The following is a 71609-nucleotide window of genomic DNA, read 5'->3' as shown; positions in this document are numbered from 1 at the left end:
TCTCTGTCTCTCTCCCTGTCTCTCTGTCTATCTCTCTGTCTCTGTCTGTCTGTCTGTCTGTCTGTCTCTCTCTGTCTGTCTCTCCCTGTCTGTCTGTCTGTCTCTGTCTGTCTCTGACTCTCTCTCTCTCTCTCTCTCTCTCTCTCTCTCTCTCTCTCTGTATATCTGCAGGTGTATGCACCTATGCATGTGCATGTACAGGGTAGAGACACACACTGGCTATGTTTTTCTTCCACTATTCACTTTAGTGTTTTCATGACAGGAGCTTTTACGGAACTTGGAGATTTCCCTTTCGGTTAGACTGACAGCTAACGATCCCCCTCCCCCAGGATTTGCCATCTCTCTCTTCCTCCCAACACCCTGTTATCGTGCATGCTATTAGCCCTAGTTTTTACACAGGTGCTGGGAATCTGAACTTAGGGCCTTGAGCCTTCACAGTAAGCATTTTACACAGAGCCACCTCCCTAGGCTTGGAGGATGCCAAACCTTTCTGAGATTTGACTCCCAGAGGCAGAGATTTTCAGTGGTTACCCAGGCAGCTAAGTGAAGGGTCTGGAGCAAAGTGTGCAGTGGTCGACTAGTGATGTCTGCCATGGACAGAGACACATAGGCCTATTTAGCCAAAATTCAGTGAGTGATTTAGAAGTGTTTGTAGAGTGAACGATCAAGTGAGTAATGGGTAGATTGGATAGGGGAGGCATCTAGGTAAAGGTTATATAAATAATTTGTTGTAGAGTGTAGACTAAAAAGCTGTCTTTTTGTTTATTCTTTGAACAGGGTCTCTCTATTTAGTCTTGACTGGCCTGGACCTTGCTATATAGACCACGGTGGCCTTAAACTCACAGAGATCTACCTGTGTCCACCATACTGGAAGCTGCATTTGATTGGCAACTCTGAATTTTTCTTTCGTTATGATTCATTCTTGACATTAGCTCATAGCATAGGACTGTGGAAAAAAAATCACAAGCAAAAGTGGAGCTAGGGAACAGAATCTGGCAAAGGGCAAAGTTCCTTTTCCAGCTTCCATTTGATGTAGTCAGAGACTAACCCTAGCTGGGCCAGAGACCTCTACTGAAAGGAAGCAACCAGAGGAGGGAAGCTCCTGTGTTCTCAACCTGGCAAATAAGAGCTCATGTAAATTTCAACTGAGATTATAAGCCACACATCCTCTATCTAGAAATTATCTTTTAATGAGTGCAAGATGTGTGTGTGTGTGTGTGTGTGTGTGTGTGTTTGTGTATTTGTACATTTAATCACATCTGGACACAATCTACTCTCATAAATTGATGCCCATTAGATGATTAGAAAATTCTGAGTATGGAATTGTTGGATTAGGAGCTGGTTTTGGGCTACCTGTGAGGCACACTCTTGCATCTATTCTCATGTGAATATCTCTCTTGGGGCAAAGAGAGCTGTAGAGAGGATTCAGGAGGAGCTGTTTGGTTTTGCTTCATCATTTTGAGTCCCGTTGGTCCATTTATTAGGGAGGGCTTGGGGTTCAGAAGAGGGGTGCAGAACTCTGTCTTTACTGAGCGGGGTTAAATTACATCCGTCAGAGTCACACAGTGAAGTCCCCCCAGTGCCTGTGAATGTGCCCGTTTGGAGACCATCTTCAGTCAGAAGTAGGATGAGATAGGTGGCAATCCAGTGAGACTGGTCCCCTTGGCCCCCTTGTAAAAAGTGTTCAAGCACATGGGGAAATGCTGTGGGAAGACGAAGACGGGCCTCTAGGTGATGATTCCCATCAAGGAACCTCAAGGACTGCCAGCAACCACAGGAATCCAGGGGACATGGTTGGGACTGACTGCTCTATTAAAGCTCCAGAAGGAGCCAGTCCTGCCAGCATTTTGATCTCAGACTTTTCCTTCTCTCTTTAATTCTCTCTCTGTACACATATATGTGTGTATCTCTGTATATGTATATATTTTCATATGGACATTTACCTTTTATTTATTTGCATGTATGTGTGTATTCGGGTGTCTGTAGAGGCCGGGGCAGTGTGGAGGCTAGGAGAAAGTACTAGATTCCTTACAGTGAGCCATCTGATGTTGGTGCTGATATCTGAACTTGAGTCCTCTCGAGGAACAGCAAGTGCTCTTAATCACTGCGCCATCTTTTCAGCTCCTAATTCATTTCCGTTGCTTAAGCCATTCACTTCGTAGCAGCCCCAGGGCTCTGGTGCACAACTTGTCTCCAAGAAGATAACAGGAGAACCTATGGTTGCTTAGTACCTCCTGCCATCTCAACCTGCTGATCCAGGTATCTGAATGCAGCAGACTGCATCTCATCCTCATCTAGTATGGGAATTTCTGATGGAATGGGTGAAGGGAGGTTTTCATATGTGATAGCAACGTTTATCAAGTATAAGATGAGGCGGGCCCTAGCCATATGACTTGGATGTGCAAGCAAAGTGGGAAGGATCTGGCTTCATCCCCCACTGATTAAGTTTTTCAGAGTCTGTTGTAGATGGGAGGAAGCACTCTCAAAGCCTCAGTGAGCCAAAGGCCAGAGGGCAGAGGTCATGAGAATTGGAGCTTGCATGTATTAAGTAACATTGGCCACTTCTATTAGGCCTGTTAGTCTCTTGACAGAATGTAGATAACAGACATTTCATGCATTTAGAGAACCATTGCATGGACACCAGATTTTGAGAGCCTCATTCTTGATAAACCCATACCAAAGTCAGAATAACATCTATACCTCAACTAGAAGTTACAATTGTAGTCAAAGTTTTTGATTGTTCCTGAAGTACCTTTGGCCTCAGGGCTATATTCTCGTATCCCACAGTAATATTACAGCTCTTAGCCTCTGTGTTTTCTGGAACCAGGGAAAGGCATTTGGCCAGTAGGACCAGAAGAATCTCTTCCTGCTTGAACTATTTGTCAGAGAACCTTCCAGAGACATCTGATCTCAGTGGCAAAACCATAACTGAAATTCCATATGAAGACTTGTAGTATCTTTCATAGTTATAGGATTAGAAACCAACATGACCTCCTCTGGGTGAAGGGTGCATTTTCTTGCATGGATCCTGGCTGGATATCTTCAGAATGTCTGACTCTAGCAAGTTACCCCTGACACAGAACTCTCTCTACACAAATGATTCAAGGAACTGAGCAAGTCAACCATAAGCACAGATGGGAGGCAACTTCAGATCTCTATCTCATACTCCTAGTCAGTGTCATCCAGTGCTAAAGGACAAAAGGGGAAATGGAGTGTTTTCCAAGGGTGTGCTGATAGAGAAAGGCACACAGGACTGCCTCTGTTCTATTTCAGGAAGAGCAGTCCTGAAAGAGGAGAAAAGGCTCTCAGAGGGCTGGAGAGCTGTATCCTTTGGGGAACAGACTAAATCGAGCAGAGTTTTATGAGATGCTAAACAATGAGATTGCCACCCTAGCTAAAGGCCAATTAATGCCAAGGCTCATCTTCTTGGTACCCTCTACTCATGCAAACAGATTCCTCAAGCTCACAAGAAAGACTCAAGGGATGTACAGAAGAATAGCCCATCTAGGCACTCTGAGCATCTCTAGGGTGCATGGCAATCTCTGCAAACCATTGTGCATAGCAAAGCTGCTGGGGCAACGTGTCAAGCTTCATGCAGGTCACCTCTCCTCCCACCCTGTATCTGTGCCCCTCAGTAGTGGGGGTTTGGCTGTTGCAGTCTGGTTTGCTCAATGCAGTCCTTGTCCTGGCAGAGGTTTGGCTACTAGTCCTGAGTTATCTGAGCGCTTTTTGTCTCTTCTAGTTGAGGTGTGGTTACCAATCTAGGGTTCAGTGTGTGAGTCCTGTGCAGGGCACTCTGGGTCAGATAACAGGGTTTTCTATTGGCTCCCTTTCTCAAGGACCAGTCATTTGGCTATAGCTTCTCTGTCTTGTCCACTTGCAAGGATCATAGATTACAGCCTTGCTTTCCAGGGACTGGGTAAGAGGGTGTCGGAGAGCAGAAAGAATTTCAGGAGCAGAGGCCCACAGTGAGGGTGCATGGGGGTGTGTAGTGGTTAATTTTGACTTTCCCTTAATTTTGATTTTTAACTTGGTTGGATTAATAAAACACCTAGGGAACTGGGTATGGTGGCACATGCCTGGAGTCCCAGGACTCGGGAGGCAAAGACAAGAAGATTGCCACAATTCTGAGGCCAGCTTCATGTCAAGCCACAGACCACAAAAGCTACATAGTGAGATGAAGTCTCTAAAGAAAAAAAATGGATTAATTAATTAATTAATTAATTCACAACCTTGGGGTTTAATAATGTACACCTTTGGGTATATCTGTAAGGATATTCCTGAGAGGTCTAACTGAGCAGGATGGATGAAGGTGATCACAGAGTCCAGTTTTGGGCTGAGTCGTAAGGACAGCAAGAGCAAGCCAGGGAACACCAGCACTTGTCTCTCCCTGCTTCCTGACTAAGGACATAATCTGACTGATACCTCACGTTCCTGCCACCAGGCTTTCAGTGATACAATGGACTGTATTCCATCAGCCTAAGAGCTTTTAGAAAACAAATCTTTCTTCCCTAAAGTTAATTCATGTATTTGGTCACAAGAAAGTAGTTAATAATGCTGTTTTTAATTACTTGGAAAAAGCACCAAGAGGGAGATTGAGCTAGAGATGTGCACTGTGATGGTGTGTGCATGTGTGTGTGTGTGTGTGTGTGTGTGTGTGTGTGTGTGTGTGTGTAAAAGCAGGCATGCATAATGCAAGTGTGTGTGTGTGTGTGTGTAAGTTGTATTTAAACATAAGCATTTCTACATTTTTGTTTCCTACATGTGGATGCATAGGGCAGGGGCCAATGCCACCTGCATACCTCCATGCCCATGTTTCTGCTTTGGTTATCATGGCAAGAGGCGATACTTAGGATATTTAACAATTACCCTCACCTACCAATCAAAGCAGACACTGTGAGTAACCCAGCATCATTGGAGTCATAGGTAGCCTGTAAGGTCCATGGAAGCGGTCAGTTTTAGGCAATCTGAGCAGCAGTTAAAATATCTCAATATTTTGATAGCAATATTTTGTACTAAACAGCGATTCTGAAATTACCACAGATAAACTTGGGTGAGTCATTAGGAAAGTTTGTTCTGGCTAAGGTAGGCATCATGAACACTGGGCATACCAGGTGATCTATACATGAGTCCTGTTACTGACCTTTTGATGACACTGGTATATTGGGGCCCTCTGTAGTCTGCTGGAACCTGAGAGCCTTTATAGATCATTGAGCCGAATCTGTCATTTCATGGAAGGGATTACTGTGGCCTGGAGAGGTGTGACAGGGAACTGACCTCAGGCTTTTTGGGCCTGTGACCCAAGGATGTTGACTGAGCCATAAGGAGCTTGCATCTGGGTATGGCTTTGCGCACTCTGCTGAGTGTCAGGCTTCACCGCTGAAGGTGGGTCCATGTGAGATGCTTGCACTAGATAAAATTTATATTACTCACAATAAACTTGGACTTTGGTTTCCATGGATAACTTGGTCTCATGTTTCATGCATTGGCTGTAGTAATAGACACTCTTCATGGCCTACAGGCTCCTAGTAACTTTAGAGAGAGAAGTGAGACGCCATATCTCTGTCTTCCCTGTTTGATGGCTGGCTTGGTGGGCTTACCTTGGTGCACCAGGTGAGCTGGTGCCATTACCCATGAACCTTCTCTTCACATCATAAGGCCGGCCTGTGTTGGTGGTGTCTTTTAGGAGCAGAATCTAAGACGAGGCACCAAATACTATAGAAGCTGGTTGCTGCTTTTGGAGATGATGGGAGAGCTAAAGGCTGGGTGCTGGTGAGGTATTTGATTGCTACTCTGCAGAGTGGTTTTTTGGGAAAGGAGCCAGAGACAGTAACAACACTTCCAGGGCGTTTGCATTCTGTCAGATACCTGAGCGGATGACACATGTTAACTTTCAACAATCTTCACAAGAAGACTATGAGCCAAGCAAGTACAACGATATCCATAATTTTATCTATGAAAAAATGAGGGTACAAATATTCCCTCACTTCCAGGCCATGTCCTGTACAGGGAGGAGAGGAATTAGAACTTAGAGGCAGGGTTTGGGGCATGTTCTTTCTGAGCCTGAGCTGGACTATAGAATGCAATACTTCTACCCCTTTGGTGAGATTTAGGCAGAACACTGGGAAAGTGAGAGAAACAGCTCTGATGTAGGCAGATGGGGGCTCCAGAGCTTTGAGGAGGGGCTAGAGCTCCCAAAGGGCAGCTGATGCCACATTCCAAGGCAGCCATGCACAGTTGCTTAGAGAACCTCAGGGGAATGTTGGGAGCATCATTAATCATGGGGAACCTTGTGGGGACTGATTCTACTTTGCCCTGCCTCTCTCCTTTTACTTCTAGAATTCTCCAGGATAAAGGGATCCCATAAGGAAAGCACTTCTGGGGGACTGTAGAGGACAGGCTTTTGAAATCATAGAGGATCTGTGGCTGGGACCAGCTTTGCCCAGTTTGACTGATAAGGCTTTGCTTAGCTACGCTAATAGCCGGGCTCCCATCAATGACTGCAGAGGGGTCAAAGCTTGTGAAACCAAGGTCTGGCTGTGGGAGTTTTTCCCGGCAGGCCAGCAGAAGGAAAGAGGGCTCACAGCTAAGGAAAGGCTCCTGGTAGGGGAGGTAGGTGAGAGAAGGCTTGCCAGAGGACAATAACTCCAGGAGATTTGTAGGATTAAAAACATGCCACCATGGAGGGTAAGTAAGTGGTTGAAAGCCACTGGCAAAGCCCTGTCAGCCACATTTGTGAGCTTGTGTCCTTACATCTCAGTAGTACTGGTGATGTACTGGTGATACAGTGATGGAGCATTGGTCAGCGAGTCTCCTCATATGGACATGAACAGAGTTTGCCTGGTTTATCTATCCCTATGTGTTTTCTCTCAGTTCCTTCATGTGCACTATAGAGTAGGGATGCCTGAGGTAAATGGATGGTGGTAACAGGAAAACTAAGGACAAGTAAGTCTTCTACCCTCCTGGAGTATCCCAGCTGAGCCCACTTCAGGAGAAGGGCCAGCCAAGCTCTTTGGAGGTGGTGTGGCCTTTCCCTAACCCTTCTCACCGCTATGCTTGATGGCTAAAATCACATTGGGGGCTATTTTATGGTGCCATAGTGTGAGCATCTGCTCTTTTCTTTAGGATCCCACCTGCAGCCCTTCTTACACACTCTCTCCTAATGTATAGCCGAGGGAGGGGCTTGATGAGCTAGGAGGAAGGCACAGCCTTAGCTAAGGCCTGTTTTAGCTTCCAGAGATGGGACATCTGCGGCATGGTCTTAAAGCAAACTAACGCAACACCACAGCATTTCCTGGGAGACAGGCCTTGGGTATTAGGAGGGCCTCATTTCTTCCTCTTGGGAAGAAGGCAATATGTTCAGGTCCATTCTCTTTCCTCAACTCTCAGTGTCTTCCCAATGTCTAGGAGAGGAAGCGCATCAGACTTTACCCAGGCGAAAGAAATTTGAATTTGTTCCCTACCTGGTGACTAGTTCATCTCCCAGCAGGCAATGGGATCCTTCTGTTCCCTGAGCAAGCCTGAGGCCAACGCAATGCCCTCAATGGGGAGGTGAGCAGTGGCAACAGGGAAGGGGGAAGAGCTGGATTCTTGGGTCTATGAGGCTTGGAACTCACCTCTCTGGAGGCCTGCCACCTCCAGCTTTATGTTTGGTTCACAGACACTCACATTAACATACTCAGTTAATTCAGCATGGGTCAGATAGAAAACACGCCCCTTGTACTTTTCGACCTGAGATCATGTTGGTGCCAATTTCCTTTTAAAATAATTCATTACCTGTAGGCCACTGGCGTGAAATCCCAGCAGTAGCACCCCATCAATCCTCCCTCCTATAATTCTGAGGCCTCCCCTCTCTCACCCTCCCCCTAGGGGGTCCTTGGCCTCTGTGTGTATACACTCGTTGGTTTCTTTCCCTCTCTCACACATTCATTGTGCGGCTTTCCTTAATTTGGTGTCCCGCCAGGTGCCAGTGGGGGACCACTCAAACACTATGTCAGTGATCTCAAAATTGAACCTCAGGGCTTTTTTTCTGCCAGTGGCCCGAGCAGATGTGTGGCACACTTTATTAACTCAAGTACCCACGAGTTGAAAATTTCATTAGTTTGAGGGGAGGGCTAAGTCGCATCAAGGGACCCGGTCTGGACAGACTCTTTGTGTCAAGCTGACCCCGAGCAAAACGGATTATTGTTCTAAATGAGACAAGTGATCTAATGTTCTGCCTATTAGGCACCCACGGCCTGTAACCTTTTGGGATACAAGTGTGGGAAAACAGCACGTTCTGCTACACCCCTGACTGCACATTCCTGACAGGTGGCAGCTGGCATCTTAGCAACTGTCATAGGGAGCCCAGAATTATCTCATGCTTCCCTAAGGCCAGGTATTGGGTGGGGTCAGGGAGCCACCTGCCTTGGATGAAGGAGCCCAGAAAAGCAGAGGTCAGTCCCCACTGCAACCTCGTGACAGCTACAGCTAGGCTGCAAACTGGTAAGAGAGTAGGGGCTGCCTGGCTTTTGTTCATCTTGAGTTATCCCCACTCTGGGCTTTGCAGTGGGGCTGTAGGACAGAGAGAGGGGAGCCTGGGTGGTTTGTGCTACAAAGAAGTCCTTGGAGATTTTTGGGTTGAGCCATGAGAGCAGCTCCCCATCCCTGCGGAGATCACCTTTGAAAACTACCTCGCCTGGGGCCATTCCCTTGCTTAGGGAAAAGACAGTCACGTTTATCCCATTCAATAGCTCAGAGGGCCCTCCAGCCTGTGACGGGGCAGTAGAGCTCCTCTGGGACCCAGGAGTGTTTGGAGGATGAAGTTGGGGAATGGGGCTTGACAAGGGTCATATTCACATGTGGAAGATAGAGAATGAATGTGGTATCCTGCCCGTGGAGCTGAGAGGGGCTCTAAGGGTAGGAGGGTGGGAATAGTCAGAACAATAGGGTTAGGAAGCAGCTTAGGAAAGAGTGGGGCAAGGGGTGGGAGAGAACGAAGTTGCTGTGGGCTTCTTGACACCTGCGGTTGTTCGTAGCACACTTTCTCTGGATGAAGTTTGGGATTTAGACCCAGGCAGGGAAAGAGTCCCAACAGATGGTATTAGGCAACATCTCTGGTGGCCCTCTGGTCTCCAGTGGGGTCTGTGATGGAGATCCAGCCTCTGACACACCCAGCCCTTTTGAGGTGGAAGGCCGGAAGCCTTGGAATGTAGCCTTGAGGGGCCTGGGTTTGGATCTCTCAGAGTCTCAGTGACTTGGCCTCTGTGAGAGCAGAGGCTAGCGCTACACTGGCCCCTACCTTCTAACAGACAGAAAGCAGAGCTGGTTGTAAAAACTTAATTAAGTGAAATATTTTAACAAGAAATACCAAGAACAGAATGCCCCGCTCGTAAGCAAGCCATCACAAAAACAAGAGCTGACAGGAAGTGTGTGTTCTGTTCAGCAGGGGAAAGTTTCTGCAAGAAGGAATAAGGACGTGTGGAGGGAGCTGGACTGCATCACACAAGTGCTGGCTGAGCAGCAAGGCTGGTGGTTCCTGGGTGCAGAGCTCCACCAGGCAAGGTCTGTGTGGGGCCATAAACCATCTGGCTTTGATGAGTTTGGATGGCCCACCACTATCCACACACTCAGACCTTCTCTGAGCACCTGCAATGAGCCAGGAAGTGTGTGAGGCCATAGACATACAAGACTGTCAGCTGATAATGTGACAGGTACATTGGGATTAGCACCCGAGACAATTGCCTCAACCTCCTGACCTCTTACCTGCTAAGTTCAGGTTCTTTATAACCTGATTTCCCTTTCCAGCATGGCCACTCCTAAAGGCACTCATGAGGGCATTTAACTGAGACTGCAGGTATAATCTCTAGGGGTGGAGTATGCCCTTGCTGAGAGAAAACAGTAAGTCCTGTGTGCATGTTTACCCAGCAGTTTGGATATGGTCTAGGACACTTGTGTCCATACTGAGTCTTGTATACCAGATGATCCAGGAACCCATTCCTGCTGGGATGCTTGGGTATACCTGGAACAGGTAGGAGACAACAGGGGAGATCAACCATTGGGCAAATAGTCAAAGCCGAGCGAGCAAGCTCAGGAGAGGCTTGGAGGTTCTTGGGAAGACTTCCTGGAGGAGGTGGGCTGTGAGAGAGCCTGGCAGGGGATGGGAAGGAGTGAACTATGAGATGGAGTAGCAGAGAGGGTAGATGGAGTAGCAGAGAGGGTATGTGACTAAGGGACAAGAGAACTTGGCCCAGGAGAAAAGGGTGGAACCAGGCTCATGAACTGACGCCTCAGGGATGCGCTACCTTAGGCATGGGCCAGTGATGGGAGTGGGGAGAGAGAGAGAGAGAGAGAGAGAGAGAGAGAGAGAGAGAGAGAGAGAGAGAGAGAGAGAGAGGGAGACAGAGAGAGACACAGAGAGACAGAGAGACACAGAGAGAGACAGAGACAGGGAGAGAAGGAGAGAGGGAGGGAAGGAAAGGGAAGGAAGGGAGGGAGGGGGAGGGAGGGAGGGAGAGAGAGAGAGAGAGAGAGAGAGAGAGAGAGAGAGAGAGAGAGAGAGAGAGAGAGAGCTCCTGTTTCCATTTCTGGGGCACAGTGAGGAAAGTAAACTGTGTACACAAATGGAGTAATTTGCTGAGGTTTTTGGGTTATTCTTGGACTAGAGGTATTTTTGTGACAACAAGAAATATCAAAGTATTTCTTCCCAGTATACTGACAGCACACTGTCTCAGAAGACCTGATACCAAGCTTTATAAAAACTCACTAAACCTCTGAAATCTGCACACTAGACTTGTCCAGCGTAGTTCATAGGACAAGAGGACACTTACAAGAATATTTCCTATCCATCGGAAAAACTAGAGCACAGGCTCTGGCTATCCCAGCTTCCCTCCTGCCCAGGGTTCTTGAGAGGCCTTCTCCTCAGCCTTGGACTGACATCCTTTCTCCTCCTTGTGGTCTACAGAAGATCACCAGGGCATATTAGAAAACTTGAACCTGACCAAATTAACTTGGAGATGTTGAACAAATGTCCAAATTAAAAAAAAATTTCCATCAAGTTGTCTTATATTTGTAAGTTTTAAATACTCCCTGATTTCTCCAAGTGAACACTGACCCCTGTTTTCCAGGCTCTAGAGAACTCAGGGTGAAGCAGAAATCAAATTTGGTTACAATGTAGAGATCGTCTGTAAACTTCTGTTCACCAGGAGTCTTACCTCACTCCTTCCCTTAGGGCCCAGGAGTGTCTAAAGTTTTGACTTTGTAGGTTGTCAACTTCTAAGTGTATGCTCGAGAACTGCACAATTGAGTTATGAAATGAAAATCGCATAATGTTTTATGAAAGTGTGTGGGTTTGCATTGAGCCAAATTCATAGCTATCCTTGGTCTTACATGTGGAGCACAGGTTAGACACACCTGCTAGGCAGAGAGGGAGAGGACAAGTAGAGAATGTTCTTTCAGGAACTTAGAATCCACAAGGTCCCTCTCCTGAAGAGTCACAGGCCTTATCAGTCTCTCTCTGTGCAAGACTCCCATCTCTGCTTTTGAGAGAAGACAAGTGTTCAGGATCGCTCTTCACTCATCCACCTGTCCCATTAAAATAACTTGAAAATCTTGTTAAATAGGGTCTGTAAAAATCATGGTAGGAGGAACCATTGTCTCCGTTTTATTTGTAGGATGAGGGAGAATTGTTTTTAATGCTGGCTGTAGTTAGAACTGGTTAGCTTAAAGGGAAGGCAGATGTTTACACATTTGAGGACCGCTTCGGTTTTTCTGAAGGGTTACAGCTGTAATGTGAATGCTCTACCAACACCCCATGCACAACCCACATGAGGGTGCTGGGCCCACAGATTTTAAATCATCCTACAGCAATGAAGGCTTCTCATACATTGTAGGGGAGACTGGATCTGCAGAGGTGGGGGTCAGTTGAAAGACAATAGAGAGAAAGAGATATAGAGATGGGAACAGATGGTTCACAGGGACAGGCATGTTGTAGGAATGTCCAGAAAACTTCAGGGTGTGTGGGATGAGGCTTAATGGGTCCATCCAGATGTTAAAGAGGGCATGGCTGGACAACTCTACAGACTCAGGCGGCCAGCATTTAGGGACAGCAACTTCTGGGCTTGTAATGCCCTGTTCTTCGGACTTGCTTAACGCAGGCACACTGTTGTATAACTCAGGGCCCAGGATGTCAGATCATAAGGATGCTGACCTAGAAGTTGTGTGACTTGTCAGAGGTCACACAGCCTGTTGTAGCAGCCTACAGACCTGCTTCTGGTAGAAAAACCTGTTATAAAAAGACTCTATGAGCTTAGGATTTTAGCTTCCAGGAGGTCAAATTTCCTCAGGGCTTTCTCTCTCAGGACCTAGGATATGTATGAGAAACCTAGAGGAGATGAGAAATCCTGGAAAAGGGGGAAGTTAAAGGTTAGAAAGTCCTGTATCCTTTTGGGCCTGGGCTACCTCACTCAGGATGATAGTCTCAAGTTCCATCCATTTACCTGCAAAATCTATGATGTCTTTGTTTTTAATAAATGAATAGTACTGCATTGTATAGATGTACCACATCGTCTTTATCCATTCTTCAGTTGAGGGACATCTAGGTTGTTTCCACTTTCTGCCATTACGAATAACGCTACTATGAACTTAGTTGAGTAAGTGTCTTTGTGGTGTGGTGGAGCATCTTTTGCGTATACGCCAAGGAGTGGTATAGCTGGTCTTGAGGTAGCACTATTCCCAGTTTTCTGAGAAACCACCAAATTGATTTCCAATGTGGTTATACATGTTTGCCCTTCTACAAGCAACGAAAGAGTGTTTTTCTTGTTCTACATCCTCACCAACATGTGCTATCTCTTGAGTTGTTTTACTCTAGCCAATCTGACTGATATAAAATGGAACTGTACAGTTGTTTTGATTTGCGTTTCCCTGATCACTAAGGGCTTTGAACATTTCTTTTCTTTTTTTTTCGGAGCTGGGGATCGAACCCAGGGCCTTGCGCTTGCTAGGCAAGCGCTCTACCACTGAGCCAAATCCCCAACCCCTGAACATTTCTTTTAAGTACTTCCTGGTCATTCAAGATTCCTCTGTTGAGGATCCTCTGTTTAGCTCTGAACCCCATTTTTTTTATTAACTTGAGTATTTCTTTTTTTTTTTTAATTAACTTGAGTATTTCTTATATACATTTCAAGTGTTATTCCCTTTCCCGGTATCCGGGCAAACATCCCCCTCCCCCCTCCCCTTCCTTATGGGTGTCCCCCTCCCAACCCTCCCCCCATTGCCGCCCTCCCCCCACCAGTCTAGTTCACTGGGGGTTCAGTCTTAGCAGGACCCAGGGCTTCCCCTTCCACTGGTGCTCTTACTAGGATATTCATTGCTACCTATGAGGTCAGAGTCCAGGGTCAGTCCATGTATAGTCTTTGGGTAGTGGCTTAGTCCCTGGAAGCTCTGGTTGCTTGGCATTGTTGTACTTTTGGGGTCTCGAGCCCCTTCAAGCTCTTCCAGTTCTTTCTCTGATTCCTTCAACGGGGGACCTATTCTCAGTTCAGTGGTTTGCTGCTGGCATTCACCCCTGTATTTGCTGTATTCTGGCTGTGTCTCTCAGGAGTGATCTACATCCGGCTCCTGTCGGTCTGCACTTCTTTGCTTCATCCATCTTGTCTAATTGGGTGGCTGTATATGTATGGGCCACATGTGGGGCAGGCTCTGAATGGGTGTTCCTTCAGTCTCTGTTTTAATCTTTGCCTCTCTCTTCCCTGCCAAGGGTATTCTTGTTCCCCTTTTAAAGAAGGAGTGAAGCATTCACATTTTGATCATCCGTCTTTAGTTTCATTTGTTCTAGGCATCTAGGGTAATTCAAGCATTTGGGCTAATAGCCACTTATCAATGAGTGCATACCATGTATGTCTTTCTGTGATTGGGTTAGCTCACTCAGGATGATATTTTCCAGTTCCAACCATTTGCCTACGAATTTCATAAACTCGTTGTTTTTGATAGCTGAGTAATATTCCATTGTGTAGATGTACCACATTTTCTGTATCCATTCCTCTGTTGAAGGGCATCTGGGTTCTTTCCAGCTTCTGGCTATTATAAATAAGGCTGCAATGAACATAGTGGAGCACGTGTCTTTTTTATATGTTGAGGCATCTTTTGGGTATATGCCCAAGAGAGGTATAGCTGGATCCTCAGGCAGTTCAATGTCCAATTTTCTGAGGATCCTCCAGACTGATTTCCAGAATGGTTTTACCAGTCTGCAATCCCACCAACAATGGAGGAGTGTTCCTCTTTCTCCACATCCTCGCCAGCATCTGTTGTCCCCTGAGTTTTTGATCTTAGCCATTCTCACTGGTGTGAGGTGAAATCTCAGGGTTGTTTTGATTTGCATTTCCCTTATGACTAAAGATGTTGAACATTTCTTTAGGTGTTTCTCAGCCATTCGGCATTCCTCAGCTGTGAATTCTTTGTTTAGCTCTGAACCCCATTTTTTAATAGGGTTATTTGTTTCCCTGCGGTCTAACTTCTTGAGTTCTTTGTATATTTTGGATATAAGGCCTCTATCTGTTGTAGGATTGGTAAAGATCTTTTCCCAATCTGTTGGTTGCCGTTTTGTCCTAACCACAGTGTCCTTTGCCTTACAGAAGCTTTGCAGTTTTATGAGATCCCATTTGTCGATTCTTGATCTTAGAGCGTAAGCCATTGGTGTTTTGTTCAGGAAATTTTTTCCAGTGACCATGTGTTCCAGATGCTTCCCTAGTTTTTCTTCTATTAGTTTGAGTGTGTCTGCTTTGATGTGGAGGTCCTTGATCCACTTGGACTTAAGCTTTGTACAGGGTGATAAGCATGGATCGATCTTCATTCTTCTACATGTTGACCTCCAGTTGAACCAGCACCATTTGCTGAAAATGCTATCTTTTTTCCATTGGATGGTTTTGGCTCCTTTGTCAAAAATCAAGTGACCATAGGTGTGTGGGTTCATTTCTGGGTCTTCAATTCTATTCCATTGGTCTATCTGTCTGTCTCTGTACCAATACCATGCAGTTTTTATCACTATTGCTCTGTAATACTGCTTGAGTTCAGGGATAGTGATTCCCCCTGAAGTCCTTTTATTGTTGAGGATAGCTTTAGCTATCCTGGGTTTTTTGTTATTCCAGATGAATTTGCAAATTGTTCTGTCTAACTCTTTGAAGAATTGGATTGGTATTTTGATGGGGATTGCATTGAATCTGTAGATTGCTTTTGGTAAAATGGCCATTTTTACTATATTAATCCTGCCAATCCATGAGCATGGGAGATCTTTCCATCTTCTGAGGTCTTCTTCAATTTCCTTCTTCAGTGTCTTAAAGTTCTTATTGTACAGATCTTTTACTTGCTTTGTTAAAGTCACACCGAGGTACTTTATATTATTTGGGTCTATTATGAAGGGTGTCGTTTCCCTAATTTCTTTCTCGGCTTGTTTCTCTTTTGTATAGAGGAAGGCAACTGATTTATTTGAGTTAATTTTATACCCAGCCACTTTGCTGAAGTTGTTTATCAGCTTTAGTAGTTCTCTGGTGGAACTTTTGGGATCACTTAAATATACTATCATATCATCTGCAAATAGTGATATTTTGACTTCTTCTTTTCCGATCTGTATCCCCTTGACCTCCTTTTGTTGTCTGATTGCTCTGGCTAGAACTTCAAGAACTATATTGAATAAGTAGGGAGAGAGTGGGCAGCCTTGTCTAGTCCCTGATTTTAGTGGGATTGCTTCAAGTTTCTCTCCATTTAGTTTAATGTTAGCAACTGGTTTGCTGTATATGGCTTTTACTATGTTCAGGTATGGGCCTTGAATTCCTATTCTTTCCAGGACTTTTATCATGAAGGGGTGTTGAATTTTGTCAAATGCTTTCTCAGCGTCTAATGAAGTGATCATGTGGTTTTGTTCTTTCAGTTTGTTTATATAATGGATCACGTTGATGGTTTTCCGTATATTAAACCATCCCTGCATGCCTGGGATGAAGCCTACTTGGTCATGGTGGATGATTGTTTTGATGTGCTCTTGGATTCGGTTTGCCAGAATTTTATTGAGTATTTTTGCGTCGATATTCATAAGGGAAATTGGTCTGAAGTTCTCTTTCTTTGTTGTGTCTTTGTGTAGTTTAGGTATAAGAGTAATTGTGGCTTCGTAGAAGGTATTCGGTAGTGATCCATCTGTTTCAATTTTGTGGAATAGTTTGGATAATATTGGTATGAGGTCTTCTATGAAGGTTTGATAGAATTCTGCACTAAACCCGTCTGGACCTGGGCTCTTTTTGGTTGGGAGACCTTTAATGACTGCTTCTATTTCCTTAGGAGTTATGGGGTTGTTTAACTGGTTTATCTGTTCCTGATTTAACTTCGGTACCTGGTATCTGTCTAGGAAATTGTCCATTTCCTGAAGATTTTCAAGTTTTGTTGAATATAGGTTTTTATAGTAAGATCTGATGATTTTTTGAATTTCCTCTGAATCTGTTGTTATGTCTCCCTTTTCATTTCTGATTTTGTTAATTTGGACGCATTCTCTGTGTCCTCTCGTTAGTCTGGCTAAGGGTTTATCTATCTTGTTGATTTTCTCAAAGAACCAACTTTTGGTTCTGTTGATTCTTTCTATGGTCCTTTTTGTTTGTACTTGGTTGATTTCTGCTCTGAGTTTGATTGTTTCCTGCCTTCTACTCCTCCTGGGTGTATTTGCTTCTTCTTGTTCTAGAGCTTTTAGGTGTGCTGTCAAGCTGCTGACATATGCTCTTTCCTGTTTCTTTCTGCAGGCACTCAGCGCTATGAGTTTTCCTCTTAGCACAGCTTTCATTGTGTCCCATAAGTTTGGGTATGTTGTACCTTCATTTTCATTAAATTCTAAAAAGTTTTTAATTTCTTTCTTTATTTCTTCCTTGACCAGGTTATCATTGAGTAGAGCATTGTTCAATTTCCAAGTATATGTGGGCATTCTTCCTTGATTGTTATTGAAGACCAGTTTTAGGCCGTGGTGGTCCGATAGCACGCATGGGATTATTTCTATCTTTCTGTACCTGTTGAGGCCCGTTTTTTGACCAATTATATGGTCAATTTTGGAGAAAGTACCATGAGGAGCTGAGAAGAAGGTATATCCTTTTGCTTTAGGATAGAATGTTCTATAAATATCCGTTAAGTCCATTTGGCTCATGACTTCTCTTAGTCTGTCTACATCTCTGTTTAATTTCTGTTTCCATGATCTGTCCATTGATGAGAGTGGGGTGTTGTAATCTCCCACTATTATTGTGTGAGTTGCAATGTGTGTTTTGAGCTTTAGTAAGGTTTCTTTTACGTATGTAGGTGCCCTTGCATTTGGGGCATAGATATTTAGGATTGAGAGTTCATCTTGGTGGATTTTTCCTTTGATGAATATGAAGTATCCTTCCTTATCTTTTTTGATGACTTTTAATTGAAAATTGATTTTATTTGATATTAGAATGGCTACTCCAGCTTGCTTCTTCTGACCATTTGCTTGGAAAGTTGTTTTCCAGCCTTTCACTCTGAGGTAATGTCTGTCTTTGTCTCTGAGGTGTGTTTCCTGTAGGCAGCAGAATGCAGGGTCCTCGTTGCGTATCCAGTTTGTTAATCTATGTCTTTTTATTGGGGAGTTGAGGCCATTGATGTTGAGAGATATTAAGGAATAGTGATTATTGCTTCCCATTATATTCATATTTGGATGTGAGGTTATGTTTGTGTGCTTTCATTCTCTTTGTTTTGTTGCCAAGACGATTAGTTTCTTGCTTCGTCTAGGGTATAGCTTGCCTCCTTATGTTGGGCTTTACCATTTATTATCCTTTGTAGTGCTGGATTTGTAGAAAGATATTGTGTAAATTTGGTTTTGTCATGGAACATCTTGGTTTCTCCATGTATGTTAATTGAGAGTTTTGCAGGATACAGTAACCTGGGCTGGCATTTGTGTTCTCTTAGGGTCTGTATGACATCAGTCCAGGATCTTCTGGCCTTCATAGTTTCTGGCGAGAAGTCTTGTGTGATTCTGATAGGTCTGCCTTTATATGTTACTTGACCTTTTTCCCTTACTGCTTTTAATATTCTTTCTTTATTTTGTGCGTTTGGTGTTTTGACTATTATGTGACGGGAGGTGTTTCTTTTCTGGTCCAATCTATTTGGAGTTCTGTAGGCTTCTTGTATGCCTATGGGTATCTCTTTTTTTAGGTTAGGGAAGTTTTCTTCTATGATTTTGTTGAAGATATTTACTGGTCCTTTGAGCTGGGAGTCTTCACTCTCTTCTATACCTATTATCCTTAGGTTTGATCTTCTCATTGAGTCCTGGATTTCCTGTATGTTTTGGACCAGTAGCTTTTTCCGCTTTACATTATCTTTGACAGTTGAGTCAATGATTTCTATGGAATCTTCTACTCCTGAGATTCTCTCTTCCATATCCTGTATTCTGTTGGTGAAGCTTGTATCTACAGCTCCTTGTCTCTTCTTTTGGTTTTCTATATCCAGGGTTGTTTCCTTGTGTTCTTTCTTTCTTTTTTTTTATTTTTTTTATTCCCTTTCCTGGTTTCCGGGCAAACATCCCCCTCCCCCCTCCCCTTCCTTATGGGTGTTCCCCTCCCCATCCTCCCCCCATTGCCGCCCTCCCCCCAACAATCTAGTTCACTGGGGGTTCAGTCTTAGCAGGACACAGGGCTTCCCCTTCCACTGGTGCTCTTACTAGGATATTCAATGCTACCTATGGGGTCAGAGTCCAGGGTCAGTCCATGTATAGTCTTTAGGTAGTGGCTTAGTCCCTGGAATCTCTGGTTGCTTGGCATTGTTGTACATATGGCGTCTCGAGCCCCTTCAAGCTCTTCCAGTTCATTCTCTGATTCCTTCTGAACCCCATTTTTAAAATTAGGTTATTTGGGTTGTTGGTGCCTAACTTCTTGAGTTCTTTATGAATTTTGGATATTAGCCCTCTGTCAGATGTAGGGTTGGTGAAGATCCTTTTCCAATCTGTAGGCTGCTGTTTTGTCCCATCGACAGTGTCCTTTGCCTTACAGAGGCTTTGCAGTCTCATGAGGTCCCATTTATCAGTTGCTGATCTTAGAGGCTGAGTCACTGCTTTTCTGTTCAGGAAATTGTCTGCTGTATGAGTGCATTCAAGGCGTTTACCTGCTTTCTCTTCTACGAGATTTAGTGTATCCAATTTCCCGTTGAGGTCCTGATCCACCTGGACTTGAGTTTTGTTCAGGGTGATAAATATGGATCCATTTGCATCCTTCTTCATGTAGACACCCAGTTAGACCAGCACCATTTGTTGAAGATGTTTTCTTTCTTTTTCCATTGTATGGTTTTTGGCTTCTTTATAAAAAAAAAAATCAAGTGCCCATAGGTATTTCTGGGTCTTCAATTCAGTTCCATTGAACAACCTGCCTGTCTCTGTATCATGCACTTTATTTTTTAAATCACTATTGCTCTGTAGTACAGTCTGAGGTCAGGGAAGATGATTCCTCTCAAGTTCTTTTATGGTTCAAGATTGTTTTGGTTATCCTGTTTTTTTCCCATATGAAGCTGAGAATATCTTTAAGGGTCTATAAAAATTTGTGTTGAAAATTTGATAGGGATTGCATTGAATCTGTAGATTGATTTTGTTAAGATGGCCATTTTCACTATGTTAATACTAGCTATCCCACGAGCATGGGAGATTTTTCCATCTTCTGATCTCTTGTTTGGCCTCAGCGGGAGAGGGAGCGCCTAACCTCACAGAGACTTGAAGTGCCAGGGTGAGGGGATTACTCAGGGGACAGTGAGTGGGATGTAAAGTGAATAAGTAAAACATAAAATTAAATTAAAAAAGAAAGTCCTATGTTCATATTGTCTTATTGGCACGGTGTTACTGGGGAGTTGTGGGTATGTGTAGACTCTGTCGTAGACTTGTGTCTTTGCTATACTCAGGACTAAGGGGAGATCTTATACCCTTACTTCATTTCTTTTCCTGTCAGAGTAAAGGAGTTAGTGGGTCAAGGCTGCTGGGCATATGCACGGGACAAAGTAGGGCAAAGTCAATATGCAGTCTGACATGGCAGCAAGAAGCAGTTGTCATGGAAAATATTTGCTCAAAGGTGCTAGTTTTAGACAGTCAGGGAAGCATGGTATTATCAAACACCATGGACTTAAGCTCCTCAAGCAAACTGACAGTGGTTCTCAACTCGTGGGTTGTGACCCATTTGGGGGGGTCAAACAATGCTTTCACAGGGGTTGAATATCCAGATATCCTGCATATCAGATATTTATAGTATTATTCATAACAATGGCAAAATTATAGTTATGAAGTAGCAATAGAAATAATTGTATGGTTGGGGATCACTACAACATGAGGAACTGTATTAAAGGGTTGTAGCATTTGGAGGAGGGTTGGGAACCACTGCTCAAAGACTTCAGAGAAAGGGGGAGTAGTGAGAAAAACTCCAAGAGGTGAATAAAACCAAACTCCATACCTAGGTGTCACTTTAGGACAAAGGAAATAGAGGTTGCCAAGGCTGTGACCTGGGAAGGTAGGGACAAGGAAGGGCTGGTGGGGATAGCTCTAGGACTTGGAGTTGGAAGAAAGGAAAGAAGGCTTTTTTTTTTTAAACAACCACTACCAGCCTGGCTTCCTCACAGGACAGAGATAAACTCTCCTTGGGACCAAGTTAGCCTCATAGAACTCCCCACTGCCCCAAACACACACTTGAGAGGAAACTATAAGCTGTAGCAATTTCATGGAATGGTTAATCATTTTTTTAACTAGGGGGGGGAATTTGTTAATTAGTACAAGAATCAATAGTAGTTCTAGCAATTGAAAAATAAGGCTCAATTTTTAAAAAATAATTATTTTATTTATTTACATCCCAAATGTTGCCCCCTCCCTCCCAGAGTTCTTCACTCCATGACCCCTCTCCTTCAGCTCTCAGAGGGTGCTCCCCACTTCACCCACTCCCAGGCATCCCCCTTCCCTGGGGCATCAGGTCTCTACAGGATTAGGCACACCCTCTTCCCCAGTGGTTAATCTTTCAGTGGTCAGACAGTACATACTGGAGCTGAGTGAAATATCTTGGAGGCATCCATAGAAGGAATTGATTGTTTCAGTATATGTAGGGAACCTGCAACCGTAAGCCCTAACTGTCCAGTCAGGTAAAACACTGGAGACATCCAATAACATCCTAGAGGGAGCCCTGGGGATTGTCTGGTAGAGACACAGTTTGGCTTGTGCAGCAACGTGAGTCAGGATGACAGAGATTAATGTAGTTGGGTGTGCAAGTGATCAGAGGTGGTGTAAGGACCAAAAGATGCTTTCTGGGAGTCCTGTAGGATTTTCCCCAAGGCACAGAAAGGAGCCAGTAAGGAAGTGTAAGACTTTAGAGAACTCAGGTCTGGCCAGATCATCTGGAACACATTATTATTCTTTGAATCACCATTTTGCAAATGAAGTTCCTGAGGATCAAAAGGGTGACAAGGGTCTCCCGGGGCACTTCAGCTAATTAGGTGGCAAACTCAGACATCACAGCCAAGTCTCCCTCTTAGGGGCGATCCACTTCTTGATCCATTGATCACACTGATCCCTGAATTGCTGTGAGTCCTCATCTGGATCTCTCAAAGTTTGAGAGTAACCTCCAGTCTCCCATGGAAGGCCTTACACATTTTCATTTTTTTTTTAAATTGGGGATCTGTTATCTTTTTATCTAATACCCTCTATTTTAATAGCTTCCTTTTTTCCCTCCCCATTAGAAGAAATGTAGAAATAAAGACGGACAAAGAATGGCTTAGAAATTCAGTGCAGAAACACGGTCACATGGATACGATGGGACACAGACAAAGCAGAGGGCAGATTTTGAAAGTGAGCTCAAAGTGCCAGAGGGAGGGACAGACTCCTGCAACCCCAGCTTCAAGGGCCTCACACCTCACCATTAGGTGAAAATCAACTCTGATATGCAGGGACACAGGCTCCCTAGGCTGAAGGGGTGAGGGGGACAGTGCTGTGTTCAGGTGAGAGCTCCCCACTGGTCTAAAACAAGACTTGACTGCAGGGGTTTGAACTGTGTTAGGTTACCCAGGCTAGTATTCTTCACTGAGCCTCATGCTCCTGGAGACAGCAGGACACAGAAGGGTAGAGAGGGATGGGTTTCACAGGTGTGCCATGACTGCTGGGAGGCTGCTATCCAGCATGAAGAGCTTTTCACCGAGCTCCATGTTCTGAAAGTTTGCACTGAACTCCCCTAAGGAATCTGCTGCCCTTCTGGATCTACACAGCATCCATCGGCAGTGTCCTAGTGAAACAGCGGCCCTCCCTCAGTAAACATTCAGCGTGGCGAAGGCTAGCACACTCAGAGCTTCAGGAAACCCAGGTTCGTGTCCTCGTCACTGTGCACCAATAGGTTTTGGCGCTTTACCAGTTGCTGGTGAGCACCGCTTTCTGGGAGATTTGGGGGAGGACACTGTAAACATGACTTCTTGGCCTGATGGTGGCAAGGCTTTGTGCTTGAGTGGCTTCCCACAGAGAGCACTGAGGTAGATTGGGGAGAGCCCCCCATGCCACCATCCAGGGGGCTTATGGGACTTGAGCTGCTGACAGAAGAGTAGCCTGAGGTCGTGATGTCCTTGCCTGGATCTCCCCTGTTGCAGGGAAGGGGCCAGGGAGCTGAGGCTGGAGGTGTCTGGGTGCCTGGTGCTGGGTGGATCTTGTCCTCTGGCCAAACCTTCTTATCACTGGACTCCTGGCAGCAGTGTTCTTCTGGGTTCAAGTAGACCACAGTGACATCAAGGAGTCCACTGGAAGCTGTAACACCCCTCTCCTTCTCACCTTCGCTCTCCTGGTCTCCCTCATAGCCAAAGCAGCAGTCCAGGCTCCAGTCCAGAAGGTTGCCTAGCAATGTCTCCTCCTAGTTCCATAGTTCTGTGGTGGGCGTGGTGACAAAGCTGCCCCGTCCTCCTGAAGGCTGTTCTCTCACTTCCGTTTGCTTCTCCTCCCAGAGGGTGAGCTGAGGAAGGTGTGGATCTCCCCTGAGCTAGGGAAAGATGGAGTCTCTGGGCTCTTCTGTTTCACTTCTAATGTACTGCACAATTCAGCATAGCTCCTTCTGGCTGATCTCCTCATAGCACTTTTCCTGAAACCGCTGTTTCACGGCCGTCAGAGAGACTTGTCTGTAGCCTTTGGGTACATCATCATGGAAACACTTCTTATGAAGGCTCAAGACGCAGGGCGTGGGGTCACTGTAGGAGAACCCAGTGAGGTCCCACAGCTGAGTGGTTCAGGGCTGTGTCTGTCCATGCATCAGTCTGGCCAGGAGCAGGGCGGCAGAGGCCAGGTGGGCTGGGGTGTAGACAGACAGGGTGAGCTCACAGAGGAAGCTGCACAGGTATTGGGTTCTGGGTGTGACAGGGACCAGTGTCAGCAGGACCTCTTTATAGTCAACCACCGTAGGGATCCGAATCTTCCCTTCCAGGGCGGAGATGATCTCCCTCTTCACGCGTACCAAGTCCTTGTATTTATACGTGTTGTCTGTGAGCCGCACAGCCTCTCTAATGGTCAGGATCTCTTTGCTGATGAACCAGGTACAGATGACCATGCAGGCAATGCCCAGAAGCTGGAGCTTGTATCTGGGGACCAGTTTCCTCTGCAAGTACCGGCCTACACACTCCACTGTCAGGTGAAGACACAGGCTTGTGAAGTCCTTCATCGGGGCAACTTCCACCAACCAGCCGATTAGAATGTACCTCACGGTGTCACTGAGCCCCTTCTGCACAGAGAATATCTGCTGCTTGTTGACGGCCTGGGAGGCTTGGAAGAGCTGACAGACCGACTCACTGAAGGCCTTCCCTTCTAGTCCAAGCTGGCTTCCACCTGCACAGTCTTTGGCCAAAGCCGGCTGTGCTTCCCAGCAGCCTTTGCCAGCGAAGTCCCTGAGTTTCCGGAAGCTGTGGAGTCATCATTCAGGATCAGACATATCCACCTTTCTGTCACTTTCTCAAAGGGGGTATGAGCTGGCCAGGCATCCCTGATGAGCAGACGCTTCAAAAAGGTTATGAGCCTGCTTCCTTTTCTCTTCGTCCTCAAAAAGATTTAGCACTCTTCCCAAGCAATGTAGTAGGGAAGCTTTTTATGACTTCTTTGTAATTGACACTCGGCCCTGAGGCTGTCATGGACCATGGCCTTGCAACAGCTTCCAGACACTGACCATGGTGGGCAGATGGAGAGCCAGATGAAGGGGTCTGAACCCATATTCAATCTCTCGTCCATGCTGAAGAAGCGAGAGGCCTTCAGGCCATTCACTTCCGCGTAGGCCTCGTCCGACACAGACAAGCCTTCATTGTAGAGGCAGGCGATCCCCAACTTCACAGCAGCTTCAAAATCCCCCCTTTTCAGCAGCCCCTTCAAAGAGCTTTAGGTTCTGTGGAGAAGGCCACAGCTCTGGGAAGCTGGCAGATGCCCACACACTGGCATGGTTGTCCACCAGGTACCTGAGGTGGGAGTGGACAGCTCGGACAGCAGGGACGTCCCCAACAGAAAGCTATTTCAGGATATGAAAGAGTATGTCTTCTGGGAGACTCAAGATGGTTTAGTTCCTGGGTCTTCTTTTGAGTCGTCGCTTAGTAGGGTAACAGAAACACTTGGCACACCTACAATGGATCACACCGCCGCTCCCCATCACCGAGCCACACGTTTTCATTTTAAACCTGAAAGCCTAGGATAATGCCTGGCCCAGAAAATAGATTTGCTAAATGCAACCAAAGAAATGAAATAATTTCCCCTCGAAGTGGGGAGTTTGTCTGTCCAACAATCCAGGTGTCCCAGGGAAGAAAAGACAACATGAGGTAGTTTGTGATTAATGTATGCCAGGCACTTAAAGATTTTTTCCTATTCTTTCTTTTGTATAAATTAGCCTATCCATTAATATAATTTAGCTAGTATCATGATAACCACTCAAGGCACCCGCCTCAGTACCAAAATGAAGCCACAGCAGATCTCCCATCCAGCTGTGTATCTTCCCTGTTCTTTCTCCTGTAACCCATCCTGAATCTTCAGTTTTTTGTTCTCTGGTTTTAAAACTGGACTTTAAAAGTCTTTGGTTTTCACTGAGTTTTAACTTTATTCTGTCTTCTGAGACTTGCCATTTTATTCTGTATCATATTGGTACGACTTCTCTGCATCACTGTAATTGAACTTACACATCATTAATTTTGATCGTCGCTACTGGGACATGATCCATTTATCTCTGTTCTGTGTACCAGAGTTGACATTTCTTATCTAATTCCATCTTCCCAAGAACTCTAACAAAAGGGAACCACCTTCATTTCCTGGGAAATCTATTTTGCAATGAGGTTAGCAAAAGTAAGTTAGATAATTCATGGATGAGGTGACACTTGAATTTGTCATTTGATCTTTTTCCTGAGCAAGTGGGGGGGTGTACTGCCTTTTTGGGTCTTTTTTTTTAATATATGCTCAGCATAACAATGGGGTGGCACTGAGCCCTCCCTCCACAGATTCTTCTGTAAGCGTCTAATGCACACACCAACATCCTAGTGATGCAGGCCTGCTTAAGCCAATCTAGTACTCTGTGAGGACCTTGGTGCCCTTCTAGATGGGTACCAAACTTAACTGGAGGAGAAAGGCATGAAGCAAAAAGGCCCTTTGCGGGGGATGTTGTGGAATATTTGTGGACTGGGTTCTTCATGGAGCTACTCTCCCTTCAGGTCAGTGTCTGTTTTAGTGTCTCCACTCTGGTAGCTCCTGGGCTATTCTTGTTGTATAGCTGATGCCCCAAGTTTAAGCTCACAAAGGTAGGGCCACAGGCCTGTAGCTCAGATGCCTGGTCATCCCCGAGGTTTGAATGGTTCCTATGATTCCTCTACTCTAACACTGAACTAGATAGTGCCAATGGGGACTGGACAAGGACCAGAGCTTAGTGCCCATTGCTTTGAGTCCAGTGAAGCTCTTCTCAGATCCAGGGAAGCAGGAACCAGTTTGGAGGATAAGAGCAGGGCTCTCAGCCTAAGGAGACACATGTACCTGCCCCACCAATGTTTTATGAGGCTCTGGAATGTTATTTGTTGGTGACCACCCAGCCATCCCACCAACAAATGGAGCACCCCAAAGGGAGTTGTAGTGACCTCTTAATGTGAGACAGCCTACAAAGAGATGAGCTAAGAGGAAGGGTCTGTTTCTGCACATTTATCTCTGGTTATTAGACACTTTTAGAGGGAACATCTGTTTGTCCACTCTGGCTCCCATATTGTAGGCCCCACTTGAAGTCTGTTTTGGCCCCTTCCCTGACTGAATGGGGACTAAGTCATAAATCAGAACCAGAAGGGGGCCCTAGAATGGGTTGCGAGAGGGGGCTTTTAGTCTTCTCACCAAGGAAGGTAGACTTGAGGTCTTCATCTGCTGAGTCTTCAAACGACGAGACAGAGAAAATGGAGACCACACAAAGGTACCTGGTGGGCTCAGTCCAAATGGATCCATTCAATACAGGGTCTATGCTGGGTACAATGCGATGGGCTTGAGCTGGGCCTGGGAGTCAAGTCAGCACATGGCTTGTGGTCATGCAAACAAAGCTCCGGGGACCTGGGCAGGGTGCCATTCTTTGATTCCTCCTTTGATTTAAACCTTGGATGTTTGTTTTATAAGAGGAAAATCTGTGGTTATAGGAGGACTTACCACATCACCTCACAGTATGTCCTCAGGAGATGTACAAGTTGAGTCACTTGCTGTACAATTGGCCAGTTAATTATACAATGAGAAAACACTGTGTTTTCTTGTTAATTTTCTAAAGCTATGCATGATCAGCGTTAAGTTGTCCCCATTCTGTTGGCTGTTGTTCTCCAGCGTGCATCTCTATCTTATCCCAGTAGGAAATTTCCACTTGAGCACAGCAGTACAATTGGAGCCTACTGTGTGCTCCCACAGGCACTGCATGGCTGTGACAGTCTCTGTCTGAGTCCGTCACCTGCTCCTGTAATCTTCCTCTCATCAACACTCTTTCTGGTTCTACTTCTACAGGTTACACAGGTTCAAAATGTCTTAACTCTGAGGTCTGCCTTGATTATTGCTGTGGCTTGAGGTAGCCCTAGAGTTCTTGTCCTAGATCTCCAAACTAACAGTATTATGTAAGGGTACAAACCTTATAAATAGATGAATCCTGTTATTAAGGGAGTTGGTTAATTATAAAAAGGGAATTCTATCCAATTTCCTTCATTCTTTGTTCTTGGGTTCCCTCCTTCCTTCTTTCTCCTCTCTCTCTTGCTCTTTCCTTGACTCTGCTTTTCCTTCTGCCATGCCATGACTGTGCTGGCTAGTTTTTATGTCATTTTGACACATGCTAGAGTCATCTGAGAAGAGGGAACCTTAATTGAGAAAGTGCTTGCATAATATCTATTTGAAGGCAAGAAAGTGATACACTTTCTTAACTAGTAATAGATGTTGGAGGGTCCAGGTAGGTGTTGCCATCTCTGGGCTGGTGGTTCTGGGTTCTGTCGTGGGAACTGCCTTGAATGCATTGGCACAGGACACACAAATTGCTGAACAGAACACCAAATGGGACCTCATGAAACTGAAAAGCTTTTGCAAGGCTAAGGTCACAATCAACAGGGCAAAATGGCAGCCTACAAAATGGGCAAAGATCTTCACCAACCCTACATCCAATAGATGACAAATATCCAAAATATATAAAGGATTCAAGAAGTTAGCTATCAACGCTACACTCCACAGACCCAAAGAAGCTAAACAAGAAGGAAGGCCCAAGTGAGGAGGCTTGAATCTCACTTAGAAGGGGAAATAAAATAGTCATGGGAGGGAGGGACCTGAGTGGGAGAGGAGATGGGGAGTGGAGTGGGGAGGTTCAGGATCAGGTGTGGGGAGGGACAAGGAGAGAGGGTCAGAGGGCCAGGAGAATGAATAGTAATCTGCAGCTGGTGGGGGTGGGGTGGGGACATCTCTGGGACATTTCAGAGACCTGGGAGCAGGGAAGCTCCCAGGAATCTATGGGGATGACCTTAGCTGAGGCTCAAAGCAGTGGGGTTATAGAACTTGAAAAGTCTACCTCCTGTAGCCAGGCAGAAACTCCAGTGGAGTGATAGGGACATCAACCCACCCTCAAAACTTTTGGCCCAAAATTTATTCTGTACACAAGGAATACAGGGACAGGGGGATGGAGTAGAGACTGAGGGAATGACCAACCAATAACCATTCCAGCTTGAGACCCATCCCATGGGTGAGCACCTATTCCCAGCATTATTAATGATTTCTGTTATGCTTGCAGACAGGAGTCCTAGCATGACTGTCCTCTGAGAGGCTCCACCTATCAGTTGACTGAGACAGATGCAGAAATCTACACCCAAACATTGGATGGAGCTCAGAGACTCTTATAGAAGAGTTGGGGGAAGAATTGAGAGCCCTGCTTGATGCCCCAGTGTAGGGGAATGTCAGGGCGGGGAGGTGGGAGGAAGTAGGTGGGTGGGTGAGGGAGCACCCTCATGGAATCAGAGGGTGAGGGTGGGGGTTAGTGAGTTTCTGGAGGGGAAACTGGGAAAAGGGATAACATTTAAAATGTAAATAAAAAAATCCAATAAAAAATCTGCATTATAATAAAAAAAAGTGCCCCAAAGGGGATAGGAACTCAACAGGAAGACCAATAGGCTCAACTAACCTGGACTCTTGGGGGCTCTCAGAGACTGAACCACCAACCAAGGAGCATATACAGGCTGGGCTGGTCCTACACCTCTCACATAAATGCAGGAGATGTGCAGCCCAGTCTTTATGTGGGTTCTGTGCAAAAGGAGCAGGGACTATCCTTTAAGCTGTTGCCTGTCCCCGAACTGAACTGACTTGTCTGGCCTCAGTGGGAGAGGATGAACCTAGTTCTGCAGAGACTTGATGTGTCAGGAGAAGGGAGTATGGGTTGAAGGACTGTGTGAGGTGAGGACTGGGAGAGGGCAGCAATGTAACATGAATGTATATAAAGTGATAGGATGTAAAGTGAATGAATGAATAAGCAATAAAAAATTATTAAAAACAGGGTACAGAGCTAAACAGAGAATTCTCAACAGAGGAATCTCCAATGGCCAAGAAGCACGTAATGGATTGTTCAACATCCTCGGTCGTCTGGGAAATGCAAATCAAAACAACTCTGAGATTTCATCTTATACCTGTCAGGATGGCTAAGGTCAAAAGCCTCAAGTCACGATAGCAAGGATGTGGAACAAAGGGGAATGCTCCTCCATTGCTGGTGGGAATGCAAACCCGTACAACCGCTTTCAAAATCAATTTGGCACTTCCTCAGGAAAAATGGGAACAGTTATATCCTAGGACACAGCTATATCATTCCTGGGCATAAACCCAAAAGATGCCCCACTATACCACAGGGCCACTTGCTCAACTATGTTCATAGCAGCTTTAGTCACAGTAGCCAGAAACCCAGATGTCCCTCAACCAAAGAATGAATAAAGAAAATGTGGTTCATTTACACAATGAAATACTATTCAATTATTAAAAATAAAGACATAGATTTTTCAGGCAAATGGATGGAACTTGAGAATATTGTCCTGAGCGATATAATCCAGATCCCAAAAGACATGCATAGTTTGTACTCACTTTTAAGTGGATATTAGCCACTTGAAATACAGGTACCGTGCTACACCCCACAGACCCAAAGAAACTGGGTAATAAGGAGGGCCCAAGGGAAGATGTGTGAATCTCACTCAGAAGGGGAAACAAAATAGTCATCAGAGGTGGACAAAGAGAGAACTGGATAAGAGAGGAAGTAGGGAAGGATATGGAGGTGATGATCAGGTGTGGGACGTGTGGGAGAAGACGGAGTGAGAATGGAAATTGGTGGGTGGCATCTCTGGGATGAGCTGGGGTCTGGGACTGGGGAAGCTATGGGAGTGATCCTAGCTGAGATTCCTACCAGCAGGGAATATAGAGACTGAAGTGGTCACCTCCTATAGCCAGGCAGGACTTCCAGAAAACTTCAACCCCAAATTTGTCCTGCTTACAGGAAGTGCAGGAGTAAAGATGGAGCAGAGACTGGGGCACCAGTCAACCAATGACTGCCCAACTTGAGATCCGTCCCATGGGAGATACCCAACCCCTGACACTGCTAATGATGCTCTGCTATGCTTGCAGACAGGAACCTAGCATGACTGTCCCTTGAAAGGCCTCACCCAGCAGCTGATGGAAACAGATGCAGAGACAAACATCAGGCCAAATTTGGGGGAGTCTTGTGGGTGAGTAGGGGATATAGTTGAGTGAGGTGAGTGGGTCAAGGACACCACTAGGAGACCTACAGAGTCAACTAAGTTGGGCTCATGGGGGCTCACAGAGACTGAACCACCAACCAAAGACATGCAAGGGCTGGACTTTGGCCCCCCACACATTTGTAGATGATGTGCAGCTTGGTCTTCATATGGGTCCCCTAACAGTTGGAGCGGGGGCTGTCTCAGTCTCTGTTCCCTGCCATTGGATCTCCTTCTCCTACCTCTCCTTCCTGCTGGGACTGAAGGTTCCAGGGTTGTGTGGTATCCAAGAAGGGTTTCCTCTTCTCTGAGGAGGAGAAGGGATAATGGGGGGTGGAATTTGCAAGAGCGGGAGTGGGAGGAGAGGAGCAAGGGGAATTGGAGAAAAAAAGAAATCAGGCTGAGCAAGCCAGGAGCAGCCAGTAAGCATCACCCCTCCATGGCCTCTGGACTCCGGGTTCCTGCTCTGTTTGAATTATTAACCCAGTTGCCTTCAGCAATAGACTGTGGTATGAAAATATAAACAAAATAAGTCCTTCTCAGATTGCTTTTGGTTATAGTATTTCATCATAGCAATAAGAACCCTGATTAAGACAATGACCTGATAGAAAAGCTCTCAGCAGATATTACTGGTGCCATGCATGTGTGTTTCCTGTCTTCCAGAACCATGAAAAACTGAGGTTCCCGCCCACCTCCCCAGTCCTGATCACTTACCCAGTTTTTCCCCTGCTCTTCAATCTCTCTCACCTTTCCTTCAATTTCTGACCCTGAACTCTAAGTCCGCTTTATTTCTCATCGCCTTTGCTTATGAACAACGAGTCACTTGATCCTTTCAGCTTCTGCATTCGCATCTGCCTTTACTAGAATCCTCCTCACCATTCATGACTTCTCACATCAATCTTTCAGAGGGACTCGGGCACAGCTTTACAGCCCAGGTCTATCCCATTGTAAGTCGTGCATATGTTACCACGCTGAGTTCTCTAAGCACTGGTCAAAATGTTTCACTGGATGCCCTTCTTCAACAGTGAGAGGTGAGATCACCTTTCACTCCAACGTTTGCATACTCTGAAGTCATGCCTTCCAATTTACTCTTCCTTTTACACTCCCTGTCCTCTCTGAATAGGGAGTCCAGTGTTCACACCACACTCCCACGTATCCTTTCCCATTGCCCTCTCTTTGAACTGACCTTTCTCTTTCATTCATATCTCGCTAAGGTCTATCCCAACCTTTCCCACAACAGCTTTCTGCTCCTTAGCCCATTCTTTTTACAATCTCCACTACTATTTGCTGACACCCATCTGACTCATCCTCCTCCTCCTCCTCCTCCTCCTCCACTTCAGCTAGATAGACAAGATTAGTAGACAGATTATCTACTAATCTACCTCACTACTGAAGAAGATGTACTGAATGAATGATTTCCCAGAGCAGGATCAATCTCTGTACCTCCTTTCTTTCTTTAACATAGCATACCTTAACCAATCGCCTCATAACAATAGCCCTTTGGTTACACACAGCATTAAAATGGCAAAAGTTTCCCATACCTATTACTTTAATTAATTTTCATGAACAATCCTATATAGGTATTATCCCTATTTTTTTTTCTGAACCAGGGTTAGGAAAGCCAGATTGCTCGCGATCTAATATGTTACAATACAAATGAGCCAAGTTGAGGGGTATGCTACACAATAAGGAAGTATTTATTTGCTTTCCCCTCCCTCCTACTTTCCATCCCGAGTTTGTCAAGATAACTCAGATCTTGATTTTTCTCTAACTTGTAAAAATATGTCATCTTGAGTTTGGGCTGCTTCAGAATTCTTGGTCTTTGTGCCAGCTTGGTTGCAGGTGTAGTTCCTATGCGCTTCCTGCTCTTGCTGTTGACTGCAGGTCTGGCTCAGGATGGTTTTTATAATAGTTGAAAAAGTCTCCTACTATGTGGAGGTTTAATTTGAATGCATCAATGAACGAATCAGAAGGTGATAATCAGTTCTCCTTGAGCAAACCTTAGGTAGGGGCTCACATTATTGGCTGTGGCCACCTGCAGCTTTTTCAGTAACTCAGCGATGTATCTGAGAAACATGTGGTAGTTTTGAATGGACAGGTCAATCAGTCTTGTGGACTCAGCAACGAATTTTTCATAGTAGCCAGAGAGCTGGTCTGAAAAATCCTGCAGTTTGGAATGGAGCTGCCGGAGGTAATCAGACGTTATTTCTGCCACCGCAGTGGACCAGCTTTTTATTCTTTCCTTTACCACAATAGAAAGCTCTGCAACCTTTTCCCTCCCCTTTCCATTTATGTCAGCAAGCATGCTAAGATACTCTCTGATATCCCTGGACACAAATTGCTCAACCTGAGTTGACATTTTGGAAGCAAAATCAGCAGCTGTCACACTGTATTCAGAGTAGAAATCCCTCAGAGGAGCCAAAAGGGTCTTGATAAGGTCAACCATCTTTTCTTCTATTTCATAATATTTTACTGTCCAGCCAACCACACTCGGATCAAAATACTCTTCACGAAAGGCCTTCATATACTGATGGACCTGCTGTAGCTTATAGGACCCCTCTTGAAGTATGGATTGAACAAAGTCATTGAACTCACTGAAGACAGAGTATATGTTTTCTCTCAGGGATTTAAATGCAAATGGGATATGTGTTTTGAAGAACATGTTGATATGATCAGGGACACAAGTAGATTCATTGTTCTTTAGGCATTCAATTTTTTCTTCTATGATGTCTAAAAGTCTCTCCAAAAAGCTCTGAAAGTCACTTAGTATTGTTGTAAAATTGATATCCTGTTGGCCTAAGTTGGATAAAATGTTTAAGTCCTCCCTGAAAATCAATAGGACATCTTTTAGTTTACAAGGTGTTGGGGAAAAGGGACATTTAAATGTTATGTCATTGATTACTCTTGATTTCTCTACTTGGTCTTGAACATAGGAAAACAGGTGTCCTAACCCATTAAACAGCTGAGAGAGTAACTTCTTGGTTTCCCTCATGGCTATAGTGTAAAGTTCGTCCACAGTATATGTTCCAGCATTCCCTGGGAACTGGACTCTATTGAACTTCAGGAAATGAATGACTGAGTCCATCAGCCATGTGACTGCCATGTGGTACTTCTGAGTAATACGTACTAGACTGCCTAACACCATTTTCTTGAGTTTCTCAGGGATACTCTGGCTCTCCTGAGCCAACATCTTCTTATATAGACTCTGGTAGGTATCACGGGTTACCCTCTGGGCATTCACGTTCATCTCATCAACCATCCTTATGGCGTGTTCAGCATCATTCTGAAGACTTTTTCTTAGCTCTGAAGAAGCATGTCCCAGGTGGTACTTCTTGACATAATCATAAACAGCCTCAGAAGCCTTGGGCACATTGCTTTTTAGGGAGTCTAGCAATCTGAAAGCTGCTTCTTCTTCCCAGTTAATTTTGATGTATGTTTCACCATCAGACTCCTTGTCCCTCCACTCCATTTTGAATATGCTGAGTTTATTATCTGGAGGGGACTAAAATGAGAAAAACAAAGCAGATGAGAAGAAAACACATTTTCAATGACTCTGATTATATAACATACTACGTTAAAACTTCATCGGCACTTAAAAGTAAAGATGAGGAGAGGATCATCCATATTCTGAAGGGGAATGTATCTTTTTCATGTTAGTTCATGGGAACTAACATGGTTTATGGGTTATGGTTAAACAGGCCCACTGTTGTTAGTTTCTCTTTGTCACATGCTCCAGGAAGGATTAAAAAAATATGTGTGGTATCTACTTAGTCCTTCTTAAATGGAGAATGGGAAGGAGGAAGAGGAGGGAGGGAAGAGTTAGGAAAGAACATATTCTGGAATAAAGAAGAAGGGAAAGTCCAGCCAGCTATCACAACTTCAGCATTCATTTGCCAAGCTTGTGACAGGCTTTAGGTTGATGCCTTTCCTTTTAGCAATGCCATCTTTGATTTGATCCCAGCAGAGGTTATAAATGACATGATATGTATTTGATGTGCCTCAATCAAACAATCTTACTATAGGGAAGAATTATGAAGCCTCAAAAATAAAATCTAGAAAGCACAATTAGAAAAAAAAGTCCATGTGGCAATTTGTGCATGTCTTAGGAAGATGAGGTCTGGCCCTCCTCTTTGCCTGGGAAGTCATAAAATAATAGTACTAATTGGGTATCGTGGGTGTGTCTAATAATTAAGCTGAGCAAGGATTGGCTGTAATGTTTTCAGGACAGTAGTTTCTCAATGAAGACGTTTGGCCGGCTCACCACTTGCCTTTCATCTATTTTGAGCGAGCTCTCAGAGACTGTCTAGAATGAAATGCATTGTCTCTGGAGCTCTACTTCCTTTTGAGGACGTGACACTCATGCTGGGACCCACCTGAGGGCGGAAGTAGACATTCAGCCTCACACTCTGGTCATCTGTGCTTGCATCCAGACTCACAGTGCCTATGGCTGGGGAGGCTGCTGAGGCAGACACACTTGTCTTGTCTTCTTTGTAGTGCAGATGGAAGTCAGTCAGTGCTGGGCTGGTGATGTCCAGATGAGCCTCTCCCTCCAAGTCCCTGAAAGCAGAAAAGCAGAGGGGTCATAATGGAAGGGGTCCAGAGATGCCAATACCATAGCAAGTTTTGAAAAGACACCAAATGTCAGTAAAACTTTCATACCAAAGTCCTTCAAATATACCATCTTCGTTATACTTCACATTGAAGTCACAGTGTTGAAGTGTTCCTTTGATTTTATAGATGAACTTATCATTTTCAATCCTGTGTGTTCCCACAACTGTATAGGAGAGAATTTATATGTCATTGGTACATCATTTTATGTGTGTATATGTGGTGAAAACTTGGATAGATATCTAAATCAAATACTTAACTTAAAAGTTTTAAACATACCATGTGCAATTCGTAGATTGTTTTAAAAATTTATCATCATCATCATCATAATCATCATCATTATTATTATTTTGTGGTAGTACTGGGGTTTGAACCCAGGACCTCATATATGCTAACAATGTTCTGTTCCACAGAAAAATACTCCAAATCCCTATGATTTTTTTCTTTTAAATAAATTGGTGGTATTATTGGTCTTTAAATTATAACAGACAAAAACTATTTAAAAGAACGTCCTTCGATGTCAGTAGGTTTTCTAGTTTTAAGAATATATGGCGGTACATACAAGTTCTACATTTTGCTACAGATAACAGTTGTGAATTTGATGTTAATTAAGTACACAATGATTTACTCAGAACTCAGTTGAAAACACACAGAATCCAGGAGAGGAGGAAGAACATTTCCTTACCTTTTAGAGCATACTCCAGAAACTGCAAGGTTGAACTGCATGTGGAATCCAGGAATGTTTCAACATGGTCTGCTTTGTTTTTCCAACCAGTGCTCCACGTGACATTATACAGGGGAGAGGCCATCCCAACGTGTGCAGTCAGTTCTCCAAAGAACGGAATAAAAATCCCAGCAGGTACAGAGAACTCAAGGGATGGGATCTCAATGGTCTGCTCTGGCAGGGTGATACTAGGCAGATCAACATCTGCAATTAGGTTGGTTAGCTTATTCAGATCAAAGACAGTGTTGCCAACGGGAAAGCTCTTTGGAAGTGTAAACTGGGACACAGTTAATTGAATTTCAGGTATAGTTGTCTCAAAGGTAGGGACAGAGGAGCCCTCTGGTTTAGAGTATTGTGTTAACAGATCAACCCCAGGGAATTTTACTTTGGGGAGCATTGTTAGGTTGAGGGCAAATGGTGAAGTACTTAATTTCTTATAGATTTTGATTCCACTGAAGTCATTTAGTTTCAGCCCTGGTATAATGAATCTATCAGTCAGTTCTTGCACAGGGAGTGAGAGGAGATAGCCATTCGGGTTTTTGGTATAGTGAAGAGAAGTCGAAGCTTGAAGATACTGACGCTTTCCGTCTATCTGTAGGAGTTCCCTCAAGCTCTTGCCAAATGCCGGTAGAAAGAAATTTTCAAGGTCCCACAGCTGTCCTTCTAAGGATCCAGCAATGTCAAGGCGTACTTCTTCTTGGTCATTGGAGAAGTGTGCATTGTGCTGAAGAACCTGTGATTCAACCTGGACCTCACTTTTCCAGCTGACCTTCTGGTTCTTAGTGCTAGCTTTCAGGATCACTTCCTGGTCAAAGTGATGGAGATCAAAGAGGGGACTGGGTTGACTCACATGAACCTGTAGAAGGGTTGACATGGTCCATGGGGAGAGCTCTAGGGTGGCTCTGCATGTTTGTTTTCCTTTTGTGTCAAAGTAGCTGAATACCTGTAAATGGTTTATCATATTGTGTTCCCATGTGCCATAGATGCGTCGGAGAGTAGCTTCTCCAGCAAAATTTTCTCCTACTTCAAAGTTCCAGATCCCAGCAAAATTAGAGGCTCCTTGTAACCTTACTGAAGACCGAGTACCCTTAGAATTCAGGTACACATTCGCCTCATTGGCGACACTTCCTGAATATTCCTGTGAAAGGAACGAACCCTTGATATTTCCTTTGGTGAATGACTCAATGGAAAGGTAGGAAGTGAGACTTTCTAAGCTGAACTTGTGATCAACACCTCCTTTTGCTGCAGAGTGCAGCTTTGAGGAATTGAAGTCATAGTTTAGTTCAATGGAGGATGAGACAGTGGGCTTTGACTTGGTGTTTCCGTTAAGTTCCTGCTTGAAGTTCATTGTGAAAATGGGAGCGTGGAGGTTGGCAGTTGTTTTCACTGAAGCTTCCATGTTTTTCTTGGTTAAGCTAATGGTGCTGTCATGACTTCCCTTTAAAAATTTGTTAGTTAGAGAGACAGCGGTGGCTAACTTCAATACTTTTTTCCGCATCAGACGTGATGTACCCTCTAGTTTGTACTGCAGGGCATCCGTGACAAATGAAGAGGAAGAAAGAAAACGAGCAACGAGATCTGATTGGTTATAAAGTCCAGCATTGGTATTCAGTGTGATGACACTTGATTTAAAAGAAAAGTCATAGGTGAAATTGCCCATGGCTGGAATATAAATATTGTCAATAGTGCTTAATTTCTTGAAATCTGGGAGGGAAAACTTGAATAGAGTCCTAGGGATATGGAAAACTGGCAACTGTAGAGACGGCAGCACTAACCTGTATGAAGGCACAATGATGTTAGGACCTGGAATTGTGACGCTTGGGGTGCGGATTGCTTTCGGGATCACATGGCTGGAAGCCAGTGTCTCTACAGCAAATGGAGACACTTCAATGTTGAGAACTGGGATAGTGTGTCCACGATTTTGAAAGGTCCTGGAAGGCTGATTGAGGGAATTTTCAGTTTTGTACTTATCAAACTTAATTTTTGTTTCATTATAGGATGCGGTAAGAAAATGTAATGCATTGTCTCTGACTTTCTCAAATTTTCTGTCCCAAGAATTGACATTGTTGAGCATAAACTCATAAAACATTTTCAGAGGGATAACAACAGAATGCTTGTCTCTGTTCTTTTTATATTGAGCCTTTATACTCAAGTCAAATGACTGCTTTGTTGTCTTCAAAAATTCTTTCAAGCCCGTTTCTTCCCATATGGAGAAATCCTTCAGTAAGGGAGTTGTGAACCTTGTGTAAGGTAGATTAATTTCAGGAATTGTTAAAGGTATGTTTAAGAAATCAAGGTTGGCATCTCCATTCATTACTATACTGGCTTCCATGTTGTGCTCATTGTTTATAGCCGAAAAATTTTGATTGTATTTGTACTGATTGAATCTAGTACTCAATTGCCAGCTTGCTTGTTGGGCATGGGGGCTCAGAAACAGTGCATAGTTATTTAGGAAGTCTATTTTCCCAGTCAACTTTAGTGGAAAACTAACTTTCAAATTCCCTTCATTATTTGTGGATGCAGTAATCTCAAATGGTTGTGCCGAAAAGAAAAGAGAATTTTTCAACGTTCCAATAACTTTTCCATTTAAGTTGGCATTGTGCTCACCAGTCATTTCTGCCTTTGCATCCCCAAGCAGTGCCCGACCCTCGGCAGTTAGAATGCTGGAGCCCACGTGCTGAGATTCAACTTTTGACTCAACTTCAAACCTAGAATAGTTGAGGAAGCCAGATTCAGAAGTCAGTTTTTGGACAACCCTTAGGTGTTTGCCATTTATGTTATTGGACAATCCAAAAGAAGCAATGGGGCCATCCACAATGAAGCTAATTTTGGATGAATGTATGCCTTCATCTGAGAAGTTGGGACAGGCCCAGTTCCATGACCCTGTCCCTGAAGAAGTCCATGCCATATGTCCAGCTTCTAATAGTGTCTTGATTTCATTGTTGAGAGAAGCCTTACTGGAGAAGTCCAGCCTGGGGACACTCAACTTGTGGAAGTACTTTGTTTGACTGTCAAGGGTGAATTGATTGTTTATCTTGACAACAATACCATTATTAAACTCCACTGTATTTTTCTCTGTGTGTAATCTTGCAACCGTGTCTGATTTTCCCTCAAGGGCTTTTCCAGAAACTAATATCTTACCCTCATGCTCCATTCTCACATGTTTACTGGAGAAGTTCACGGATTCCTTCAGTACCAGAGGATTAGCATTTAACTCCAGGAACTGAGCTTGTGCTTGAAAATCAAAATTGAGAGCTTCAAATTTGGACTCTCCTCTGGCAGTGACAGAAGCCACAATCTCTGCTTTGTTCTCTGAAGTAGTTATGTTCTGTATGTTGGCACTAGCATCTAATATAAAGAGGGGAGATTGGATTTTCAGGACGCTATGTAGTTTGCCGAAAGCAGGTATTTCAGTTGTGCATGAGAGGTGAGGAAGCTGGAATTCTGGTATGTGAAGATCAGGAACCTGTAAATCTTTGAGATTGACATTTGGGATTGTGAATTCTGGAATTGTGATTTCTGGTACATGGAAGTCTGGCAGAGAGAGTCTTGCAAGAGAAATGTTCACCATCTCCAGGTCTCTCAAATACACTTCTGGAAGAGGCCACTGTAGCTCACTGCTCAGCATTTGGTCGATAGTTCGAATGATCTTTGCTTTTATTTCCAGCAAGTCAATTGTAAAGGAACGGACACGGAAGGTGTTGAGGAGAGTGAATTCTGGAGTGGAAAATCTCAATGGGATTTTTACATTCTTTAACATTTTGAAGTTTATCCAAATTGATGGAATCCTCAAATCTGTCAAGGGGACTATAAAGTCAGGAGTCTGAAAGTTAGCTTCTTGGAGAGCGTGGAGACTGACCTCAAATGCAGGCATGGTCCCCAGAAATGTTTGGATTTCAGGAACAATGAATCCTTGTTCCACCAGTGCTTTCACACTCTCAGCCCACTTTTGGGTGGAATATTGCTCTGCAAAGTCTGTTATGTTTTTAGCAGTCAGAGTCCACCAGTCAGAAATGTAGGTGACCACTGTGCTGTAAACTTGGCTTACCAGAGACAAGCAGCGCTCCAGTTCCCCCTGAATGTCCATTTGATAAATTCGGTCTCGTACATCTTCTAAAGCATCTTGGAATTGGGCTTTTATTTGAGCCAAACCATCCTGCAGCCAATCAACGACCACAGTTACTTTGGTGTCCTTGAGTTTTTCCAGGGAGTTGGAGACCGTGGTTTTGAAGTCTTCTACCCACAGTTTTAATGCTTCAGTTTTCTGTGGGAGTTCGAGAGCTTGGATTTCAGCATTGATTCTCTGAGTCATCTCACGGATTTTGCTGTTGGTTTTGTCTACAAACTGGTGATAATCAAAGGCTTTCAACTTTTTCACCGACATGTCAATCAATCTATTCAGTTCTTCAATGATATTTTTGAAAGACACTGCTTTAATCCACTCGACAGTGTCATCAATAAAACCAACCAATTTATCATAGTAGTCTTTTATCTCAATTTGCTGTAGCACATTACTTAGTTTCTGAAGAGGCTCACTCAGGCTGTATCTGTGGGCCAACTCTATTGATTTATCCATTAAAACCTGGATTTGTCGGTCTACTTCATATTTCTCAATTAACTCACGGACTATAACTCTAAAAGTATTGATTTTCTCAGTTACTTTAAAATCTTCAATAAGATTCATAACAAAGTATTTGACACGCTCAATAATGACACTTATTCTTTGGAATAGAATTGCAGTTCTCAGTTGATCTAAATGCATTGGGACATCAAGAGCTTCAATCTGTTGTTTTAACTCTGCAGCAAGCTGTTGAATGTCTATATTATGAATCTGTGTTCTGAGATGCTGGAGTTTTTCTTGTATCTGGATTCTGATTTGATATTTGGTATCCACATTTTGGATCCAAGACGCACCACTACTACTGATTTGGTTAAGATCAACATTTTCAACAAATAAATAGAGATTATGGATTGATTTTGCTAGATTTACACGGATATGATACTGTTCGTCAAGCATTTTTAGCTTTTCAATGATTCTATCAATAATCTGAGCAATAGTTCTTTTTAAGTCCTGTGCATCATAATTATCTCTAATATACTGATCAAATTGTATCGCGTATGTCTCAAGTTGAGAGAGTTTTTCATTCAAGTTGATTTTGGCACTATCTAAGGCAATTAGTACATCATTATCTGTAATTCTATAGTTTTCCATGAAAGAAGTTAATTTTTCCTTGGCACCAGCTACTTGTCTCTCCCAGTCAGATGCATTCAGATAATCATGAATCTGCTGAGGAAGCCTGCTCAGGGCCACTCTATATTTCCTCACAAACTGATCAACACTGAGGCGTTGTAATTCCCCCTTCATGGCTTCCAGTAGACTTATAATTCCTCTTCGATTTCTCTCCAAATAATCTGGCAGGCTTTGGAAGAATGGGAGGCTGATAGTGTGGACATCTTGGTTCTTATCGTATTTCACCACAGCATCAATTGTGAATTCTCGGGGCTCGTCAAAGGCATCATTTATCTCCAAGCTATTAAGAACATTGACAGGCTCACTGTAGAAAAACGGCACTTTAATTGGAGAGTACAGCCCAGAGAGGTCAGCCCGTCCACTAAGCTCGATACCAATTTTGTCTTTAGTGTTGTAGGCTTCAAATTCCTGGCTGTATACTTTGTCATTCAGGCTGGTCTTGAATTTCCAGCTGCTTGTCTGTTCAGCTGGAGTCAGCAAGGCACTGAGTGTGTGCTCAAGAGCTGTACTGACGCTGTTCTTGTACAGGAGATTGTGGCTCGTGGATCCTTTGTAGTCATGAGAGAAGGTAAGTGCCAGAGGTTCTGCTTTCAACAGAAATTTACTGTACATCTGCCCAGTGTGTTCTCCCCAGAGGGACATTTTCCCATCACCACTTGTATGTGTGTCGACGCCCAAGGTAAACGGTGCCAGAACAAAGCGGAAAACATTGTTAAAATGCAGTGGATCTGAACTGTAGCTGGTAGTGACATCAACGGAGGAAGCCAGCCCTTCGATGTCTGCATTTAGCCTATGGCTGAACTCCACACCCTGAACCGTAGCTACAGTGTCTGCTCTGTAACTTGCTACTACCAGGTCAGTATAAGAGATGGTATAGATGTGTTTCAGCTCATTATTTTGGTAGGTTCCCTTAAAGTTGCCACCCACATTCAGCTTCAGTGGTTCCAGCCGTAACCTTCCATTGTTGGTCAAAACTAGAGCATCATATTTCAGATCATTGCTTAAAGTAATTCCAAAAGAATAGGGCTGTAGCTGTAAGTTAAAATTCTGCTTATAAAACTTGTCTCCACTGTAAATATTGTCCATTTTTGAGAAGAAGTCCAGGGAGAGACCTGAAATTCTCAGACTGTGTGTGTGGTCGAGTTTCATTTCAGCGTAGGAGCCCATCATGTCATTGGATAGCTTCAGTCCTTCTCGGCTGAGTTTGAAGTTGAAGACATTTTTGCTGTCTGCACCCAGAATCATGGCCTGGTAAATGCTTCCCAGTGATACCTCTGTGAGGGCAGCTCTCCCATCAAGACTGAATTTTGCATGGTGTTCTTTGAAGCGGCCACTTGTTGACAATTTCATGGATGCCCCAGAGAGCCCAAGCTCTGCGTTCAACTCATTCTCCAGCAGCAGCGGGCTGTACTTTAAGTTGGTGGTTGCACTGGTAGATACTCCATCTTGTGCAATCTTTAGCGTTGACTTGTGAGCACCAGTATTAATTTTGTCGGTGCCCAAGATGTCAGCATTTAATTCTACACCCTGGGAAGTGAGGGATCCAGAAAGAAGGGTGACAAGTCTCAGGGACTTGTAGTTGGCCTGGTGTTCAGAACGCAGCAGTGCGCTTTGCTTAGAGAAGGTCATGTCCAGCTTGTTGGAAGCAGCAAAGTTCTCATACTGCCCACTGCTGTCGGATTTCAGAGTCAACTCATAGTTTTCATATTTTAGGGAAGCTGTGTTCTTGAATATGCCATCTTGCAGGTCAGAGGTGGAAGTGACAGACAGCATTCCATCCTGGTACATTCCCACTATCTGGTTGGTGCCCTGGAAGTAGGTGGAGTTAAATTTCATGTTGGATTCTCCGCTCATCTGGCCAGTCATAGAATCTCTCTCATAAGACAGGCCATATTCACCTTGAGCGTACAATGAAAATACTCTGAACTGTCCGTCAACCTTGATGTCTTTGACATACAGATGTTGTTTCTTTTTTGAGTCCAGCTGAACTGTAGCAGACATCTGTGGTCCCAAGGCACTAGATGTTTCAAATGTTAATAAACCTTTCGAGACTGGGTTGTTTCCAAATTTTTCTACGTGGCTGACTTTGAATTTGGAATCTAGAAATTTATGATGTAGAGACCCATCACACGATAAAGTGAATGTGCTCTTGCTGTCGTATGTTGTTTCTCCAGATCCTAACAGGAAAAAAAAACAATCAAAGATATTGGTTAAATTAAGCAATAAATTTCCAGAACAACCTTTACGTTGAAAGTCTTTCAGTAGGAACCTTATACATAGCTGGAGCAATTGTGTAATGGTGACATTTATATTATACCCACAAAATTTGATGTCAAAGGCATTCTTCCAGTTACCCTTGGTTGCTGCAGACTGCGTCGAGTTCCCTCATCAAATGCTTCTACTGCACCTCATACTGTATAGTATATACTGTATCAGAGTGTTTCTTAGGCCAAATTATAATTACTAGGTATATGGCTGCTTTTATTATGGCCTAACAGATTATTACTTAACATATGCTTAATAAATATTTTTTATTAGTTGAATGAATGAAATGACTTCCAAATAGCAAAACAAACAAACCAAAAACAACAAAAAGCATCTATAGGAAAGCCCAAATCCTTTCCTCCTAGAGCTTTCCCATCAGAATGTGTAATACATTAGTCTTATGAACCCAGTACCTGAGCAGGCCTCACCTTGCACACTGTAGGAAAACAGGTCAACCACAGAGTCAGCCTTCATGCGGTACTGAGCCTGAAGGCTGAAGTGATCCCTGCTGGTGTTGCCACCAGTGTAGGAGACTGACCAGTTGTACAAGTTGCTGTAGACATTTGTGGAAAGGTCCAGAATGCCCAAGAGAGGCACTTGCAGCTGATGTGTCTTGGGGATTGTAAAAGTGGGAATCTGGACCTCTTGAGACGGCAGATGGAACCCCACAGACTTGAAGTTGAGGGCTGGTGTCCTCACACTTTCTGGCACCTTGAGGTCTTTTGAAGACTTGCCACCCAAAGGCAAAGGAATGTCAATCTCTATTCTGTTCTTGTTTAGTGTGTATTTGACTCGGCCATCACTGAAATGAACCAAGACAGTGTCCCCACAGTCAGACATTAAGAACTCAAGACCCTCTGACTCCTCTAGCAATATTACGTTTTTGGAATAACTCCATCCTTTTGGAATGGAGTTATTTAAGCACTTGGAGACCCCTTGTCTCCCCCAAGCCCACTATGTTCTTTTCACCAGGATATTTCTTACGCTTGGATCTCTTTCATTGTTTTTAGAGCTCTTTCCTTTTCCCTTTACCTACTTAACCCTTCCAAAACCCTTCCAAGAGCCACCTTTAAATCATTATGGCCCCTTATGCCAGCCTTAAAGAGCGCATCCTAACTCTGTTTATACAGTTCTTTGTTGAGTCATTTGTTGGTGTCTGCAAGGTCTTCCTGGAAGAAACGATAAAACCATACCCATTTCTGTCTTCTTATTGTTTCTACTCTACTATTTTTTATACTTGCTAAGTATTTAGGAAGCCGAATAGAAGCACATTGACATATAAAAGAACAGAGATGTAAGAGTCAAAAGAACGGGTGATGACGTGATTGTTGGGGGGGGTGGTAACGGGGGGGGGGAGGATGGGGAGGGGAACACCCATATAGAGGGTAGGGGAGGGGCTAGGGGGATGTTGGCCTGGAAACCAGGAAAGGGAATAACAATTGAAATGTAAATAAGAAATACTCAAGTTAATAAAGAAAAAAAAAAGAGCGGGTTTTAAAAGAGTTTTAGCTCCCACTAATTGGGGATGTTAGGATTAGCCTCTCTGGGTCTTAGAGATGTTATCTGGATAGTAGCACCCTTTCTGCTGAATCCCAGAAATCATTTTAAGGTATCAGAGAAGATTTTCAATCTTTTTCATCTGACATGCTACCTGTTCTGACCCTCACATCCAGCAGATGGATGAATGATTACTACCAAAGTCCTGTTCTATTCCCACACATTGAAATTCCAGTAGTAAAGAATACATTTTATCTTAAGCAATTTGGTCTGTTTGGAGCTTGGGAAGAGTTCAGCCTTACCATAGTAATAAGGCATGTTCAATTGTGCTCCTTAGCTGCAACATACTGTGGGGCCACATGCCACAGGACTTTTTTTTCCTAAATTGTGAGGATTATACCAAGATCATTGACTTAGAAAACATTGTCTTTTTATCTCATGCTCCACTATTTTTTCATGAAATAAAGTATTATGCACATTTTTGTTAACACAGAAATGGAGTGAGCAGTGCGCTTCTGAATTTCCTATTAGGATTAAGGTGTGTGACTAACCATCTCTTGAAATAAGTACCTTCATTCAATGCTCAATGACTGTTCTGACCCTCCATAGCAGAGTTTGAATGCCTTGCAAACTCATGACTATTACAGATATACCTGTACCATGCACGATTTTCAGAATCTTTAATCATTTTCTTAAGTTCTCCATACTGGGCTGGTGCTCACACTGGGACCTCATTTTTAATGATGCAAAAACACCAGTGTTTACTCTGTAGCTGTTCATCATCTCCAAGTGCTTAAATAACTCCTCTGAAAGTTTTCAACAAAAAAGACTAAATCTGGTTAGGTAAAACTTTCCCATTTCCTTGTCCAGTAAAAAGTTAATACTCTTTAGTTCCCCTCTTACGTTTTTAGGAAGAGGTTGTCTGGGATATGGAAGTCTGGCAATCCCACTTTTGGGAGGTTCAACTCTGAGAGGCCATTGAGGTGATCCTGTAGAGATTGGGGGTAAGGAAGACCCCTGGTTGCCATCTGAAGCCATGTGTTTGTTGCCTACAAGATGACAGGACAGTTTTAGAGCAAGAAATGGATCTGGATGGATCTCCAGGTAGAACTAGCATAAGCTGACAGTTCATGCTTTCAGACCAATTTTCAAGCAGGAGCAGGGTGATACATTGAAAGTTAAAAATACACTACAGGAAAGTATGAATTTTAGTCTCTTATTTCCCTGTAATTATTTTTTTACTAGTTTATTTGTATGTGTGTGTGTGTGTGTGGGGGGGGGTCGTGTGTCCATGTGCATACATGTGAATGTGTTTAGAGGAGTTCATGGAACCAAAGGTCAACCTCAGGCATCCTTCCTTCCTTAAGGATGTTTACCTAGCTTGTTCTTTTGAGCTAAGTTCTCTCACTGGGATCTGAGGCTCATCAGGACAGCGAGTCTCAGAGATTCATCTGTCTCTAACTACCTCATGGTGGGATTACAAGAGTATACCACTTGTCTGTCTTCTCATGAGAGTGATAGGGATCAAACACAGATATCCATGCTTGTTACAGCGAACACTTTACTGACTGAGCCATCCTCTTCTCCTTCCATCCCGTGTGTGTGTGTGTGTGTGTGTGTGTGTGTGTGTGTGTATGCATAATGTAACATATTTAACCATCCTAACCAGTGTTTGGAAGTGTCTTTTAATACAAAAACCTCTTCTGCTTAGTGGCTTCCATTGGGTATTTGTCCCATGCAGCTTAATGTGACTGGGAAAGTGGCTACTTTCCCACATTCAAGCTTTGTGTATGAATCTGTGAATACTTCTGCACCCAGATCAATTGGTGATTTAATTAGCATCTACAGTCACGTGTGCTGCATCATCATACTTACAACAATTAGTTTGGAACCCATGTGTCGGAAAGTCATATCTGTCTGAGGGACTCTGTGATCCAGGAGACCATTGGCATACTCATGCACCATTCTAGGATAACGGGAAAGATCCACAGGGAAATTGGAGGCCACCTTTTTGGTATCCACATTGGTGCCCGTGTTCCAATCAAATTCGATTTTCTCATTATCTGAAAATGCACATGCAAGACGACTGTCAATGGTGTTAGATAAGTTCATGTCTATTGCTCTCAGCAGCTACTCTTAAGCACACAGTGCTCTGGGAAGGGCTCACATGACGGAAGAGACACATACCATAACGCCATGCAACTCTCTTGGAAATTGTTGAGCCGTAAGCTGTAGCAGATGAGTCCATTTGGAAGAGCAGTTTGGTGGGGGACCAGTGGGTATGAACCTCACTCCTGGCTTCTGCTTGCAAACGTGGTATGGAAACAACACCTTTGACCTTGCCATCTCCCTTTTTGTCATAACTATTGAAAAAGAATCAAGTTGGCCATCAATGATTTTCTTGTCCATTCCAAGGATGTAGGTAATAGGATTTAATAATTAGAAGTTTCATTCATGAAAACCACACATACAAACCAATCAGAGATCTAACCATACATAGACCAAACCCATTAACTTATAAAGCCAATATTCAGAACAGAGTGTGGAGCTTGCAGAGAGGTAGATAAATTTTGTAAAAAACTATTTTCATCTTTCTCTCTAGCCTTGGACAAGCAATTAGACCACTCCAAGCTATCATGTATTTGTCAACAAATAGGGACATGGGACTGAAACAATTTTTAATTCATCTAGCAAATACTTGATAGATAACAAATGCTTGTTGAATAATAGAAATGTCCAACCATATATGTGCAAATGGTAAAAATGTTGAGAACTATATTTTCAGGTAGACTGTATAGCACAGGTGTCCCTGGGGTGGGGGGATGTAAAGTTTGAAGAAGAAAGCGAAGAGCTTCCACAGCATCCAGCTCAGCGTGGTCTCCTAAACCTTTCCTTACCTCACGTGGCCCACGACAGAAACCTCAGTGATTTTCTTGTTCTGAATGTCCAGGATGAGTTTGTAAGTGTTTTTGTCCTTAGAAGATTCATCATTAACTCTGAGGATTGTTCCAAAGTTGACATCAAACCCTGGTATTAGGACTTCACTAGATAAGGTCCTGCTTCGCCGATTATATTTGAACATTGCAGTAGCTTCAGACTGCTGGACTCCTGAAAGAGTGTATGAGAGAGTTAAGAGATGTGTACTGTGAGGCTATGCAAAGAAAAAAGAGGCAGAGGAGTAAGCCACAGAATCCCAATTATTGTGGATTTCAATGACACTGGTTAAGATTTTCCCATTGGCTATGTATTATCCATTAACTTAATTTTCAAATATTTACTGGTGGCTTCTCATGAGCCAGGGACTGTTCTTGGCATTGGTGTAACCAGCCCTTGTGTGGTTCATCTTCTAGTTGTTTAGTGGGGTCTGCAGTCAGGAAGCAAATCAGTTACCTGTGTTAGATGGCAGTAAATATCATAAAGACATGGGCCATGAGAACAAAAGGTAGAGAGGAACAGAAGAGGGGCTATTTCCTATATGATGGCCATAGAATGTCTTCCTGTTGTGGTATGTGGTATGGTAAGTGGTATATGGGCAAGGCCACAGTGGACTAATAAGCCATGCTGAGTTCTGGTTGGGGGTCAAGTGGGCAAAGATCTGAGGTGGGCAATGCTCAGATGTTCAGGGAATGCAAGCTCTCATTCTTAAAAATATAGCAAGACTATGATGACTTTTCACATCTCCGTCATTGCTTATGATTCTTGCCTTACTGCCTTCCCAACACTCTTTCTACAGCCACTCATCACATTCTGGGCCTGTCTCTGCTGCCTTCTTTCCCCACTCCTGGTCTAATATCTTGGAAATTTACTCAAATTCAGACACCTTGTCTTCTTGACTGGATTACTGAAATCACTCACACATTAGATTCTCAGTTCTGCCTCCTTCCCATCTTTCCTCAACATATTCCAACCTCAGAGTATTTGCACAAACTGATCCCTTAGCCTGCAACTCTTTTCCCTGTTTCTTTTCTCCTCTCCATCCTATCACATTTTCCCCTCTTTTTAAAATGAAGTTTGAGTGGGTGTCACATGCCTTTAATTTCAGCACTTGGGAGGCAGAGACAGGTGGATTTCTGAGTTTGAGGTCAGCATGGTCTATATATTGAGTTCCAGGACAGCCAGAGCTATACAGGGAAACCCTGTCTCACAAAACAAAAACAAAACAAAACAGAATACAATAAACAAACGAACAAATGAGTGAACATTTCATGTTACCTACCAGTAAAAATTCCCCTATCATTCTCTTCGCTGTTTCCACCATCCTCCTTTCTCCCTACCACATATACTATTCCATAGAGCAGAGGTTCTCAACCTGTACATCATGACCCCTTTGGATAGGGTTCACAATTCAGATATTTACGTTAGGATTCCTAGTAGTAGAAGAATTACAGTTATGGGGTAGCAGCAAAAATAATTTTATGATTGGGGGTCACCACAAAATTAGGAATTGTATTAAAGGGTTGTAAGCATTAGGAAGATTGAGAACCATTGCACTAGAGCCTTCTATACTCTGTTTTCTCCCCTCACCACTGTTTTTGACATCTTGAGTGTTTGTTTGGTTGTTTACTATATCTTTCATGAAGGTGACGACTTCATTTCTAGCCTCAGTTCTAAGAAAGGCCTGACACTTACTGGGAACTCAGGAAATATTTGTTTAATGCATCATCACAAAGATGTCCCCTTTGTCTAGAACCCAAAACAAGGCAGAAATACAGCAGCCTCAGTTTGGATACCCACCTTCTGCTTGCACTAGGAACTTCAGTGTGTCAACCAAAGACTTGTCCTCTTTTAGGAGCTCATAGGTTGCACTGGCGGAATACTGCTCCACCTCTCCTGTGGGCTTCAACTCCAGCTCATACCTAGCGATGTCACATCACATTCAGTGCATAGTGTTAGCTCTTTTAAAGATGATAATAACATCCCTCCAACAATCCAGCCTCACATACAACAAAAAATACATGTATGATTTTTAACGTCATCTCATGGTCTTGGCTAGTGATGATCCTGATGGTTCTATGTAATCTCCCACAAAAGCCTTTGAGCAAGGAAAGCTCCTGGGATGCTTGGTGCTTTTTGATGAGTTGAAATGTTGATATGTGCCTGTCATGGTAACAGCAAGTAGTGAGAATGGGTGAGGGGGATGAGGATGAACCCCAAAGCATTGTGATGTCTTTGAGCACACTGGTCAGCTTCACAAAGCTTATACAATAGTTCTAGAGATCCTGAAAAGGAATGGGCAGACTGGAATCTGCTGTGACTACCTCATCCAGTGCATGAAGAATATCAAGGAGGTACACAAAATGGTGTCCAAAGGACCACTGTTTGAAGTTCCCAAAAGATGATATGAGCGCTTAAGGTTGGTAACATGGACCTACAATCCTTGGCGTTTTTCTCTTTACCCCTCCAGGTAACTGGTAATCAGATGCTGGATGAACACTGAGTATCTCTTACCTTGTGTCTCCTGTCAGTGGGTAGTAAGAGGCAGACTCTGTGGAGCTGGCATTGGAGTAAGCCCCTGTGGTACAGTAGTTCATGCCGGTGAAGAAAGGCTTGCAAGTTGACCAGGACTTCCTGTTCTCAATCAAAGGTGGGATCACTTCCGTTTTGGTGGTAGAGACCAGGTGCAGCGTGTTGCTGGTGAAGAATGAAAAGGTGGAGTTAGTTGTCTTTGCGTCATAAACTGAAATGCTTATTGCTGAATCCCACCATGCACATATTCATCCTCTATCCCTCTCTTCAAACCAACCTCACATTTTTGGCTCACTGAGAAGCAGATATAAGTCCGAAGAGCATCAACCAAAATGATTATAAGGACTCTCAGGTTTCAGACGTCACACTGGCTTCTTTGCCTGCATTACCTTTCATCCCTCCACTGCAAGCATGGGATTCCCAGTTTACATGGGAAAGAGAAGCTTGGAGGATAGGGGTCAGATGCAGGTGGACAAGTGGGAACTCTGCCTCTTTCGCATGTAAGGTTTCTTACATTCTGAGTTCTTTCTACTAGCACAAAAATGCTCACGTGTTGTCACCTGTGCACCAAACACTGCATCCCTCTCCTTCCTTCTAAGCCCTCTTTTGTCTCCTCCACAATCAAGAGTTTTTCCTCCTTTCAGTGTTCTCTCCAAAGACCTTAATGCCTTACACTGACTCCCCCTCCTTATTTCCCTGTAAATATTTGCCAGTCTCTCCCTTGCTCTGCAATCCAATGACACTCTCTGTGTGTGTGTGTGTGTTCTTTAAATTTCTTTATCCCTTTACCCCTCAACAATCTCTTGCAATACATATCCAAACACTTAAAATTGTGGTTATTATGATTCTACCATGTATATATTGTTATTCTACTAAATAAAACAACTTGTAAAGGATGTAAGGAACATAGATTATGGAAACCAACAATTAGCATTTTGTATCAGTTTAGCCTATAACTGGATCTCACTCCTAGATGATTCTTTAGAAGTAACCAAATGTAAATTATTCTACGCACACACACACACACACACACATACACACACACACACACACACACACACACACACACAGAGAGAGAGAGAGAGAGAGAGAGAGAGAGAGAGGAAGTGTTTTATAGAGATGCTCACTCATATCCAGATTGAGATACTAGAGTTTAACCTTTTTAAACTTTGTGACACTTTAGAGATGTACTTTAAAAATGAGAAAATAGAACCAATTCTACCCAAGCCCTAGTTTCTTCTTTGGAATACGGGCTTTTTACAAGGCCACCATCCCTGCTTTTGGTGATGTCTTACCCCAAGCTTTCCTGATGGGCCAGTGACAATCTCTTTAGGGCATGTTTACCTTGCACCCCCTAGCACTGTTTCTTATTTAACACCCCCTCCATTCACTTGTTTATATTATTTGTGCTCTGGCCCTAGTTTCTCTATTCTTGTCCTACACAAACCGTTGTTTGCTCTTGCTTTCCTGCGTCTATCTCTTTTAAATTTTTTCTTTTTTTATTGGAGTTTTTATTTACATTTCAAATGTTACCTCCTTTCCCAGTTTCCCGTCCATAAACCCCCTATCCCATCCCCCTCTTTCTGCTTCTATGAGGGTGTTCCCCCACCCACCCGCCCTTCCTGACTCCCTGCCCTGACATTCCCCTATAGTCCACCTGCACCTGGAGCTGACCCTGTGCTCTCTGTACCCAGATACCGTGTCTATATCATTACTGGGCTCACATCCATAGGTCTATTTGCTGACTAGGTGGTTTAAATGAGTGGTTTCAGAGTAGCAATGCACTATCTCACTCCAAGCTATAATTCTCTCCTCCTCCTCTCTCTCCTGTCTTCTCTCTCTCTCCCTCCCCCTCTTTCTCTCTCTCCTCCTCTGTCTCTGTTTTCTATTTCAATGAAGGCCCCATCACTTACCTTTCTTCTTTCTCTTTAAACCATGACCTGTTAATTGTCAAACACTCACTTTTCTATTTTCTGACAATTCCTAGAGCTTCTTAACTTCTCTCTACTCCTAAATAGTCCTCTAACACAAGCCCCCATCTCCTTTCAACCCTAACTTCTAACAGATCTCCTTCTATTTTTCCCTTTTACCTTTTTTGCTCCCCAGAAACACTAGCTCATCTTAATTATACTCCTCAATTCCCTTGGCTTCAGAAGGGTCTACACTCTTTCCAGGGACTTAGGAGGCTAGTCATGGTCCAAGGTGGACTACCCTTTCCCACTATAGCTTCCTTATGCTTCCTGTGTACTTTACTAAGTCAACTTGTTTAACTCTTCCAGCCATTTTCTTCATCTTCGAGGCCATTATAGATACCTTACTCCTTGCATGGACACACACTCCTTTCTCCTTTGCTTGAGTCACCCTGACATAGCTTTCTGACTTCCAAAGGCTTCCTGATCGATGATTTCACATTATACTACTTTTTCTTTCAGCCAGCCGGTGACTCCTTACTGCTCTTCCTTTAAGTGCATGCCTTCTTTGTAGAGTTAAAATCTAGGTGATCAGGGTCCTTGTGAATATCTTTCAACAAGATTGATACAAACTAGGCAATTAAATGTTATTTCTGAGTAAGGAAAGGAATGTGTTGAGGATACCATTCAAAGTAGAACTCTTAATGTGTAAGGCTGGATCCCATAATCATGGGACTATGCAATCAAACAGAATTCCATAACCACCTAACTACTGACTAACCAGCAGATGCTAACTGTAATGCAGAGAGGCACAAAAACCCTTAGTGAAATGTGCAAAAATAGAGGCAAAGACAATCTTCTCCTGTTTCCCGGGAACCTGGGTTACCCAATTGTGGTCTAGCCTGTCTAAATTCTGTGCATCCACACCCAATTCTCTCTTTCAAACAGGCCAGATAGACCTCGGTGACAGAATTACCTGCCACTGAACAGCTTGACCGGCCTCTTCGGAGAAGGAATGATGACCTTCAGCTGCCCAGCCTTCAGGGCCACTCGAGCCTCCAGGCCTGACTCGTGGAAGAAGTTTGTATTCATCTGAACACCGCTCTTAGCGAAGTCTGGGATGATGATGCCCATATTTGTCACAAACTCCAAAGACACAGAGGGCTTTGCCACTAGCTCTGCCTGAATCTGGAAGTCAGAAAGGTGACTTGTTCAGTTTCATGCGGTGCCTCAGCACTCTAGCAGACAGCTCCACCCCTCTTTCTGAACCCTGGCAAATGTCTCTGCTAATTCTCGCCATAGGGACCACAAGTGTGCTTTTAGGAACAAAAGCTGAAACAGTTTTTCCAGAGTCAGGGTGCATTTGCTAGGCCTTGGAAGAGCCTGAACTAACTTTATTCTTGGATGAAAAGATAACCAGGATCTTCATTCATCGAGAGAACAGCTAGCTTCTCTTTCCATTATGACATCTCAAGTAGAGATGTTGAGAGTCGATATGTGCTGGTAGAATCCTAAGATTCCTCATACAAATTAGCAAGAAGACTGTAATCGTGATGCACCTAGCCTTGAAGTGAAGCATGTCTTACACGTGTGTGCAAGGATCCCACCCTGAAGGAAAAGAAACAGTCATTGAATCAATGCATTAGTCTTACATTGGCTAACTCCAGTCTCACACCAGCCTTGATCCCAGGGGTGAAGACTCCAGATGAGGACACTTGCAGCTGTAGCCCTACTCCAGTGGGGAGCTCAAAGGCATTCTCCATGAAGATGTAGTGGAGAAACAAGTCATCCTTTGATCCTTCTCTGATGGCCTGTACAATCTGAAAATCCAACAGGAGACAACAATGTACAACAAGCTGGATGTGGGTGAGTTGTGTTAAATGTGGACTCCTAAGTGCCACGCGGCCATGCCTCCTTATTTAGAAAGAAGGGAGCTAGTGCATTTTGATTATCTGGAGGACCCATTGAATGTAAGTTCATGGTTACTGGTGTCAACGCATAGGATATAATCAGTTTCTCTGGCTTGAATGTCACGTCATTTTAAACTGCTGATTTAGTGGTCCCTAGCTGAACCCCACGGCTTTATGAACTTTAAGTATGATGTATGACATTATTCTCCTCTTGTAAAAATTTGATTGCAAATGAGATTTTACCAGAAGCATATTATATTATGGTAAAGTCAACTTTAGGAAAGTTGGTGACTATGAGACAATGTCTGTGTTAATATATATCAAATCTTGCTTTACTTTGTGTAACATTTTCACAAAAGAACTTGAGACTTGAGTTCTTTTTCTTTTTTCCTTTCAAAGTGCAAGAGACAGAACCCAGGCTTTTCAATGCTAGATGACTTCTGTGTCTCTGAGTTACACCCCCCAACTCTTGAGAGCTCTGTTCTTAAAGCCAACATGATTGTTTATCTAATCATAGGAAACATATTTGTATGTTTCCCCCTTTTTATGATAAACTTATATAATATAAATATAACACAAATGTCAATAGTGGGTTAAAGTTTGCTAAAAACTTCATTTCATAATTTTTGTATCATTTCAATGTTTGAGAAAGCTGCTAGCCTAGGTCGAGGAAGGTATGTGGAAAATCGTTTTCTAAAAGATCAAACTAACATGTTTGAAAGATACAACTATTATGATGGCTTTGTTTCCAAATGGTACCAGCTTTTTAGATAAAAAAAATCATTATCATCTTCTTAAGTAGAGTTTTGTGCATATATGATGTGTGTGTGTGTGTGTGTGCGCATGTGCGTCTGCACACATGCACATATATGCCCTTATGCATACAGATGCATTTAACTGTGAAGCCAGAATTTAATGCTGGGTATTTTGCTTTACCATTCTCTGTTATTTGGCAAGGTCTCTTACTGAAGCTTCCCTGTTTTGGCCAGGCTAGCTGACTGATGAGATCCCAGAATCTGCCTGTCTCTTACAGCATTTGGACCATTATGGGAGTGGTTGTGCCTGGTTTTTACACGAGTGTTGACGATTTAACCTCAGGTCCTCATGCATACATAACAGCTACTTTACCCACTGAGCCACTTCCACAGTCACTTTACCTTTTAAGACTGTGTGTACATGTATATGCATGTTTCCATGTATGTGGGTATCCATGTACATGCGTGTGTGTATGCATCTGTGTATATACCACATCAATCTCTGATGTCATTCTTCAGGACACTGTTCAACTTGGTTTTGGAGATGGGATCTCTCAGTTTCACTTGGAGCTTGCTAATTTGCCTAAGCCAATCTGCCATAAAGTCCCAGGGATCTGCCTAAATTATCTGAGTATGTCACCACCACGTAGTTTAGTTTCTGGGGTCTGAACCCAGGTCAGTCTTCCGATCAGGTTCAACTTTATTGATTGAGCCATGTACCCAGCCCTCAAAAACCCTCTTTACTAAAATTCAGGGTCAACTTGTATCTTGAAGGCTGTACAAAAACTTTCTCAGTTTTGTGAAGTTGGGGCTCTAAGAAGAACCTGGCTAGTCAGTGAGTGCTCAGACGAGACCTGGGTCACTTACCATCTGGGGCACTCCCCGAAAAGTTTGCGCACCATTCAGCAGTAACTTTCCCAGGACTTGGAGGTCTTGGAGCCTGACAAAGCCAAGCTCTTTTCCTAGGATGCGGAGATAGGCCCTGGCTTCAGGAATTTCTTTAGATTTCAGTTCTTTGATCAACTTGTCCACAATGGGCATGATTCCATTCACCATGTCCTAGGATTTTAGGAACAAAATATCTAATGAGATACCAGTTCTGCCCAACACTACAGATTTCTCTGGCCACTTGCCTGGCCCATGAGTGCTCACACTCATGACTTCACTGAAAGCCATGATCAAAATACAGGACAGGCACAGGAATTGAGTCCCACCTTTTAGTGAAGAAGACTTTTTTCTAAACAGAGATGAAGAATCACAAGGACTTCTCAGAGATAGGAGTGTTTCCAAAGCAGTGCTTGACTTGAAGGATAGTTAGAGGAAGTCCTACTCTCCAGGATGCCAGGACCCCTAGGGATCCTAGAGTTAGGATGTTTTTTTGTCCCCTGCCCCCTTGCTTAGCCTTCTATACCTTTACTAGGAATGAGTGATAGGAATTTCTTGAGAAATGGTGGCTATTATAGAAATCAGACGGAAGTTTGTAAAACACAGGACCGCAGAACCACAATTAGGAGCAAACAAACAGCTCCAAGAACTGACATAAGGCATCAGGAAGAAGATCCAAAATGGATCAGCTTTAGGTGGAGGTCAGAAATCAGAAGTTAACCACAAGCTAACACTTGAAAGCAAGCTATGGTCCTACTTCTAAACCTTGAATATACATCTATGTTCCCTAGAATCTTGTTAAAATGGGATATGATTTGGTAGAACTTTCTAACAAGTTGTTTTTTATGGTGTCAATCACACAGACTACACTCTGAGTTCAAACAATCAGAGCAATAGGAAACTCCAACCTAGTTTCCACTCCTTAAAGTAAGGGTTCATTGTCAGCTTCAAAGTGGAGTTGGTTCTCATTGGCCAGTGCACTGATATGAGTGACAGTAGTGGAGAAGTTGTCAATAATTAGCCTAAAATTTATAATTGTCTCCTTATTGAACAATCAGTAGTAATATCATGGACCATGTAACGTGTTTCATTAAGTGATGATGTGAGATATGGATTGTTATTAGTACCTTGTTGATCTAGAAACAGATCAACTACATGTAATATCAGACAAATTTCCCAAGGGCACATACACAGCATGGAGACAGTAAAGTGTGAATCCAAACTCTTGTCTGATGTGACATACTCTTAAGCATTCACTGGAGTGCCTCTAGTCAACCTTGTTTCCACTAAATTTCCAAGAGGCCGTTATCTGCAGAGGACACTGGTGCTTTCTTAGTTTTAAAAAGTGTCTCACAATAGCCACAGTGACCATTTCAGGTTGGTAGAACTTTCATGGCTTTTATGCATAGAGATGAATGTCTAGCAGTGAAACCCAAAGCTTCCCTAAGGGGAAAAAAGATATTTAACACACACTTACCTGTTCATGTTTGTCATCCTTAGTGTAGCCAAAGTGGTCTACCAAGACCTTGGAGACACGATCTGGAACTTGACCATTGACCCAATACAAAGCCTTGTTGACACTGTCTGGGAAGAATCCTTGCTTACCAAAAAGAGCTTCCAGTGTTGGCTCAAAGCCCTTTCCTTCTAAACCAATCTGAAAAAGAAAACCAGGCAAAATACGCCATTAGGCTTACAGTGTACAGTGGCTCCTGTCTTTCTACCTCCTGCCACTTATGCTCATGTAACTAAATAAGCAGCAGATGAACATGCGAAACACTTGAAAGAAGTTGTTTACTTAAATCTCACTAGACTCTTGAAAGGTAGCACTCTTTTGGCTTTTCCTAGAAGTCACAGCCAAGGATCAGAGAGGATAAATAATTAAGGACTTAGAGTTGGGAGCAGATTCAGGGTTTGATGGGAAAGGAATCATGTACGTAACTCAGTGGAGAGCTCATGCATTTTCTAGGGTTTGGGTTCTCTAGGGACTGCTCTGAGACATCTTTGGCTCTACATAGTCGAAGGACTCATGCTTCAGATGACCCCTAGTGGAGACAGATGGTTTTGTACAGAATGGGCAAACTACACTGAGCTCCTTCAGTCACACATACCTCAAAGAGATCAAGTGAAGCAATTCCAAAGACCGTGAGGGTTGTTTTCAGCATGCTTTCTTTGGGAAGATAACTGCTTGGATCAAATACAAGATTCCCTTCGATTTTGGCTGAGACTGGGTCAAACAGTGGAATAGAAACAGATTTGGAAATTTGATAGTTTCGGGAAAATTTTCTGAAGTCCATGATCGTTGGAAGTCGAGAATTCACCAGAGCATTTTTGATCAGATTTTTCAGACTAAATAAAAAAAAAAGAATATACTTTGAGTCAGAACCCTATGTCACTTGTGTATTGTCATCTCATGTCCCAAGCAGATATGAAGATAATCACAACTAAAGTATCTGGACTTATATGTCCCAAAACTTTGGTTCAAGGTCTGTGCACATCACTTTAAGTGTCCCTGAGGACAGGCAGTGCCCAAATGGGGTATTCTCAGTGGCTGATGGGGGATATGACTCTCACTTACTCTTGGACATAAAGTTCTTCTGAGTTCAAGATGTTGGCAATGTGAGAAGCCACGAAGTTCTTCACCTGTTCACTCTGTTCCCATTGGAGAAGCTTGGCAATTTTGTTAATATCTGATGAGGAAGGGCTCCTCATCAACAAGAGATAGGCAGCCAGTCTCTTCTCCACTGGGGCAACATCATTCACAAACGTATCAAAAAGGATCGTTCGGACCTGCAGCAGAAGAGAATATTGGGACCACTCTCTTTTTTTTTTTTTTTGGTTCTTTTTTTCGGAGCTGGGGACCGAACCCAGGGCCTTGCGCTTCCTAGGCAAGCGCTCTACCACTGAGCTAAATCCTCAACCCCAGGACCACTCTCTTTTGGTCAAGGCATAGAGTGTACTTGGTGGAGGCTGGCATATCTACCAGTGCGTATTTATGAGAAGTCTAATTTCTTTCTAAGATGGTTGCAAATACTAGTACCTATCTTCTTCAGTGTCCCCTAGGATGACCAGCCCAAGGAATGGTCCCCAGAAGATTTGTATAGAATATGTGCTGAGCTTAATTGCATTACAATACATATGTCATGACCAACTTATGACTTGCTTGTAGACCTGCACCTTAAGAATTTGTCTTAATGTAGATTAGTTCTGTCTAATTATTAGACAATTAGATTATTGTCAAAATAAGATTATTTTAATAAAGAAAAAGATGGAAAATGATTACGTTTGGACAAGATGGTTTCTAACATTTTGGAGTTTTTGCCACCTAAGTAAGATCAAATTCACCATTGAACTTGATTGGGTAGTACCAATGCTTTTCTAAGATGAGATGATGATCGGTAGATGACGATAGTAGCATGACATGTAGCAAAAAATGTGTTCTATCTCATGGATTGGCTACAAAATAGTGTGTCTTTCATGTCCACTAGTCCTTGGGTGTCAATGGGTTTATTGAAACTGACAAACAGATGATGGTATTGGGGAACCCAGTTGGTGAAACAGACAATGGGTGGTCTTTACACTTACAGAACTTTGTCGATCAGCATCAACTTTCACTTTTAGAAACGCACAGTTTACTTTACCTCATCTCCCATCTCCATCTTCCTCAGGGCCTGGAGAGCAGCTTTCTGAATCTGCAGAGATGGTTTTGTGCTTCTCACACAGTTGAGGACTGAGGACTTGAGTGCTGGCATCACTCGTTCCATGGTTCTGCCCATATTACCAATGACCTTCATTGAAAAAATAAAACAAGAGCTCATCACGGTACAGAAATAAGGGCTTTACGGGATGGACATTTTTGAAATGATGTATATAATGCAAAATATGGAAAAATACCCTCAGAATCAAGAAGGTGCGGTCTTCATCCCCCATGCATTCATTATCAATCTGCTTCATCAGGTAACCAGCAATATCTTCCAGAACTGGGCTCCTTGAATGGTCCATAATAGCATAATAGCTACCAAGTTAAAAAAAATTGTGAGGCAAAGTTAAACCTCTCTTAAAATCTAAACTCATGTTTACTGATTTTTATTTCAAGCTGTCTCTCTCAAAATGAGCTATACAAAAACAGGGGAGAAAGCACTGGGATTTGAAGGTGGGCAAAGTGCTAGCATGAAGCAGAGATTTGAGGCTTCCTTTGCTCTCAGGACAAGAGATGTAAGGTGAAGCAAGGCAAGGTGGAGTCTCACCTGTTAACCGCATGGCTCAGTGCATACAGGGTGGCTCGGCTCTGCAGTTCCTTGGCAGTATTAAAGATCTCCTGCAGCCTCTGCACTGAGGGATTTGGGATCAGAGCCATCAGGTAGGTAACAATGTCAATCAGGAGGGGGTGAGCCTTCTCAGTTTTCAGCCACTGGAGGATGTGAGTATAGCACTCCGGCTGTCCACACTGAATCAAGGCTTGTAAAGTGATGGGGCTGAGGAGAGAGAGAGAGAGAGAGAGAGAGAGAGAGAGAGAGAGAGAGAGAGAGAGAGAGAGAGAGAGAGAGAGAGTGTGTTACACAGAGGATCCTCATGACAAATCCACTATCCTCAAATCCTGGCATATCTTCTGCCAGGAGAATACTTACACAACCTTTTTCACTACCCATAGCTAACTGCCTTTCACACTACAGCTCAGAGCCCAGTAATCATGATGACTTCCTCCATAATGTTGCCACCACAGAAACAATTAGACCTGAAGCCAATGAGGACTGTTATCACTGTCCTTTCGTTGTGACACAGACTGTGCCATGTCAGCACCAGCATGGGCCATTCCTGGCCTCAGTGCTTCCTGTGAAGCTTCTCAGTCTGCAGAACAAGTATTATCTGTACAGCAAGTGGAGAAACGGTACTGTTTTGTTTAGCTCAGTTCTCTGCTAGCCTTAAAGGTTCAATGGAGGTTCTTATGGTGCTCATAATGGAATTAGGATTAGATGATACCCATAAAATATGAGAGCTACCCAATACTCTTGTATGCTAGCACACAGATACGTGTACACCTTCAGTGTTGTGTGTCTTGCCAACTGAACTCTAAGCAACTTAGATGATGGTTCTCCAAGCAGTAGCTATTAGCTAGTTAACTGGTTATGTGAGTTGACAATTAAATAGTTCCCAAGATTCTTGGGCTAAAGGTTCTGCTGCTCCCACAGTCATTTGGGAATTTGATTTGCAACTTTTAAAGACCTACCTGGACACTTCGATCAGCTGTGGCAAGAGGGATGTGATCGCTTCACCACTGAGACCTCTCAGCTCAGTAACCAGTTTATGGAAGAGATTTGCTCTCTGAGCATTCTGCTCTGAGATGGACAATTTTTTCAGTTCTTGAAGGGTCTTCAAAACAGCATCAGCCTGCTTTGGGGGTGATGTGGACTTGGTGCTCTCGAAAGCCAGACCCACTTGGTTGATACCTGGAAGAAGAGAGGTGTCAAGTTAGTTTTCCTTCTGTATGTAGCTCAATGTCTTTGTTGACTTTAAACTTGAAATGCCGTAGGTTTCAGCACAGGGAAAAAGAAAAGACAATGACTATGTTCTCAACTCTTATTGGACATCAGACTCTGAGCTGCCTATTTTCACTCACTCTTCATCACCCTTTTGAGAGGGAATGTTTTTCAACTTAAAGAGAGGAGAAGGGAAATAGGGTGAGCAACATAATTTGATTATTCTTCCAAAAATCTCATTTCTTTATGTGTATCTCTGTGTGGATTTGTGTGCATAAGTGCATGTTCCCACAAAGGGCGAAAGAGGATGTCAGATCCGTTGGTGTTGGAGTTTCAGGAACTTGTGAGCCACCCAGTGGGAGTTCTAGGAACTGAACTCAGGTCCCCTGGAAGAGCAGCATGTGCCCTTAACTGATGAGCCATCTCTCCAGTCCTATCACTTTGAGAACTCCCAAGAACTCTCTAGGTGTGTGAGGTCAACCTGGGGTTGAATCCAAGCTTGCACGAATCTGGTATCAGATCATCCTGTGTTGCTCTGTTCCCGCCATGCAGCACCAAGGTTTAATTCAGTGGTCCTCACCTATCAGTTCTTCCACTAGGAGCATAAGGAGAGGGGATACTTTCCTATAGCCCCATTAGCTCATGGAAATGAGCTATTGTGTTGATTTTGACTAGACGTAGGTACTTATTCTATGGCCAAGACAACCTCATTAAGCCTTACTGTGTGTCATTTCCTTCTGTGGCAGTGGTTCTCACCCTTCCTAATGCTGTGACCCTATAACAGTTCCTCATGTTGTAGGGAATCTCAACCATAAAAATCATTTTCATGGGTTGGGGATTTAGCTCAGTGGTAGAGCGCTTGCCTAGCAAGCACAAGGCCCTGGGTTCGGTTCCCAGCTCCAAAAAAAAAAAAAAAAAAAAAAAAAAAAGAAAAAAGAAAAAATCATTTTCATTGTTACTTCATAACTACAATTTTGTTAGTTGTGAATCATAATATAAATAGCTGGGTTTCCTGAGGGTCTTAGGTGACTTCTGTGAAAGGCACATTTGACCCCAAAAGCGTAATGACCCACAGGTTGAGAACTACTGGTCTATGGGATGGACATATAAGCATGTATCTCCACCCTCTGAACTCACAGGATCTACCAACCAAGAAAACAATAAAATAATGCACAAGTCCAAGTGTTGACAGGCTGACATACAAAGCATTGCTCGCCTCAGGTTAGACTAAAATTCTCTAAAGTTTAGCTCTAAAGATCAATTCCTTAGATTACTGACTGGCCTGACTCTGAAGTTCCTTTTCTGCTGGCTTCACATCATCTGGAATGGATCTGAGCCTTACAGATGTATGGTGTTGACAGAGTTACCAGAGTGATCACATTCAACTCAGTCTTTCAGTTTCTTACTCGTAAAATACCAGACAGTTGGATATTGTCTCCCTTCTCTTTGTTCCGCAATCCCTTAGCACCCTCTGACATGCTCTCTCTATAGTGGTAGTTCCACCAGCAGACCACCAGAGTCCACATCACTTAACAGACTGCAGGCATTTAACAGGGAAGAGCTGAGCCATGAATGACACCCTGTGGGTAGATTTCATGGTAGCCATGGGACATAAAGTCTTACCTCCTCTGAAGAAGCGACTGTTGATCTTAGGTGTATCTTCAAGACTCAGTTTCTGTGTAACATGGGTCATGATTCCATACTTATTCCTAGTAACACAGGAAGCACATTGCATCATGGGTGGCCAGTTCTCGGGAATATGCTATTCTTTTAAAGTTGAAAGGTCTCCATCTATTCTTCTATCCCCATTCTGCCCACCTTTCGAAGGATGTTGAAATCCATACATCTTGACCCTCCAATGGGTGGTGCCCTCTATTTACTTCCTGCTCACACTAATTACCCTTTATTTTACTTTACACTAATTTAGAAGTTCCAGAGGGTTGGGACTGTAGCCCAGCCTCAAAACTCTTTTGTAGCTCTCACAGCACAGTCTCAAGGACATAGCAATTACCTAATGTGTGTTAATTGAATGTCAGTTTTTAACATGGATTTGGATATATAAATCTGTTGGAAAAGCCCAAATCTTTCATAAAGCTCTTTTTAACTAGGGCATCATGCAGTAAACAATTCATACATTTTTTTTCTGATTCTATAAGCCCTTAAAGTCTGAGTCTTCGATACCTTTTGTTGGTCTCAAATTGTTCCACATGCTTGAGACCTTTCTGGCAAATCCCCTGTGATCTTAAAAGCAGGACAGAGATGATATCCACTGCCTTGTACCTTCCCCAGCCTCCTCTAAGGCCATCCTAGTCTGGAACTGGACACTCAGGAGGTGTACAGTTTCACAATCCCATTAAATGGTGAGTATTGGGAGCAGCACGTGACCTACTTGTAGGAGAAAGGCAGGAAAAGATGCTGTTCATTACAGATGGCTTCAGACACATGCTTCCTCTTGGGCTCCAGAGTGTACTGGCAAGATTGGCTGCTGCTGATTAGAGTTGACAAGGGGCGGACCTGTGCACAGGATCAGAGGAAAGCATTTTGATCAGTCCCTGGGATTTCAAGCTGACTCTTTTGCCATAAGGCATTGTCTTCAAGGAAGTGAGGATAGAAGTCTGCAGCACTAGTGAACTCAGTGAAAGGAAGAGAACTCAACAATTGACATTAACTAAGGGGATATAAGATGCACACTCAAGGATGTAACTCCGTTTCAGTGGAGTGTCCATCGTGTATAATGTGTACCTTGCATCCTGCATTATCTCCCATGCACATCTACACCTCACAGCTTCCATTTATACAAGCCTTTTAGTTTTTCAGCTTTCTTCCACATCTTCTATGACTCTGCCTAGTGCAATAGGTGAATGGTAGTTGCTTGATCTTTCCTAGTCACGCCTAGGGCTGCTTTTTTGCAGCTTTTACCAACTACATAGTATGTCCCTTTCTGGTAGATGTACAAACTTTGTTGCTACGTTATTCTGGAAGCACTTTGAGGGGAGGCTGCCCATGGTTCATCTAATTCCCTCTTTTCTTTCTTCCTCCCTTCTCTGTCTTCCTCTCTCGTCAGTTCTACTTCTCCTGTCTACCTTCTCCTCAGTAAGGATGAATATAGAGCAGATTCTAAAAAAAGATGCCAAGCCAGTGCATTGGTCTTGTCTAACTCTGGTCCTCATGCTCACCAGACCACCTCTTTCTAGCTTTAAAGACAAAGTCCAGTAAGACTGGCAAGCACGGCAGGAATTGTTCAATAGTTCATGTTAACTGAGACAACCAGTTGTTGTGGTTTGCTCTGAAGTTACTGTATTTTGATGCTAATTCCACTGCCCCGAGGACAGCTGCCTAGTCAAGGACTCAGAACTCAGGTGACTTCACCAGAGCCACCTCCATTGAATTTGTAAAGTACTGGTGAGGGGCAGGTACAGGATAGAAGGAGGCCTGTCATTGGAGGAGAAGGAAGGATGGGTGGGAGAGAAGTTTGAAGGAAGAGGAAGAGACTAGGGGAGAGAGAAGAGGAGAGGAGAGAGGGGAGAGGCCGTGGCAGGACAAGATGGCAGGTGATGTTAAGATTCTGCTCTGCGTATTTACAGGTTGTTATTAATGTTCTCAAGGGATGGATGGTACCGGGCTTTGTATGTTTAAGTGGGCAAATATATCTTACCAATTGGATCTAAGATTATTGTGTTGTGTGTTCTTTTATGTGAGGGTTCGAGTGTAGGAAAGTGTGTGGCTGGGCTGTGTTTCCGCCAAGATATCTAGCAGATATCTTGGGGCACCGCGGTACAGACCCAGCGGGGTAAAAGACAACTATATTTTTCTATTTATATATTTTTACAACAACAACCTGTGACTCCTGTCCTGGGATGTGTTACAGGGTTTGGGCAAACTCTGGGAACATTGTACTGTAGGACCCTGTGTGGCAGCACATGGGAGCTGTGAAATAGGGGCTTAGGCAGGACCTAGAGGGCTTAGCTCTACTTGGGATGAAAGAACAGGAAGCTCAGACACATTCATGTCACTTCATGGCCTGAAGGAAATGAAAGAACAGAGGCCTCATAAGTTCTGTAGAGGCCATTGTCTCAGGACAACCAACTCTTGTCTTAAGTGACAGAACCATGAGGGAAGAGAAGTGACAGGTATACCATCTCACGTTTACACAGGAGAATGGTTGATGCTGTCATAGAAAGAGAGCAGGAAAGACCAAGCTCTGCGGTAGGAGTCCAGAACCCAAAACCAGTCCAGGGATAATTTCTAATAGCCTTTCAGCCTTGTCAGTCCTTCTCATTTCTGATTTTCAGGATCTCATGAAGTCAAAATAATGGATAAAGCTGGGCAGACTCTTCTCTGAGACTCCTACTAGCTAGAACATTCCAGAACTTTCCTGAGAAGGCTATTGGTGTATATGATGATGTGGTGTGAGACTCACCAGGCCTTTGATGAGAGCCAGAGGGCTGACACTTGTGCTGATGGGCTGGAAGCCATCACAATGCTGCAGGTTTCTCTCTGTGGACATTTCTGTCGCCACGGTCCCCTTTCTTGAATTCACTGTAACCTGAGTTGAGCAGTTTCCATAGACTGTATCCTGTGGGAGCCCAAGATTTGGTCAGGTACACTTAGTGTGGGAAAACACCACCAGGTGCTTGAGAGGGACTCAGAAAGACATCTGGGTATAGAGGCAGGAGGGATATGGATGGAGGGAATTTTCTTTGCTCCCAGGCAGAGGGTATCATTGCTGTGCTAGGCTAGCTGGTATTGGGGGAGCAGACCCATGAGGGTTGGTTCTAAGGGGAGGGCCAGGCAGGATGAGTCTCTCTATTGTCCAAGCATAGTGGAATAGAGTTTAGAGCACAGCCAGAGCTCAGAAATGTTCTTGTGCTTGAAGTACATTGAATGCTCCCTGAGGTTGACTTGAAATACAATATATTCTAATTTTTCTAGTGTCTACAATACACAAGGTTTTCCTATGTTATGATATGGGCACAGGAAAAAAATCCCAAACTGTAGCAAGTGGAGTAGTTAAAAGTCACAGGAAAAGTCTTAAAATTAGACCAAACACCATCAAATTGTTGAACATAGTCTATCCGTTAGCTCTGGGGACAGGGGGAACTATGATCCCTGGTAGTCATACCAATTTAGGGTTCCCCCAGGTAACTGCTATACATCTCATCAACAGACTTTATCTAAGGTGAGGCTGGCCTCTGACATGTGAAGAGGATGTTGAAAAGGCCACTGTCATCAATTTCTAAGATTCTTACCTGGAACAAAACTTGTTTGTCCTCTTCTGTCTCTGGGGGAACCAGAAGAGCAGAGATGATGCCCCTCTTGATGTTCAGGATATAGTTAGGTTCACCCAGGTCAGGGTAAAGAGCAACTCGTTTCCCTTCAGGAAAGGCCAGCTTGAGCTCGTACCTGTCCAGGAGAGAGGAGTCACATGTTCACAGAAAGGCCATTCTTCCACTGTGAGCCCACAGAGGGAGCCAGAGTCATGGGAAGCTCCTCAGATGTTCTTTGCATGGGTTTTCTTTATACCTATGTTCTTTTTCCCCATACATTCCCCCAAAGTCTTCAAATGAGGCTCCGTCTTTTTCTTTTTCTTTTCCTTGCTTTTTTTTTTTAAATTTTTGACTTGGCTCATCCCCCACCCCCATCTCTGTTCCCCATGTCTTCCTCCAGTCTCTCTCCTTCTGTGGACATCTCCTGTATCCTTCAATGTCAGCCCCTCTTCATATGAATCCATACAGACTCAGGAGGCTGCAAACACAGGGATTTTGCCACAGATCACAGAAATGGCATTGCACTATGTGTACTTTCCTCATCTTTATTTTGTTTAATTATACTCTGGGAACATCTGAGTCACGTGGTGTAGCTCCATGAGAGTCTTTACTGAAATTTATACAGGATTTTGTTCTTTGGTTATACATGGTTCCTTAAACATTGTGCCATTTGAGAGCATTGACATTCTCTCTTCTTGGATTTCTTCTGTGGTCATGCAGATGCTATTGAAATAAACACCCATGTGCATCTATTTCATGCATGACTGCTTTTATTTAGATGGGCCAGAGTTCCAGAGATGAGAACTGTTATGTCAAAGTATAAATATTATCAGCTGGACTCAGTATTGCCCCGTGACTTTCATTCCTACCACTAGTGTATGAGAGTACACTCTGTTTCCCCATAGCAACGAGTACCATCTCAACTTTTGTAGCTCAATGGGTGTGGAGCGAGAAATCCTCTTGTAACAAATTATTTACATTTCTCCACTACCAGTGAACCTGAGCTTCTCTCCATACAGTGGTCAGACGTCCGCTCACTTTGTGACTCAGTCTGAGGCCAAGATGGAGGTTCGGGTTACCTTTGATCTTAGGGGCTGCCTTCCCCTTGGGGATTGCTTGAGCTGCCAAGGGCCTGTTTGCACCCGCTCTGGTTAAGTTCACAGGGGAAGAAGATCAGGTCCATCTCCCATAGCTCTGAACCTTTTAGAATATTCTAGACACAGCAGTGTAAGCCTGGCAAGTCCTTGTGGTCAAGAGGAGGAGTCTCTTGTGTTTGTAGCTGAGAAAGGACTATGGTGAATAACTGCCACTCTCTCCTGCCACCACAGCTTTCTCCTCTCATCTATGTCTCTAATCAAGTCAGGTGTTTCGATGGAGGACGGGAACATTTTTGCCTATTTCTCAGGGAAGGGACTAGGTTTTGACATTTAGCAAATCTGAAAGTAGGCAAGTGAAGGTATCCCCTGCTACCATGTTAACATCCCTGCATCTGCCTGTATCCCACACACTCAAGGCTTCGTAAACTAAGTGGTGTGAGGCAAGGGTGGTGTTGAAGATTGTACTGCACCGTCACTGATGTGTTGGGAGAGACGTCAGCTATCAATGGCAGCACTGATCTCCAGTGCACAGTGGCCGCATAGCAGTCATGGGCAGGGGACTGCTAAGGTCCCGCTTGTCCTTTATCCTGTTTTGAACAGAGGCCACAACCTCAGAAACACGCAGGGGTCCACGCAGCATTTATGACCTCAGAGCAGCAACTGCTGCTGATCCACCCTGAAGACCCCCCAGGCATCATCCTCGGTCGATTCTATAAACAAGATCTCGCTTGTTTGAACAAACCATCTCAGCTTTATAGTCTCAAAAGTGCTTCAACCATGAGATCTGTTAGAAGAACAATTTAAATGATAATCAAGGGAACTTAAGTAGAGGAGAGTCAATAATACTTCCCTCTTTTAGATAGATGTGAGAACTTCACAGTATCCTGATCTGTGGTAGGCACTGAATGCCAATGTTAGCACTCAAAGGCACGCCTGACATGTGTGCACACACTCACGTCTCCTCGGACCCGTGCATATGTGCTCGTGCCGCGGTCAACTCATGTAACCTTCACTAAGATCGGACGCTTAAAGACATAAACCTGTCCTTACCTGGACATGGCAGATGCAAACTCTTCAGAGTTCTTGGTTTTCTTCATCAAGGCTTTGCCCTCAGGGTTGAAGCCATACACCTCTTTAAGGGTACACTGGCTGGTCCTCATGATGAGAGTGCAGACTTGGGGGACCTCCAGCTCCACCTGAAAACAGAAAGTAATCATACCCTGAGGTTCTCCATCCAGAATAGGAGCTATCCCTGCAGCCCAGTTTCCAACCAGGACATCGAGGGAAAAGTATTTGGGAACCTGGCCATGGACTGTCCAGAACCGCATGCTCCAAACACATCGCATGCATCCATATGCCTCAGTTTAGCGTCCTTCTCCCTATGTTGTTTCTTATGTCTGTCCCTATGTGCGGAAAGGAGAATGTCCTTGTGTCGGTTTTAAATTAACTCACTGTACATGTGAAGAATTCAGAGTGGTTGCTTAGCGGAAATGCAGAGTGGAGCAAGACTTAAGAAAACAAAATGATACAAACAAAAATAAGTAGCAAGCAGGGAAAGCGAATGTGTTCCTGACATTGTTTCCCCAAACCGTGAAAGCTTCACATGTGGGCGGAATCGAAATGGACCCTTGACTGTTTTCCGGAACCACTTAGAGAACGTGACAGAGAAGCTCCATGTTTGTGCTGCCTGACCTAATACAGCAGCGTGAGCCACCGGTGGAGGTTGGCTACATTGAAATATGGCCGGTGAGCCTAAGAGTTGCATTGACTCAACTTAAACGGACAGAGGTGGCTAAGGCCCACTGCGTTCAACTGTACAGATCGACACTATGGCCCAAGAGGGAAGTGGGTAATTTAGCAAAATGGACTTCTCTCCCTCACACAGACCTCAACAGCAGTCGTTGGCTGTGCTTCATGAGAATAGGCAAGAGTCTAACAAGTCTCTTGAGAAGTAGCGTATCATTTGAACAAACAAGATTTTCTCATTATGGTTGACACCTTAAGGGCTGCATGCCTAGCATTCTCCGAGAGGACCACCCTCTTTTCTGTACTCACTGGATTTCTCTCATGATCAGAGATGATCTCTACAGGCCAATCCTGCTGGCCACCTAGACCATACCCTCCAATCATTCTTTGGAAGCTAACAGGAGGACAAACTTGGCTGGAAATGTTTTTCCTGTGGAAGTCTTCTCATTCAGGTGTCTTATTGTAAGCAGAGGTTCCAGCATGTGCTGGGAATGGCTAGAAGGTTTTATGAGGGGCCCCTGGTGGAACAAGGCTGGCTTCGGGTGCCGGTTCCTCCAACCCTTGCCCTCCGTACCTTGCAGTTAATCTTGGTGGCGCTTCTGGAGTCAGCAGTGCCCCGGACACCGCTGGAACTTTCAGCCTCATAGCTGTACACGTACTTCCGGAGGTGCTTGAATCGAGTTGCATCTTCTAAAGTGAAGAGAAAATAAGTCAGCCCTGAAGATGGACCACCTCTCCAAGGCAGCTGCTGCTGGGCAGAGTGGGACGGTGGCACAGGTGATAAAGGTCGCTGAGCACAAGTTACTTGTGCTTGACTTCGCGCTACGCGTAATTCATCTTTTATAGATTTAACATCGGCACTGTTTTGGCTGAGTCTGGTGTTTAAATCGTTGGGGATTCCTTAAGTAGATCCTCTAGAGTACACGAAATGGAGGGCCAAGCATCGATTTATGGAGCTGCAAAAATCCATGGGAAGGCCCTTTGAAAAATTAAGTTATCAAAGGGACAGAGCTGTGTTTTTTAGTTTGACTATTTAGAGCCTATGAAGTACCTGAGACAAAGTTAGTTGTTAAGGGTATCTGGTTGACTTTCAGACACCCCCCTCCCTAAGAAGAAACTTCTGGAAGATTCCATAGTCTATGGTAGTTGTGTGAAAAATAGCTGGTTAGGAACTCGGATGTAGTACTGCAATATGACCACCAGATGGAGATGCTGCCCCATCAGAGGAGAGGCCAACCTTAGAGCTGCCGGGAGGAGGCTGGGTATTGCGGCAAAGCCTGATCCTCTGACCCCTAGAGTCCAATAGATAGGAAGGGGTGGAGGGGTCTGGAGTTCTGCGCAAAGGTTAAAGTCGGCATTTCTTCATCCTCACATACTCTGAATCAATGATTAGTCAGTGATAAACAGGACAGTAATGTCTCTCGGCTGTGCCCACAGTCTCATCGCTACCCTACCTCGGGATAAAGTCTTGGAACAGACAAGAAAACAAAGAGCAGAGATTTTTTTGCTGGAGGAGACTGGGTGCGCACAGGCTCCAAACCTTTGCTAGCAGGGATCTGAGCAGTGTCCTCTAATCTGAGCATGTGGATACTACGGGGAAGGAGAGTCCTTAGGAAAAGGTGCAGAGGAGAGCGGATGGAGAGGAGAGTCAGGGTGGGGGGTGACCAAGGTGGCCAGTGAAGAAATGACTTACTTGGACAGTTCAAGATGAAGTTTTCTAGGACTTCATCTTCTGTAAGAGAAAAGGAGAACCTTGGTTTTCTTGTGTTTTCCAGTGGGTCCCCAGGGCTGACAGGAGAGCCCCTCACAACCTTAATTATTTTAGGACTATTCAAAGCCTTCTTTCTAACTCTCCCATCTAGTGCCCTCACCCGGAGCCTGGAGGAGCTAGCGCTAGTTCTCATCACCCCATTCCCTAGGACCCCTACGGTTGCCTTCCCTCTCACCTGCCCAGGCTACCTAACAGTCAGCCGCCACCAGTTTCTACTCCCTGATGTATCTGGTGGTCTGAAGCACAACCTAACTCTCTGTCCCCACGCCGGATTTCCCCCAGGTTTTCACCCTAACTTACGAGCCCAGACGCTGGTGTCCAAGAACAGAAGCAGGAACAGCAGCAGTAGCGGTGCCCGCAGGGCAGGCCTCTGTGGGCCCATGGCCGATGGATGGGTAGGGTGGCTTCTTGGCTGTGGCCTGGCCACGGCACGGGCCTAGCCCCGCTGCTGGCTCTGCCGGATCGTCCGAGGCTGCACTCAGGGAGGGACTTGATCTACAGCAGGCACTGAGAATGCCTGGCCACTTGAAAAGTGCTCCATTTATAGGAGGCGCTGGCTTAAGGAGAATTGCCAAAGGTCCAAAGGGCACGGCCCGGGGCTGTTTGCTTTTCCATACAAGCTTGTTTCTAGGTGGATAAGACGGGATCTGATGGGGGTCTCACTGCTGCTTCAGCCACCGCCACCTGGGGCTTTTTCAGGAGCTTGTTTTGTTTTTTTCTCAGGGGGTCTCGGGGGGGGGGGCACAGGATAGTAGACTTAATATCCTGTA

At 43.9% G+C, this 71609-nt stretch overlaps 1 protein-coding gene and 1 pseudogene across 1 annotated transcript; both read right to left on the bottom strand.

The window, feature by feature from the left end:
- Positions 1 to 20800: 20800 nt before the first annotated feature.
- Ccnf-ps2 (cyclin F, pseudogene 2) lies at positions 20801 to 24629 on the bottom strand (annotated as a pseudogene).
- A 7115-nt stretch (positions 24630 to 31744) lies between these two features.
- Positions 31745 to 71341, bottom strand: Apob (apolipoprotein B). The gene is made up of 29 exons (NM_019287.2): positions 71140 to 71341; positions 70762 to 70800; positions 69643 to 69758; positions 68373 to 68518; positions 66208 to 66361; positions 65379 to 65534; positions 63348 to 63472; positions 62582 to 62667; positions 60709 to 60928; positions 59729 to 59956; positions 59376 to 59496; positions 59123 to 59269; positions 58060 to 58271; positions 57593 to 57830; positions 56962 to 57138; positions 55467 to 55658; positions 53587 to 53754; positions 52911 to 53122; positions 50007 to 50189; positions 49293 to 49414; positions 47456 to 47666; positions 46746 to 46921; positions 46434 to 46621; positions 45462 to 45607; positions 43490 to 43863; positions 35507 to 42973; positions 34873 to 34987; positions 34587 to 34770; positions 31745 to 33715 (listed from the first exon to the last, which is right to left on the bottom strand). The coding sequence occupies exons 1-29, from the start codon at positions 71219 to 71221 to the stop codon at positions 32180 to 32182; spliced, it is 13521 nt and encodes a 4506-aa protein (NP_062160.2). The 5' UTR covers positions 71222 to 71341; the 3' UTR covers positions 31745 to 32179.
- Positions 71342 to 71609: the final 268 nt, after the last annotated feature.

Source organism: Rattus norvegicus, chromosome 6 (genome assembly GCF_036323735.1).
Source record: "Rattus norvegicus strain BN/NHsdMcwi chromosome 6, GRCr8, whole genome shotgun sequence".
In the NCBI taxonomy this organism is placed as follows: domain Eukaryota; kingdom Metazoa; phylum Chordata; class Mammalia; order Rodentia; family Muridae; genus Rattus; species Rattus norvegicus.
The sequence above is the reverse complement of the archived record's forward strand: the minus strand, read 5'-3'. Positions and strand labels throughout refer to the sequence as shown.

What these genes read in the sequence shown, in the direction of transcription:
- Apob (NM_019287.2), bottom strand. Translation starts at nt 71,221, where the DNA reads ATGGGCCCACAGAGGCCTGCCCTGCGGGCACCGCTACTGCTGCTGTTC. An exon ending in TTCCTGCCTTTCTCCTACAA is followed by an intron (nt 62,668 to 63,347) that starts GTAGGTCACGTG and finishes CTGTGTTACTAG; the next exon opens with GAATAAGTATGGAATCATGA. An exon ending in GACAACCTCTTCCTAAAAAC is followed by an intron (nt 43,864 to 45,461) that starts GTAAGAGGGGAA and finishes GGTTCATTTCAG; the next exon opens with TGATGGCCGAGTCAAATACA.